Source organism: Somniosus microcephalus, unplaced genomic scaffold (assembly GCF_052327205.1).
Source record: "Somniosus microcephalus isolate GS21.2 unplaced genomic scaffold, FLI_Smic_1.0 unresolved_chr9, whole genome shotgun sequence".
Taxonomy (NCBI): Eukaryota; Metazoa; Chordata; class Chondrichthyes; order Squaliformes; family Somniosidae; genus Somniosus; species Somniosus microcephalus.
The window spans coordinates 5,443,657-5,515,745 of NW_028225187.1; the positions used below are offsets into that span (position 1 = coordinate 5,443,657).

At 45.3% G+C, this 72,089-nt stretch overlaps 8 non-coding genes across 8 annotated transcripts; 3 read left to right on the plus strand and 5 right to left on the minus strand.

Moving 5' to 3' along the window:
* Positions 1 to 17,739: 17,739 nt before the first annotated feature.
* On the minus strand, positions 17,740 to 17,822 carry trnaf-aaa (transfer RNA phenylalanine (anticodon AAA)). Its single transcript has one exon. It is a non-coding gene; the product is annotated as a tRNA-Phe (tRNA).
* A 128-nt stretch (positions 17,823 to 17,950) lies between these two features.
* On the plus strand, positions 17,951 to 18,024 carry trnah-gug (transfer RNA histidin (anticodon GUG)). Its single transcript has one exon. It is a non-coding gene; the product is annotated as a tRNA-His (tRNA).
* A 3,868-nt stretch (positions 18,025 to 21,892) lies between these two features.
* Positions 21,893 to 21,966, plus strand: trnaq-uug (transfer RNA glutamine (anticodon UUG)). The gene has a single exon. It is a non-coding gene; the product is annotated as a tRNA-Gln (tRNA).
* Positions 21,967 to 33,150: 11,184 nt separating this feature from the next.
* Positions 33,151 to 33,232, minus strand: trnaf-aaa (transfer RNA phenylalanine (anticodon AAA)). Its single transcript has one exon. It is a non-coding gene; the product is annotated as a tRNA-Phe (tRNA).
* Positions 33,233 to 35,348: 2,116 nt separating this feature from the next.
* Positions 35,349 to 35,422, plus strand: trnan-guu (transfer RNA asparagine (anticodon GUU)). Its single transcript has one exon. It is a non-coding gene; the product is annotated as a tRNA-Asn (tRNA).
* Positions 35,423 to 37,125: 1,703 nt separating this feature from the next.
* Positions 37,126 to 37,207, minus strand: trnas-aga (transfer RNA serine (anticodon AGA)). Its single transcript has one exon. It is a non-coding gene; the product is annotated as a tRNA-Ser (tRNA).
* Positions 37,208 to 39,112: 1,905 nt separating this feature from the next.
* trnas-aga (transfer RNA serine (anticodon AGA)) lies at positions 39,113 to 39,194 on the minus strand. The gene has a single exon. It is a non-coding gene; the product is annotated as a tRNA-Ser (tRNA).
* Positions 39,195 to 43,075: 3,881 nt separating this feature from the next.
* On the minus strand, positions 43,076 to 43,157 carry trnas-aga (transfer RNA serine (anticodon AGA)). Its single transcript has one exon. It is a non-coding gene; the product is annotated as a tRNA-Ser (tRNA).
* Positions 43,158 to 72,089: the final 28,932 nt, after the last annotated feature.

The window sequence follows — 72,089 nt, forward strand, 5'->3', positions numbered from 1 at the left end:
ACCAGCCGACAGCAGAGTGGCGCAGTGGAAGCGTGCTGGGCCCGTAACTGAGTGATCGATGGACCAAAACCATCCTCTGCTATTAGCATTCTTATTTACACCAACAATAAAAACCTCTTTTGCTACACACAATCAAAGCGCACTGATTTTATCACACTTTACTTACAACAACTTCCTGCTTGCAATACACAACAGGAATAAATTATTAATTAAATTTACAAAGGATGTGTTCCAACAAAGATCTATTTGTCAGTGTTGCCCTGTGAACAGGTAGCTTCTTCTGATCTAGTGGGTTGCATCAGAAGAGAGTTTGCCGATCACGAATTTAAGTTCCTTTTGTTTCCCCTTTTACTTGCAAGACCAAGCCACTTTTCAATCACCAGACACTAGTTTCAGATTCCAGATATATTTGATGTGGAAGCGTGGCCGAGCAGTCTGAGGCGCTGGATCAAGATTCCAGTCTCTTCGAGGGCGAGGGTTCGAATCCCACTATCTGCCTGATATTGCGGCATTCGTAAATTTCGTCGCTTGGCCAACAGCCGTAAACCGTGCAGGCACGGCGGTTTTGTTCAGTATTATGTCACATTTTCCTTCAGTTGTTATTGGCAGATAGATCTGATTGCAGAGTTTCCTCTTGTGCATAATTGGCCTGAACACCGTCCCGAACACGACAAACACCGCCACCCAAACAACTGAATTCAGCTCGTTCATTCACTCGTCTCCACACCTGCTGCCTCTCACTTATACAGATAGTAACCACTTTTACAATTTTGTTTCTCCCATTTCTTACAATCTACCGACCGCGCCCCCCATTGCTGTCAAACTCGCACCCACCACCTCTCCGTCGTTTCCCCGTTCGCCCTTCCAATCTTGCCGGCTCAACAGCCCCTCCCATTTGCTCCTGTACTCCAATCCGATTAATGTAACACGAGTATCTTTTGTTCAATCTAACCTATCCAGACAGTGAAAGTTACATTAAGACATGGTTAAGAGAAGATCCATTCTGTAAAAAAAAGGCTGGGTGGGATCTGGACTCTGGCTTCAGGATGTGAGTCAGATGTGTTTTTCATACCATTAGTCTGAGGAAGTTGTGATTCGCTGGGCAAACTTTTCCTATTGTTCTCTCCTCTTATAATTATGATACATTTCAGGCTCAATGCGTCAGGTTTTATTTATCACACTTTACACTTTACTTACAGCAACTTCCTTCTTGCAGTAAACACAAGAATCTGCCACACAACTTTCTAATCACGTTATTCGCACCAACATAAGCTGCAAATGCTGCAAACATGGAGCAGCCTTGGCCTTCCCCTTTCTCTCAAAGCATTCCTGCAGCGCCGCCTCTCCAGCACCAGATGGTGGTCTTAGGCCTTTACACAACAAGGAATACCTTCACACAAGACGGAACACCGTTGCACAACACGGAGAACCTTTACACAACAGGAAACACATTACTCAATATCGGACATCTTTACAAAGCAGACAGCATCTCTAAACAACAGGGAAAACCTTAACACAACAGAGAACATCTTTACGCAACAGTGAACAACTTTATATAACGGGGAACATCTTTACACAACAGGGAATTTCTTTACACAGCAGAAAGCACCTGCGTGCAAGCCTATCTCTTCATCTCAGTCTTCGTTTCCCTGTCTGTCTAGAAACCCTCTCTGTTTCTCTCGAAGTCTCGGATTTCCCTCAGTCTCTGTCTCTCCCTTGTGTTATTCGGTCTGTCTCTCTCTCTCTCTCTCTCTTATTTATTCAGTGTATTTCTCTATCCCTCCCTTTGTGTGGCGAGAAAGACCCTTGCTAGTTTCCTGTGTGTCATTTTGTGTCTGTCCCATTGTCGGTGGAGTCATACTGAGTGTCCTTGTGAAATTACGCAGCCATATGAGCCTGCCAACACGGGTGCTGCGGGGTCCGGGTCTCTGGGCTGTTTGACGGCCATGCTGCAGCTTTCAACACAGCCTGGATGCTGAAATTTGTCTCGCTAACACACAGCACCGTGGGGCATCGGAAGCTAAACACCAGCCGGCATTCTGCACCAGCCGACAGCAGAGTGGCGCAGTGGAAGCGTGCTGGGCCCGTAACTGAGTGATCGATGGACCAAAACCATCCTGTGCTATTAGCATTCTTATTTACACCAACAATAAAAACCTCTTTTGCTACACACAATCAAAGCGCACTGATTTTATCACACTTTACTTACAACAACTTCCTGCTTGCAATACACAACAGGGATAAATTATTAATTAAATTTACAAAGGGTGTGTTCCAACAAAGATCTATTTGTCAGTGTTGCCCTGTGAACAGGTAGCTTCTTCTGATCTAGTGGGTTGCATCAGAAGAGAGTTTGCCGATCACGAATTTAATTTCCTTTTGTTTCCCCTTTCACTAACAAGACCAAGCCACTTTTCAATCACCAGTCACTAGTTTCAGATTCCAAATAGCTTTGATGTGGTCGCGTGGCCGAGCGGTCTAAGGCGCTGGATCAAGATTCCAGTCTCTTCGGGGGCGAGGGTTCGAATCCCACTACTGCCTGATATTGCGGCATTCGTAAATTTCGTCGCTTGGCCAACAGCCGTAAACCGTGCAGGCACGGCGGTTTTGTTCAGTATTATGTCACATTTTCCTTCAGTTGTTATTGGCAGATAGATCTGATTGCAGAGTTTCCTCTTGTGCATAATTGGCCTGAACACCGTCCCGAACACGACAAACACCGCCACCCAAACAACTGAATTCAGCTCGTTCATTCACTCGTCTCCACACCTGCTGCCTCTCACTTATACAGATAGTAACCACTTTTACAATTTTGTTTCTCCCATTTCTTACAATCTACCGACCGCGCCCCCCATTGCTGTCAAACTCGCACCCACCACCTCTCCGTCGTTTCCCCGTTCGCCCTTCCAATCTTGCCGGCTCAACAGCCCCTCCCATTTGCTCCTGTACTCCAATCCGATTAATGTAACACGAGTATCTTTTGTTCAATCTAACCTATCCAGACAGTGAAAGTTACATTAAGACATGGTTAAGAGAAGATCCATTCTGTAAAAAAAAGGCTGGGTGGGATCTGGACTCTGGCTTCAGGATGTGAGTCAGATGTGTTTTTCATACCATTAGTCTGAGGAAGTTGTGATTCGCTGGGCAAACTTTTCCTATTGTTCTCTCCTCTTATAATTATGATACATTTCAGGCTCAATGCGTCAGGTTTTATTTATCACACTTTACACTTTACTTACAGCAACTTCCTTCTTGCAGTAAACACAAGAATCTGCCACACAACTTTCTAATCACGTTATTCGCACCAACATAAGCTGCAAATGCTGCAAACATGGAGCAGCCTTGGCCTTCCCCTTTCTCTCAAAGCATTCCTGCAGCGCCGCCTCTCCAGCACCAGATGGTGGTCTTAGGCCTTTACACAACAAGGAATACCTTCACACAAGACGGAACACCGTTGCACAACACGGAGAACCTTTACACAACAGGAAACACATTACTCAATATCGGACATCTTTACAAAGCAGACAGCATCTCTAAACAACAGGGAAAACCTTAACACAACAGAGAACATCTTTACGCAACAGTGAACAACTTTATATAACGGGGAACATCTTTACACAACAGGGAATTTCTTTACACAGCAGAAAGCACCTGCGTGCAAGCCTATCTCTTCATCTCAGTCTTCGTTTCCCTGTCTGTCTACAAACCCTCTCTGTTTCTCTCGAAGTCTCGGATTTCCCTCAGTCTCTGTCTCTCCCTTGTGTTATTCGGTCTGTCTCTCTCTCTCTCTCTCTCTTATTTATTCAGTGTATTTCTCTATCCCTCCCTTTGTGTGGCGAGAAAGACCCTTGCTAGTTTCCTGTGTGTCATTTTGTGTCTGTCCCATTGTCGGTGGAGTCATACTGAGTGTCCTTGTGAAATTACGCAGCCATATGAGCCTGCCAACACGGGTGCTGCGGGGTCCGGGTCTCTGGGCTGTTTGACGGCCATGCTGCAGCTTTCAACACAGCCTGGATGCTGAAATTTGTCTCGCTAACACACAGCACCGTGGGGCATCGGAAGCTAAACACCAGCCGGCATTCTGCACCAGCCGACAGCAGAGTGGCGCAGTGGAAGCGTGCTGGGCCCGTAACTGAGTGATCGATGGACCAAAACCATCCTGTGCTATTAGCATTCTTATTTACACCAACAATAAAAACCTCTTTTGCTACACACAATCAAAGCGCACTGATTTTATCACACTTTACTTACAACAACTTCCTGCTTGCAATACACAACAGGGATAAATTATTAATTAAATTTACAAAGGGTGTGTTCCAACAAAGATCTATTTGTCAGTGTTGCCCTGTGAACAGGTAGCTTCTTCTGATCTAGTGGGTTGCATCAGAAGAGAGTTTGCCGATCACGAATTTAATTTCCTTTTGTTTCCCCTTTTACTAACAAGACCAAGCCACTTTTCAATCACCAGTCACTAGTTTCAGATTCCAAATAGCTTTGATGTGGTCGCGTGGCCGAGCGGTCTAAGGCGCTGGATCAAGATTCCAGTCTCTTCGGGGGCGAGGGTTCGAATCCCACTACTGCCTGATATTGCGGCATTCGTAAATTTCGTCGCTTGGCCAACAGCCGTAAACCGTGCAGGCACGGCGGTTTTGTTCAGTATTATGTCACATTTTCCTTCAGTTGTTATTGGCAGATAGATCTGATTGCAGAATTTCCTCTTGTGCATAATTGGCCTGAACACCGTCCCGAACACTACAAACACCGCCACCCAACCAACTGAATTCAGCTCGTTCACTCACTCGTCTCCACACCTGCTGCCTCTCACTTATTCAGATATGCAGCACTTTTACAATTTTGTTCCTTCCATTTCTTACAATCTACCGACCGCGCCCCCCATTGCTGTCAAACTCGCACCCACCATCTCTCCGTCCTTTCCCCGTTCGCCCTTCCAATCTTGCCGGCTCAACAGCCCCGCCCATTTGCTCCTGTGCTCCAATCCGATTAATGTAAAACGAGTATCTTTTGTTCAATCTAACCTATCCAGACAGTGAATGTTACATTAAGACATGGTTAAGAGAAGATCCATTCTGTAAAAAAAAGGCTGGGTGGGATCTGGACTCTGACTTCAGGATGTGAGTCAGATGTGTTTTTCATATCATTAGTCTGAGGAAGTTGTGATTCGCTGGGCAAACCTTTCCTATTGTTCTCTCCTCTTATAATTATGATACATTTCAGGCTCAATGCGTCAGGTTTTATTTATCACACTTTACACTTTACTTACAGCAACCTCCTTCTTGCAGTAAACACAAGAATCTGCCACACAACTTTCTAATCACGTTATTCGCACCAACATAAGCTGCAAATGCTGCAAACTTGGAGCAGCCTTGGCCTTCCCCTTTCTCTCAACGCATTCCTGCAGCGCCGCCTCTCCAGCACCAGATGGTGGTCTTAGGCCTTTACAAAGCAAGGAATACCTTCACACAAGACGGAACACCGTTGCACAACACGGAGAACCTTTACACAACAGGAAACACATTACTCAATATCGGACATCTTTACAAAGCAGACAGCATATCTATACAACAGGGAAAACCTTTACACAACAGAGAACATCTTTACGCAACAGTGAACAACTTTATATAACGGGGAACATCTTTACACAACAGGGAATTTCTTTACACAGCAGAAAGCACCTGCATGCAAGCCTATCTCTTCATCTCAGTCTTCGTTTCCCTGTCTGTCTACAAACCCTCTCTGTTTCTCTCGAAGTCTCGGATTTCCCTCAGTCTCTGTCTCTCCCTTGTGTTATTCGGTCTGTCTCTCTCTCTCTCTCTCTCTCTTGTTTACTCAGTGTATTTCTCTATCCCTCCCTTTGTGTGGCGAGAAAGACCCTTGCTAGTTTTCTGTGTGTCATTTTGTGTCTGTCCCATTGTCGGTGGAGTCATACTGAGTGTCCTTGTGAAATTACGCAGCCATGTGAGCCTGCCAACACGGGTGCTGCGGGGTCCGGGTCTCTGGGCTGTTTGACGGCCATGCTGCATCTTTCAACACAGCCTGGAAGCTGAAATTTGTCTCGCTAACACACAGCACCGTGGGGCATCGGAAGCTAAACACCAGCCGGCATTCTGCACCAGCCGACAGCAGAGTGGCGCAGCGGAAGCGTGCTGGGCCCGTAACTGAGTGATCGATGGACCAAAACCATCCTCTGCTATTAGCATTCTTATTTACACCAACAATAAAAACCTCTTTTGCTACACACAATCAAAGCGCACTGATTTTATCAGACCTTACTTACAACAACTTCCTGCTTGCAATACACAACAGGGATAAATTATTAATTAAATTTACAAAGGGTGTGTTCCAACAAACATCTATTTGTCAGTGTTGCCCTGTGAACATGTAGCTTCTTCTGATCTAGTGGGTTGCATCAGAAGAGAGTTTGCCGATCACGAATTTAATTTCCTTTTGTTTCCCCTTTTACTTACAAGACCAAGCCACTTTTCAATCACCAGTCACTAGTTTCAGATTCCAGATATATTTGATGTGGAAGCGTGGCCGAGCAGTCTAAGGCGCTGGATCAAGATTCCAGTCTCTGCGGGGGCGAGGGTTCGAATCCCACTACTGCCTGATATTGCAGCATTCGTAAATTTCGTCGCTTGGCCAACAGCCGTAAACCGTGCAGGAACGGCGGTTTTGTTCAGTATTATGTCACATTTTCCTTCAGTTGTTATTGGCAGATAGATCTGATTGCAGAATTTCCTCTTGTGCATAATTGGCCTGAACACCGTCCCGAACACGACAAACACCGCCACCCAAACAACTGAATTCAGCTCGTTCATTCACTCGTCTCCACACCTGCTGCCTCTCACTTATTCAGATATGCACCACTTTTACAATTTTGTTTCTTCCATTTCGTACAATCTACCGACCGCGCCCCCCATTGCTGTCAAACTCGCACCCACCTTCTCTCCGTCGTTTCCCCGTTCGCCCTTCCAATCTTGCCGGTTCAACAGCCCCTCCCATTTGCTCCTGTGCTCCAATCCGATTAATGGAGCACGAGTATCTTTTGTTCAATCTAACCTATCCAGACAGTGAAAGTTACATTAAGACATGGTTAAGAGAAGATCCATTCTGTAAAAAAAAGGCTGGGTGGGATCAGGACTCTGACTTCAGGATGTGAGTCAGATGTGTTTTTCATACCATTAGTCTGAGGAAGTTGTGATTCGCTGGGCAAACTTTTCCTATTGTTCTCTCCTCTTATAATTATGATACATTTCAGGCTCAATGCGTCAGGTTTTATTTATCACACTTTACACTTTACTTACAGCAACTTCCTTCTTGCAGTAAACACAAGAATCTGCCACACAACTTTCTAATCACGTTATTCGCACCAACATAAGCTGCAAATGCTGCAAACTTGGAGCAGCCTTGGCCTTCCCCATTCTCTCAACGCATTCCTGCAGCGCCGCCTCTCCAGCACCAGATGGTGGTCTTAGGCCTTTACATAACAAGGAATGCCTTCACACAAGACGGAACACCGTTGCACAACACGGAGAACCTTTACACAACAGGAAACACATTACTCAATATCGGACATCTTTACAAAGCAGACAACATCTCTAAACAACAGGGAAAACCTTTACACAACAGAGAACATCTTTACGCAACAGTAAACAACTTTATATAACGGGGAACATCTTTACACAACAGGGAATTTTTTACACAGCAGAAAGCACCTTCATGCAAGTCTATCTCTTCATCTCAGTCTCCGTTTCCCTGTCTGTTTACAAACCCTCTCTGTTTCTGTCGAAGTCTCGGATTTCCCTCAGTCTCTGTCTCTCCCTTGTGTTTTTCAGTCTATCTCTCTCTCTCTCTCTCTCTTGTTTATTCAGTGTATTTCTCTCTCCCTCCCTTTGTGTGGCGAGAAAGACACTTGCTAGTTTTCTGTGTGTCATTTTGTGTCTGTCCCATTATCGGTGGAGTAATACTGAGTGTCCTTGTGAAATTACGCAGCCATGTGAGCTTGCCAACGCGGGTGCTGCGGGGTCCGGGTCTCTGGGCTGTTTGACGGCCATGCTGTAGCTTTCAACACAGCCTGGATGCTGAAATTTGTCTCGCTAACACACAGCACCGTGGGGCATCGGAAGCTAAACACCAGCCGGCATTCTGCACCAGCCGACAGCAGAGCGCCGCAGCGGAAGCGTGCTGGGCCCGTAACCCAGAGATCGATGGATGAAAACCATCCTCTGCTATTAGCATTCTTATTTACACCAACAATAAAAACCTCTTTTGCGACACACAATCAAATAGCACTGATTTTATCACACTTTACTTACAACAACTTCCTGCTTGCAATACACAACAGGGATAAATTATTAATTAAATTTACAAAGGGTGTGTTCCAACAAAGATCTATTTATCAGTGTTGCCCTGTGAACAGGTAGCTTCTTCTGATCTAGTGGGTTGCATCAGAAGAGAGTTTGCCGATCACGAATTTAATTTCCTTTTGTTTCCCCTTTTACATCCAAGACCAAGCCACTTTTCAATCACCAGTCACTAGTTTCAGATTCCAGATAGCTTTGATGTGGTAGCGTGGCCGAGCGGTCTAAGGCGCTGGATTAAGATTCCAGTTTCTTCGGGGGCGAGAGTTCGCAATTCCTTCTACTTCCTGATATTGCGGCATTCGTAAATTTCGTCGCTTGGCCAACAGCCGTAAACCGTGCAGTCACGGCCGTTTTGTTCAGTATTATGTCACATTTTCCTTCAGTTGTTATTGGCAGATAGATCTGATTGCAGAATTTCCTCTTGTGCATAATTGGCCTGAACTCCGTCCCGAACACTACGAACACCGGCACCCAACCAACTGAATTCAGCTCGTTCACTCACTCGTCTCCACACCTGCTGCCTCTCACTTATTCAGATATGCACCACTTTTACAATTTTGCTTCTTCCATTTCTTACTATCTACCGACCGCGCCCCCCATTGCTGTCAAACTCGCACCCACCATCTCTCCGTCGTTTCCCCGTTCGCCCTTCCAATCTTGCCGGTTCAACAGCCCCTCCCATTTGCTCCTGTGCTCCAATCCGATTAATGTAACACGAGTATCTTTTGTTCAATCTAACCTATCCAGACAGTGAAAGTTACATTAAGACATGGTTAAGAGGAGATCCATTCTGTAAAAAAAAGGCTGGGTGGGATCTGGACTCTGACTTCAGGTTGTGAGTCAGATGTGTTTTTCATACCATTAGTCTGAGGAAGTTGTGATTCGCTGGGCAAACTTTTCCTATTGTTCTCTCCTCTTATAATTATGATACATTTCAGGCTCAATGCGTCAGGTTTTATTTATCACACTTTACACTTTACTTACAGCAACTTCCTTCTTGCAGTAAACACAAGAATCTGCCACACAACTTTCTAATCACGTTATTCGCACCAACATCAGCTGCAAATGCTGCAAACTTGGAGCAGCCTTGGCCTTTCCCTTTCTCTCAACGCATTCCTGCAGCGCCGCCTCTCCAGCACCAGATGGTGGTCTTAGGCCTTTACACAACAAGGAATGCCTTCACACAAGACGGAACACCGTTGCACAACACGGAGAACCTTTACACAACAGGAAACACATTACTCAATATCGGACATCTTTACAAAGCAGACAACATCTCTAAACAACAGGGAAAACCTTTACACAGCAGAGAACATCTTTACGCAACAGTGAACAACTTTATATAACGGGGAACATCTTTACACAACAGGGAATTTCTTTACACAGCAGAAAGCACCTTCATGCAAGTCTATCTCCTCATCTCAGTCTCCGTTTCCCTGTCTGTCTACAAACCCTCTCTGTTTCTCTCGAAGTCTCGGATTTCCCTCAGTCTCTGTCTCTCCCTTGTGTAATTCGGTCTGTCTCTCTCTCTCTCTTGTTTATTCAGTGTATTTCTCTCTCCCTCCCTTTGTGTGGCGAGAAAGACCCTTGCTAGTTTTCTGTGTGTCATTTTGTGTCTGTCCCATTGTCGGTGGAGTAATACTGAGTGTCCTTATAAAATTACGCAGCCATGTGAGCCTGCCAACACGGGTGCTGCGGGGTCCGGGTCTCTGGGCTGTTTGACGGCCATGCTGTAGCTTTCAACACAGCCTGGATGCTGAAATTTGTCTCGCACCGTGGGGCACCGGAAGCTAAACACCAGCCGGCATTCTGCACCAGCCGACAGCAGAGTGGCGCAGCGGAAGCGTGCTGGGCCCGTAACCCAGAGATCGATGGATGAAAACCATCCTCTGCTATTAGCATTCTTATTTACACCAACAATGAAAACCTCTTTTGCTACACACAATCAAATCGCACTGATTTTATCACACTTTACTTACAACAACGTCCTGCTTGCAATACACAACAGGGATAAATTATTAATTAAATTTACAAAGGGTGTGTTCCAACAAAGATCTATTTGTCAGTGTTGCCCTGTGAACAGGTAGCTTCTTCTGATCTACTGGGTTGCATCAGAAGAGAGTTTGCCGATCACGAATTTAATTTCCTTTTGTTTCCCCTTATACTTACAAGGCCAAGCCACTTTGCAATCACCAGTCACTAGTTTCAGATTCCAGATAGCTTTGCTGTGGTGGCGTGGCCGAGCGGTCTAAGGCGCTGGATCAAGATTACAGTCTCTTCGGGGGCGAGGGTTCGAATCCTGCCTGATGTTGCAGCATTCGTAAATTTCGTCGCTTGGCCAACAGCCATAAACCGTGCAGGCACGGCGGTTTTGTTCAGTATTATGTCACCTTTTCTTTCAGTTGTTATTGGCAGACAGATCAAATTGCAGAATTTCATCTGGTCCATCATTGCCGTGCTGTCAATGTCGCACCCACCATCTCTCCGTCGTTTCCCAGTTCGCTCTTCCAAACCTGCCGGTTGAACAGCAGCTCCCATTGGCTTCTGTGCTCCAATCAGATTAATATAACACGAAGATGTTTTTTCAATTTTGTACATTAAAAAAAGAACATGGGGGGATCTGGACTCTGTGTTCAGGATGTTAGTCGGATCTGTTTTTCATGCCATTCGTCTGAGGAATTTGTGATTAGGAGGGCAAATATTCCCTACTATTCTCTCCTCTTATAATTATGATAAATTTCAGGCTCAATGCGTATGGTTGCTTTACTTACATCAACTTACTTCTTGCATAAACACAAGAACCTGCAACACAACTTTCTAATCACGTTATTCGCACCAACATAAGCTGCAAATGCTGCAAACTTGCAGCAGCCTTGGGCTGTCCCTTTCTCTCAACGCATTCCGGCAGCGCCGCCTCTCCAGCACCAGATGGTGGTCTTGGCCTTTACACAACAGGGAATACCTTCACACAAGACGGAACACCGTTACACAACACGGAGAACCTTTACACAACAGGAAACACATTACTCAATATCGGACATCTTTACAAAGCAGACAACATCTCTAAACAACAGGGAAAACCTTTACACAACAGAGAACATCTTTACGCAACAGTGAACAACTTTATATAACAGGGAACATCTTTACACAACAGGGAGTTTCTTTACACAGCAGAAAGCATCTGCATGGAAGTCTATCTCTTCATCTCAGTCTCCGTTTCCCTGTCTGTCTACAAACACTCTCTGTTTCTCTCGAAGTCTCGGATTTCCCTCAGTCTCTGTCTCTCCCTTGTGTTATTCGGTCTGTCTCTCTCTCTCTCTCTCTCTTGTTTATTCAGTGTATTTCTCTATCCCTCCCTTTGTGTGGCGAGAAAGACCCTTGCTAGTTTTCTGTGTGTCATTTTGTGTCTGTCCCATTGTCGGTGGAGTAATACTGAGTGTCCTTGTGAAATTACGCAGCCATGTGAGCCTGCCAACACGGGTGCTGCGGGGTTCGGGTCTCTGGGCTGTTTGACGGCCATGCTGTAGCTTTCAACACAGCCTGGATGCTGAAATTGGTCTCGCTAACACACAGCACCCTGCGCCATCGGAACCGGGACACCAGCCGGGATTCGGCACCAACCGACAGCAGAGCGGCGCAGCGGAAGCGTGCTGGGCCCCTAAACCAGAGGTCGATGGATCGAAGCCATCCTCTGCTATTAGCAGTCTTATTTACACCAACAATAAAAACCTCTATTGCTGCACACAATCAAATCGCACTTATTTTTATCACACTTTACTTACACCAACTTCCTGCTTGCAATACACAACACGGATAAATTATGAATTAAATTTATATTGGGTGTGTTCCAACAAAGATCTATTAATTAGTGTTGCCCTGTGAACAGGTAGCTTCTTCTGATCTGGTGGGTTGCATCAGAAGAGAGTTGCCGACCACGAATTTAATTTCCTTTTGTTTCCCCTTTTATTTAAAAGACCAAGCCTCATTTCATTCACCAGTTACTATTTTCAGATTCCTCAACCCATTGCTGTGGTAGCGTGGCCGAGCGGTCTAAGGCGCTGGATTTAAGGTTCCTGTTTCTTCAGAGACGCTGTTTAGAATCCCACCACTGCCAGTTATGGTTGAATTTATAAATTTCGTTTCACTGAAAGCGTTATACTATGCAGGCCAGACAGTTTTGCCAATATCTATATCACTTCTTAAACTTTCGATGCTATCATTTCTGTTCACGCACACGTCTCCACGTGCGCTGTATCTCACTTACTCAGATTCCACCACTTCTTACAATTTTGTTGCTCCTTGCTGCCACCATCTCACCGCCGCTTCCCTGTTCGCCCTTCCAAACATCCCGGTTGAACAGCACCTCCCCTCAGCTCCTGCGCTCCATTCCGTTTATTATATCACGAATATATTCTCAAGCTGACACAGAGGGAGGAATAGACTGGATTTTAGGCGGTTTTATTTTTCGAGAGAGCAGTAATGCGTTGCACTCCGGTGTTGTGGGAGCTGACTCTCTGATCGCCTTCAAGAAGGATGGGAAAAAACATGGCAGATGGAAGTTAACGCAGAGAAGTGTGACGTATATTATTTTGTTAGGACGAATCAGGAGGGGCAAAATCAACGAAATGGTAGAATTTCAGACGGGTGCATGAACAGAGAGACCCGGCGGTGTATGTCCACAAATCTTTGATGCTGGCAGGACACGGCTGTTAAAAAGCACATGGGAACCTTGGCTTTATCAATAGAGGAATAGAGAAGAAAACTAAAGAAGTTATGCTAAATCTTCCTAAAACACTGGTTAACCTCAGCGGGACTATTGTGTTCAATTATGGCATAAACTTTGGGAAGGATGGCTAGGCCTTGGAGAGGGTGCAGAGCAGATTTCTAGAATGGTACCAAGTTATGTGGAGAGATTGGAGAACCTGGGATTGTTCTCCTTAAAGCAGAAACGGTAGAGATTTTCAAAAACTTGAAGTGGTGTGATAGGTCAAGTAGGAAAAATATTTCCTCTGACAATTGGAAAGGTAACCAGAGATAATAGATGTAATATATACTGGCGCGCAGGCGCTTGTTAAGTGCAGGAACACATTACCTAAAATGGTAGTGGAGTCAGATTCAAAGCAACCTCAAAAGGCAATTGGACATGTTTTTGAACTGCAATAATCTGCAGGCTTGTGGGAAAAACGGTGGGGTGTGGGATGAAATTTGACAGTTCTTTCGAAGAGCCGGCACAGGCATGACAGTCTATGACTTTAACTCCACCATAATGTTAAAGGACTACATGCGCTCTACTCTCAGTCTACTATTTTTCCTATAGGGACGCGGCCAAATATTTCCAGAAGACGTTCTTCTCATTCCCCCTTCCACTGTTCCTGACGATGCCAGAATTCTTCTCTTCACCCACAGTTGCTTCAGGCGCTCCTTCTTCAGCACATGCTGGGAAAACACAGGGAGATCACGTGACTGTCTGTGTAGAGTTTGCACATTCTGCCCGTGTTTGTGTGGGTTTTCTCCGGGTGCTCCGGTTTTCTCCCACAGTCCAAAAGATGTGCGGGTTAGGTTGATTGGCTATGAAAAATTGACCCTTAATGTTAAGGGGATTAAATACGTGGGGTAACAGGGATAGGGTGGGATATGTGTCGGTGCGGGCTCAATGGGCCGAAATGGCCTTTATCTGCACTGTGGGGTTTCTGTGATTCTCTGAATATATTATCAACCTGTCCAATCTGCACAGGGAACGTTACTTTAAGACAAGGATAGGAGAAAATACACAGGTGGCGAGCTGGACTGTCTGTTCAGGATGAGGGTTAGCTTTGTTTTTCATTCCATTAGTCTGAGGAACTTGTGATTGTGAGAGCAAATATTTCCTATTATCTATTGTATAAAAATGGAGTTCTTGTTTCCGTGAAATGGACAGTGGTGAGCATACTGCTGCTGCCTTCTTGCTTCCAATGGGAACAATCGCTTCAGCGATCAGTCTCATGCCTGGCACCCTGGATAATCTACTTCCCTTTTACCAATATTCCAAGTGCAGCTTTCTTGCCATTAAAATTCACCTGGAAAATCGGCGACAGTAGATAATCCATTCTGCACATCATTTTCTACACTTTCCTCAGTTTATCAATTTCATTGATAAGAACGGAAAGATTTGAAGCAATAACAATTGCCAGAGAACGTCAGCTTACTTGCATCGCCCCGCACCCCGATCATGAGACAACAACCAACAAATCAGGGCCTGAGGATTGAGATGTTCCATCACAATCAGCTCCAGTAGGTTGGAGGACTCGGCTGTGAGCGGATGACTTGTTCCTGTCGCTGGCGCCGCGGCCGAGAAGCGAGCAGTCCCTGCAATCTCTTGTTTTTAGCCAAATGCTGGAGGTATGAATTACTAATCTTGAAACATTTGACGTGAGCTAATTTGGTTGCAAACTTATCTAATGTATAAAAATTGAGTCTTTGATTCCGTGAAATGAACAGTGGTGAGCAACTGCTGCTCCCTTCCTGCTCCCAATGGAAACAATTGCTTCAGCGATCAGCGTCCTGCCAGGCAGCCTGGATATTCCACTTCCCTTTTACCAATATTCAAAGTGCAGCGTCCTTGCCATGAAAATCGCCTACAGTAGATAGAGTCACAGAGTTATACAGCACAGAAAGAGTCCCTTCGGCCCATCGTGTCCGCGCCGGCCATCAATCCCTGTCTATTCTAATCCCATTTTCCAGCACATGGTCCGTAGCCTTGTATGCAATGCCGTTTCAAGTGCTCATTTATATGTATCCTGAATGTTGTGAGGTTTCCTGCCTCTACCACCCTTTCAGGCAGTGAGTTCCATATTCCATCCACCCTCTGGGCGAAAAGGTTTTTCCTCCAGTCCCCTCTGAACATCCTGCCCCTTATCTTGAACCTATGCCCCCTGGTTATTGACCCCCTTGCTAAGGGGAAAAGTTCCTTTCTATCTACCCTATCTATGCCCCTCATAATTTTGTGCACCACAATCAGGACCCCCTCAGCCTTCTCTGCTCTAAGGAAGACAATGCCAGCCTGTCCAATCTCTCTTCAGAGCTGAAGTGTTCCAGTAGCATCCTGGTGAATCTCCTCTGCACCATCGCCAATGGAATCAAATCCCTCCTAGTATTCCAGCTGTGGCCTAACTAGCGGTTTGTACAGCTCCATGATAACCTCCCTGCTCTTATATTCTATGCCTCGGCTAATGAAGGCAAATATCCCATATGCCTTTTTAACCAAGTTACCTACCTGTCCTGCTGCATTCAGGGATCTATGTACATGCACACCAAGGTCCCTCCTTGACCAGTCTCCCATGTGGGACATTGTCAAAAGCCTTACTGAAGTCCATATCGACTACATCAACTGCACTTACACTCATCCACACACCTAGTCAGCCCCTCGAAAAATGCTATCAGATTGGTTGGACATGATCTCACCCTAACAATGCCAAGCTGGCTATCCTTCATTAATCCTTGCCTCTTCAAGTGGAGACTAATTCTGTCCCTCAGACTGTTTTCCAATATTTTCCCTATCACTGATGTTCGGCTCACTGGCCTGTAATTCCTTGCTTTAGCCTGAAATGGGCCAGCACGTTCGGCTGTTAACTGAAAGGTTGGTGGTTCGAACCCACCCAGGGACGTGAGTAGATTTTAACTTTTGCAAACATATCTATTGTATAAAAATGGAGTCTTTGATTCCGTGAAATGAACATTGGTATGCATATTGCTGCTGCCTTCCTGCTTCCAATGGGAACAATCGCTTCATCAATCAGTCTTCTGCCAGGCAGCCTGGATATTCTAATTCCTTGTACCAATACTCCAAGAGCAGCGGTCCTGCCATGAAAATCCAGCAGGAAAATCGCCCACAGTAGATAATCCATTCTGAAAACCCGTTTCTACACTGTCCTCAGTTTTACACATACATGGATTAGAATGGAAAGCTTGAAACAGTAACAATTGTCAGACAACTTCAGCTTCCTTGCATCGCCCCGCACCCTGACCACGTGTCAACAACCAACCAATCACATAGAGTGGCGCGAGAACGCCCCCATTGAATGTGTCCAATCAGCGCCTGAGGATTGAGCTGCTCCGTCACAATCCGTTCCAGTAGGTTGGAGGACTCGGCTGTGAGCGGATGACTTGTTGCTGTCGCTGATGCCGCGGCCGAGAAGCGAGCAGCCCCTGCAATCTCTTGTTATCAGCCAAATGCTAGAGGTATGAATTTCTAATCACAAAATCTTTGACGCGAGCTGATTTGGTTGCTGCGTTTTAAAGCGGTTTAGTGACTTGCACGGGCCTTGTGATTTTCTTTTTGCATGCGGATTGCAGTGTGTGATCGCATAACGTTTTGACACTGAAATGAATCGCAATGTCTGAGTCAATTTGCTGCTTCATATGGCGTCCGGCCAAATTGAGGCAATTCGACACTACGAACGGGATTCAAATCGCCTTTTCTCTCATGTGCTGTTTTGCCCGTTTATACGGCCGCGTGCGTGTCAGAGAATATGGTTGGAGAATAAATCTGCGGCTGCATTGTAATTCCTGCTGCGTGTCCATCCTGTTAAACATTGTTTTCCGTGGTGAAATGAAATCAGCAGACTGTACGAAGGAAGAACAGATAAATTCTTTCAGGGCTTGACTGGGCGTATTCTGAGAGGTTGTTTACCCTGGCTGTGGAGCCCGAACTAGGGGTCAAAGTTTCAGAATAAGGGGCCGGCCATTTCAGATTGAGATGAGGAGAAATTGCTTTATTGTAAGGGTTGTGTATCTTTGGAGTTTTCTAAAGCAGAGGGCGGCGGCGGTTCAGTCGTTGAGTACATTCCTAACTGAGATGGATATGTACATTACGGAAATCAAGGTATATGGGGCTTGGTCGGTAATTTTCAGTTGAGGTAGAGGATCAGCCATGATCTTATTGAATGGCGGAGCAGGATCGTGGGCCGCATGGCCAGATCCTGCTCCTATTTCTTATGATCTAATGTACCGATCTTGGCCAGCGGTGTTGAGAACTGTGGCTCGTCTGCCTTAGTTCATTAAATAAGCATCGCAGTAGGAAGCAGCATCAACCGGAAGATGGCTGCGCGGAAGACGTGAATTTTATTCAATGGGTTGCAAAATATAATATTTTTGACGATTAAAATTGCTTTCATGGTTCCAAGAGAATTAAATAACGTAGTATTCTCCTCTGGCTTAGGCCTCTCGTAATGTCGTGATGTAATAATGGGGTGAAGTGCTTGTTATACTTCCTGCTTGAAACGTTGTTTGATTGTAGCTTTGAATCTCGGCAGAGGAACCGAAAGGCAGCAGTTCAAATTAACTAAAAGCTTATCATTTGGGACGACGTCCTCGGTGCCGTAGTCGGCAGGATTCGAACCGACGCGGGGAAATTCCTAATGGATTTTTAGTCCATCGCCTTAACCACTCGGCCACGACTGCCCTGACGGTGGTTTGGACACACGCAGCTTCCCATTTGCTTCGAAATCGGTGCCTCTGCTGTGAACACTCTGGCACATAATCACTTGAGTTCATGTGGAATAATTCCAATTGCAAACATGTTCGTGTCTGTCTCTGTGGCGCAATGGGCCAGCGTGTTCGGCTGTGAACTGAAAGGTTGGTGGTTCGAGCCCACCCAGCGACGTGAGTAACTTTTAATTTTTGCAAACTCATCTATTGTTTAAAAATGGAGTCTTTGATTCCGTGAAATGAACAGTGGTGAGCATACTGCTGCTGCCTTCCTGATTCCAAAGGGAACAATCGCTTCATCGATCAGTCTTCTGCCAGGCAGCATGGATATTCTACATCCCTCATACCAATACTCCAAGTGCAGCGTTCTTGCATTAAAATCCAGCAGGAAAATCCATTCTGAAAACCCTTTTCTACACTTTCCTCAGGTTTACACATACATGGATTAGAATGGAAAGCTTGCAACTATTACAATTGCCAGAGAACTGCAGCTTCCTTGCATCGCTCTGCACCCTGATCACATGACAACAACCAACCAATCACATAGATCGGCGCGAGAACACCCCCATTGAATGTGTCCAATCAGGGCCTGAGGATTGAACTGCTCTGTCACATGCAGTTCCAGTACGTTGGAGGACTCAGCTGTGAGCGGATGACTTGTTGCTGTCGCTAGCGCCGCGGCCGAGAAGCGAGCAACCCCTGCAATCTCTTGTTTTCAGCCAAATGCTAGAGGTATGAATTTCTAATGACAAAATCTTTGACGCTAACTGATTTGGTTGCTGTATTTGAATGCGGTTTAGTGCCTCGCACGGGCCTTGTGATTTTCTTTTTGCGTACGGTTTGCAGTGTGTGATCGCTTAACATTTTGCGACTGAAATTAAATGCAATATCTGATTCAAATTGTTGCTTCATATGGCGTTCGGTCAAATTGAGGAAATTCGACACTACGAACGGGATTCAAATCGCTTTTTCTCTTGTGCGCTGCTTTTGTCCCTTTGTATGGCCGCGTGCCTCAGGGAATGTGGTTGGAGAATAAATCTTTGGCTGCATTGTTTTTCCTGCTGGTTGTCCATCCAGCTAAACATAGTTTTCTGTGGTGAAATGAATTCAGCAGACGCTACGAAGGAAGAACATATAAATTCTTTCATGGCTTGACTGGGCGGATTCTGAGAGGTTGTTTACCCTGGCTGTGGAGCCCGAACTAGAGGTCAAAGTTTCAGAATAAGGGGCCGGCCATTTAAGATTGAGATGAGGAGAAATTGCTTCATTGTAAGGGTTGTGTATCTTTGGAGTTTTCTAAAGCAGAGGGCTGTGGTGGTTCAGTCGTTGAGTACATTCCTAACTGAGATGGATATGTACATTACGGAAATCAAGGTATATGGGGCTAGGTCGGTAATTTTCAGTTGAGGTAGAGGATCAGCCATGATCTTATTGAATGGCGGAGCATGATCGAGGGCCGCATGGCCAAATCCTGCTCCTATTTCTTATGATCTAATGTACCGATTTAGGCCGGCGGTGTTGAGAACTGTGGCTCGTCTGCCTTAGTTCATTAAATAAGCATCGCAGTAGGAAGCAGCATCAACTGGAAGATGGCTGCGCGGAAGACGGGCATTTTCTTCAATGGGTTGCAAAATAAAATATTTTCGACGGTTAAAATTGCTTTGACGGTTTCAAGAGCGTTAAATAACGTAGTATTCTCCTTTGGATGAGGCCTCTCATAATGGGGTGAAGTGCTTGTTATACTTTCTGCTTTGTTTGATTGTAGCTTTGAATCTCGGCAGAGGAACCGAAAGGCAGCAGTTAAAATTAAGTAAAAACCAATCATTTGGAACGACGTCCTCGGTGCCGTAGTCGGCAGGATTCGAAACTGCGCGGGGAAACCTCAATGGATTTCTAGTCCATCGCCTTAACCACTCGGCCACGACTACCCTGACGGTGGTTTGGACCCACGCAGCTTCTCATTTGTTTCGAAATCGGTGCCTCTGCTGTGAACACTCTGGCACATAATCACATGGGTTCATGTGGAATAATTCCAATTGCAAACGTTTTCATGTCTGTCTCTGTGGCGCAATGGGCCAGTGCGTTCGGCTGTTAACTGTAAAAGTTGGTGGTTCGCGCCCACCCAGAGACATGAGTAGCTTTTAATTTTTGCAAACACATCTATTGTTTCAAAATGGAGTCTTTGATTCCGTGAAATGAACAGTGGTGAGCATACTGCTGCTGCCTTCCTGTTTCCAATGGGAACAATCGCTTCATCGATCAGTCTTCTGCCAGGCAGCATGGATATTCTACATCCCTTATACCAATACTCCACGTGCAGCGTTCTTGCATTAAAATCCAGCAGGAAAATCGGCCACAGTGGATAATCCATTCTGAAAACACTTTTCTACACTTTCCTCAGGTTTACACATACATGGATTAGAATGGAAAGCTTGCAACTATTACAATTGCCAGAGAACTGCAGCTTCCTTGCATCGCTCTGCACCCTGATCACATGACAACAACCAACCAATCACATAGAGCGGCGCGAGAACACCCCCATTGAATGTGTCCAATCAGGGCCTGAGGATTGAACTACTCTGTCACATGCAGTTCCAGTACGTTGGAGGACTCAGCTGTGAGCGGATGACTTGTTGCTGTCGCGAGCGCCGCGGTCGAGAAGCGAGCAGCCCCTGCAATCTGTTGTTTTCAGCCAAATGCTAGAGGTATGAATTTCTAATGACAAAATCTTTGACGCTAACTGATTTGGTTGCTGTATTTGAATGCGGTTTAGTGCCTCGCACGGGCCTTGTGATTTTCTTTTTGCGTACGGTTTGCAGTGTGTGATCGCTTAACATTTTGCGACTGAAATTAAATGCAATATCTGATTCAAATTGTTGCTTCATATGGCGTTCGGTCAAATTGAGGAAATTCGACACTATGAACGGGATTCAAATCGCCTTTTCTCTTGTGTGCTGCTTTTGTCCCTTTGTATGGCCGCGTGCCTCAGGGAATGTGGTTGGAGAATAAATCTTTGGCTGCATTGTTTTTCCTGCTGGTTGTCCATCCAGCTAAACATAGTTTTCTGTGCTGAAATGAATTCAGCAGACGCTACGAAGGAAGAACATATAAATTCTTTCATGGCTTGACTGGGCGGATTCTGAGAGGTTGTTTACACTGGCTGTGGAGCCCGAACTAAAGGTCAAAGTTTCAGAATAAGGGGCCGGCCATTTAAGATTGAGATGAGGAGAAATTGCTTCATTGGAAGGGTTGTGTATCTTTGGAGTTTTCTAACGCAGAGGGCTGTGGTGGTTCAGTCGTTGAGTACATTCCTAACTGAGATGGATATGTACATTGCGGAAATCAAGGTATATGGGGCTAGGTCGGTAATTTTCAGTTGAGGTAGAGGATCAGCCATGATCTTATTGAATGGCGGAGCATGATCGAGGGCCGCATGGCCAAATCCTGCTCCTATTTCTTATGATCTAATGTACCGATTTAGGCCGGCGGTGTTGACAACTCTGGCTCGTCTGCCTTAGTTCATTAAATAAGCATCGCAGTAGGAAGCAGCATCAACTGGAAGATGGCTGCACGGAAGACGTGCATTTTCTTCAATGGGTTGCAAAATAAAATATTTTCGACGGTTAAAATTGCTTTGACGGTTTCAAGAGCGTTAAATAACGTAGTGTTCTCCTTTGGCTTTGGCCTCTCATAATGTCATAATGGGGTGAAGTGCTTGTTATACTTTATGCTTGAAACTTTGTTTGATTGTAGCTTTGAATCTCGGCAGAGAAACCGAAAGGCAGCAGTTCAAATTAAGAAAAACCGATCAATTGGGACGACGTCCTCAGTGCCGTAGTCAGCAGGATTCGAACCGGCAAGTGGAAACCCCAATGGATTTCTAGTCCATCGCCTTAACCACTCGGCCACGACTACCCTGACGTTGGTTTGGACCCACGCAGCTTCTCATTTGCTTCAAAATCGGTGCCTCTGCTGCGAACACTCTGGCACATAATCACATGGGTTCATGTGGAATAATTCCAATTGCAAACATGTTTCTCTCTGTCTCTGTGGCGCAGTGGGCCAGCACGTTCGGCTTTGAACTGAAAGGTTGGTGGTTCGAGCCCACCCAGAGACGTGAGTAACTTTTAATTTTTGCCAACTCATCTATTGTTTAAAAATGGAGTCTTTGATTCCGTGAAATGAACAGTGGTGAGCATACTGCTGCTGCCTTCCTGTTTCCAATGGGAACAATCGCTTCATCGATCAGTCTTCTGCCAGGCAGCATGGATATTCTACATCGCTTATACCAATACTCCAAGTGCAGCGTTCTTGCATTAAAATCCAGCAGGAATATCGGCCACAGTGGATAATCCATTCTGAAAACCCTTTTCTACACTTTCCTCAGGTTTACACATACATGGATTAGAATGGAAAGCTTGCAACTATTACAATTGCCAGAGAACTGCAGCTTCCTTGCATCGCTCTGCACCCTGATCACATGACAACAACCAACCAATCACATAGAGCGGCGCGAGAACACCCCCATTGAATGTGTCCAATCAGGGCCTGAGGATTAAACTGCTCTGGCACATGCAGTTCCAGTACTTTGGAGGACTCAGCTGTGAGCGGATGACTTGTTGCTGTCGATAGCGCCGCGGCCGATAAGCGAGCAGCCCCTGCAATCTCTTGTTTTCAGCCAAATGCTAGAGGTATGAATTTCTATGACAAAAACTTTGACGCTAACTGATTTGGTTGCTGTATTTGAATGCGGTTTAGTGCCTCGCACGGGCCTTGTGATTTTCTTTTTGCGTACGGTTTGCAGTGTGTGATCGCTTAACATTTTGCGACTGAAATTAAATGCAATATCTGATTCAAATTGTTGCTTCATATGGCGTTCGGTCAAATTGAGGAAATTCGACACTACGAACGGGATTCAAATTGCCTTTTCTCTTGTGTGCTGCTTTTGTCCCTTTGTATGGCCGCGTGCCTCAGGGAATGTGGTTGGAGAATAAATCTTTGGCTGCATTGTTTTTCCTGCTAGTTGTCCATCCAGCTAAACATAGTTTTCTGTGGTGAAATGAATTCAGCAGACGCTACGAAGGCAGAACATATAAATTCTTTCATGGCTTGACTGGGCGGATTATGAGAGGTTGTTTACCCTGGCAGTGGAGCCCGAACTAGAGGTCATAGATTCAGAATAAGGGGCCGGCCATTTAAGATTGAGATGAGGAGAAATTGCTTCATTGTAAGGGTTGTGTATCTTTGGAGTTTTCTAACGCAGAGGGCTTTGGTCGTTCAGTCGTTTCAGTACATTCCTAACTGAGATGGATATGTACATTACGGAAATCAAGGTATATGGGGCTAGGTCGGTAATTTTCAGTTGAGGTAGAGGATCAGCCATGATCTTATTGAATAGCGGAGCATGATCGAGGGCCGCATGGCCAAAACCTGCTCCTATTTCTTATGATCTAATGTACCGATTTAGGCCGGCGGTGTTGAGAACTGTGGCTCGTCTGGCTTAGTTCATTAAATAAGCATCGCAGTCGGAAGCAGCATCAACTGGAAGATGGCTGCGTGGACGACGTGCATTTTCTTCAATGGGTTGCAAAATAAAATATTTTCGACGGTTAAAATTGCTTTGACGGTTTCAAGAGCGTTAAATAACGTAGTATTCCCCTTTGCCTTAGGCCTCTCGTAATGTCATAATGGGGTGAAGTGCTTGTTATACTTTCTGCTTGAAACTTTGTTTGATTGTAGCTTTGAATCTCGGCAGAGGAACCGAAAGGCAGCAGTTCAAATTAAGTAAAAACCGATCACTTGGGACGACGTCCTCGGTGCCGCAGTCGGCAGGATTCGAATCTGCGCGGGGAAACCCCAATGGATTTCTAGTCCATCGCCTTAACCACTCGGCCACGACTACCCTGATGGTGGTTTGGGCCCACGCAGCTTCTCATTTGCTTCGAAATCGGTGCCTCCACAGGAGTTTCTGTGGCCGAGACCGAGACTCCAAGATGGTATGTTGCCTCCCTGGTGCAAGGGTCAAGGATGTCTCGAAGCGGGTGCAGAGCATTCTGAAGGGGGAGGGGGATCAGCCAGTTGTCGTGGTACATGTAGGTACCAACGATGTAGGTAAAAAGAGGGAGGAGGTCCTACAAGCTGAATTTAGGGAGTTAGGAGCTAAATTGAAAAGTAGGACCTCAAAGGTAGTAATCTCTGGATTGCTACCAGTGCCACGAGCTAATAAGTTTAGAGAGAGTAAGATAGATAAGCTAAATACGTGGCTTGAGCAGTGGTGCAAGGGAGAGGGATTTAAATTCTTGAGGCATTGGAACCAGTTCTTCGGGAGGAGTGACCTGTACCAAGGGGACGGTCTACACCTGAACTGTGAGGGAGCCGATGTCCTCGGGGTAATATTTTCTAGGGCGGTTCGGGAGGATATAAACTAATTTGGCAGGGGGATGGGAACCTAGGTAGTGGAAAAGAGGGAAGTCATATGAAGTCAGAAATAGATGGTAGAAAGGTGAGAAGCAATAAGCAAAGGAGAGAAACACAAAGGGCCAAACTAATTCATAATGAGAGTGTGAAAAAAGCAAGCCTGAAGGCTTTGTATCTTAATGCTAGAAGCATTAGGAACAAGGCGGATGAATTAGTTGTGGAAATAGAGGTATACATGTATGATTTGATTGGGATTACAGAAACGTGGCTGCAGGGTGGACAAGGCTGGGAACTTAACATCCAGGGATATACAATATTTAGGAAGGATCGGCAAAAAGGTAGGGGAGGTGGGGTAGCATTGCTGGTAAAGGAGGGGATTAATGCAATGGAAAGGAAGGATATTAACTCGGATGAAACGGAATCTGTATGGGTAGAAATGAGAAATAGCAACGGGAGGAAAACGTTAGTGGGTGTGATATATAGGCCTCCAAATAGTAATATGGAGGTGAGGGAAGGCATAAAAAGGGAAATTAGAGAAGCGTGCGACAAGAGCACAGCTGTCATCATGGGTGACTTTAATTTACATATTGATTGGACTACACAAACTAGTAAAAATTCTGAGGAGGAGGAATTCCTGGAATGTTTTCGGGACGGTTATCTGGACCAATATGTCGAGGAGCCGACTCGAGATCAGGCCATTTTAGACTGGGTATTGTGCAATGAGAAGGGACTTATCAGCAATCTTCTTGTACGAGGCCCCTTGGGTCAGAGCGATCATAATATGATCGAGCTCTCAGTCGAGATGGAGAGTGAGGAAATTGAATCAGAGACTAAGGTCCAGAACTTAAATAAAGGGAATTACGAGGGTATGAGACGGGAATTGGGTAAGATTGATTGGGTGATGTTTCTGGGGGGATTGACAGTGGATAGACAATGGCAAGCATTCAAAGATAGAATGGAAGAATTCCAGAACATGTTTATACCGGTTTGGCACAAAAATAAACCTAAAAAGGTGACTCAACCGTGGATAACGAGGGAAATTAGGGACAGCATAAAATAAAAAAAAAGGGCATATCAACTGGCAAAAAAAAGCACCAGACCGGAAGATTGGGGGCAGTACAAGATACAGCAAAAGAGGACAAAGGGATTAATCAGGAAGGGGAAAATAGAATACGAAAGTAAACTTACAGCAAACATAAAGACAGACTGCAAAAGCTTTTATCGGTATATCAGGAGGAAAAGACTGGTAAAATCCCAAGTCGGTCCCTTGCAGTCCGATTCGGGAGAATATATAATGGAGAATAAGGAAATGGCAGACCAATTAAACTCATACTTTGGTTCTGTATTCACAAAGGAGGACACAAATAACCTCCCAGGAATATCGGCAAACATAGGGACTAATGAGAGGGAGGAGCTGACAGAAATTAGTATCTCTAGGGATATGGTGCTGGGTAAGTTGAGGGGACTGAAGGCCGACAAATCCCCGGGGCCTGATAAACTACATCCTAGGGTACTTAAGGAGGTGGCCCTGGAGATAGCAGATGCTCTAAGGATCATCTTCCGGAACTCCATTGACTCGGGAACAGTACCCGTGGATTGGAGGGTAGCTAATGTTACCCCAATATTTAAAAAGGGGGGTAGAGAGAAAGCAGGGAATTATAGACCAGTAAGCCTTACATCGGTTGTGGGCAGAATGCTAGAGTCCATTATTAAGGATAAAATAGCGGAGCACTTGACAAATGGGGAAAGGATCGGACAGAGTCAACATGGATTTACAAAGGGTAAATCGTGTTTGACTAACCTGCTGGAATTTTTTGAGGAAGTAACTGGTAAAATAGATGGGGGAGAGCCACTGGATGTGGTGTACCTTGACTTCCAGAAAGCCTTCGATAAGGTTCCACACAAAAGATTATCATGCAAAATTAAGGCTCATGGGATTGGGGGCAAAGTATTAACGTGGATAGAGAACTGGCTGGCGGATAGAAAACAGAGAGTTGGAATAAACGGCTCGTTTTCGGAGTGGCAGGCAGTGACCAGCGGGGTGCCGCAAGGATCTGTCCTAGGACCCCAGCTGTTCACAATATATATAAATGATCTGGATCAGGGAATTGGATGCAATATTTCCAAATTCGCTGACGACACTAAACTAGGAGGAGGGGTGGGCTCTGATGAGGATGTCAGGAGGCTACAGTGCGATTTGGACAGGTTGGGGGAATGGGCGGATACGTGGCAGATGCACTATAATGTGGATAAATGCGAGGTTATCCACTTTGGGGGTAAAAACAGGAGGGTAGATTATTATCTAAACGGCAATAGATTGGGAGATGGGGAAGTGCAGAGGGACCTGGGTGTTCTTGTGCACCAGTCACTGAAGGAGAGCATGCAGGTGCAACAGGCGATTGAGAAGGCAAATGGTATGTTGGCCTTCATATCAAGGGGGTTCGAGTATAGGAATAGGGATACCTTGCTACAGCTGTACAAGGTGCTGGTGAGACCGCATCTGGAGTATTGTGTACAGTTTTGGTCGCCCCATCTGCGGAAGGATGTTCTTGCCATGGAAAGAGTGCAACGGCGATTCACCAGGCTGACACCTGGAATGGCGGGAATGACCTACGAAGAGAGATTAAATAGTTTGGGCTTGTACTCACTGGAGTTTAGAAGATTGAGAGGGGATCTCATCGAAACATATAAAATTATGGCAGGCCTGGACAGGCTGAATTCAGAGAGAATGTTTCCAATGGCCGGGGAGCACAGAACCAGCGGCCACAGTCTAAAAATAGCGGCCAAATCATTTAAAACAGAGATGAGGAAGAATTTCTTCACTCAAAGAGTGGTGAGCCTGTGGAATTCCCTGCCACAGAGGGCTGCGAAGGCTAATTCAATAAATATTTTCAAGAGAGAATTGGATATATTTCTGAAGGCTAAGGGGATTAGGGGTTACGGGGAAGGGGCGGGGACGGGGTACTGAACTGGTAAGATCAGCGATGATCTCAGACGAGGATCAGCCATGGTCTCGTTGAGTGGCGGAGCAGGCTCGAGGGGCCGAGTGGCCTACTCCTGTTCCTATCTCTATGTTTCGATGTAACACTCTGGCACATAATCACATGGGTTCATGTGGAATAATTCCAATTGCAAACATTTTCGTGTGTGGCGCAATGGGCCAGCGCGTTCGGTTGTTAACTGAAAGGTTGGTGGTTCGAGCCCACCCAGAGACGTGAGTAACTTTTAATTTTTGCAAACTCATCTATTGTTTAAAAATGGAGTCTTTGATTCCATGAAATGAACAGTGGTGAGCATACTGCTGCTGCCTTCCTGCTTCCAATGGGAACAATCGTTCATCGATCAGTCTTCTGCCAGGCAGCATGGATATTCTACATCCCTTATACCAATACTCCAAGTGCAGCGTTCTTGCATTAAAATCCAGCAGGAAAATCGGCCACAGTGGATAATCCATTCTGAAAACACTTTTCTACACTTTCCTCAGGTTTACACATACATGGATTAGAATGGAAAGCTTGCAACTATTACAATTGCCAGAGAACTGCAGCTTCCTTGTATCGCTCTGCACCCTGATCACATGAGAACAACCAACCAATCACATAGAGCGGCGCGAGAACACCCCCATTGAATGTGTCCAATCAGGGCCTGAGGATTGAACTGCTCTGTCACAAGCAGTTCCAATGCGTTGGAGGACTCAGCTGTGAGCGGATGACTTGTTGCTGTCGCTAGCGCCGCGGCCGAGAAGCGAGCAGCCCCTGCAATCTCTTGTTTTCAGCCAAATGCTAAAGGTATGAATTTCTAATGACAAAATCTTTGACGCTAACTGATTTGGTTGCTGTATTTGAATGCGGTTTAGTGCCTCGCACGGGCCTTGCGATTTTCTTTTTGCGTACGGTTTGCAGTGTGTGATCGCTTAACATTTTGCGACTGAAATTAAATGCAATTTCTGATTCAAATTGTTGCTTCATATGGTGTTCGGTCACATTGAGGATATTCGACACTACGAACGGGATTCAAATCGCCTTTTCTCTTGTGTGCTGCTTTTGTCCCTTTGTATGGCCGCGTGCCTCAGGGAATGTGGTTGGAGAATAAATCTTTGGCTGCATTGTTTTTCCTGCTGGTTGTCCATCCAGCTAAACATAGTTTTCTGTGGTGAAATGAATTCAGCAGACGCTACGAAGGAAGATCATATAAATTCTTTCATGGCTTGACTGGGCGGATTCTGAGAGGCTGTTTACCCTGGCTGTGGAGCCCGAACTAGGGGTCAAAGTTTCAGAATAAGGGGCCGGCCATTTAAGATTGAGATGAGGAGAAATTGCTTCATTGTAAGGGTTGTGTATCTTTGGAGTTTTCTAAAGCAGAGGGCTGTGGTGGTTCAGTCGTTGAGTACATTCCTAACTGAGATGGATATGTACATTACGGAAATCAAAGTATATTGGGCTAGCTCGGTAATTTTCAGTTGAGGTGGAGGATCAGCCATGATCTTTTTGAATGGCAGAGCATGATCGAGGGCCGCATGGCCAAATCCTGCTCCTAGTTCTTATGATCTCATGTACCGATTTAGGCCGGCGGTGTTGAGAACTGTGGCTCGTCTGGCTTAGTTCATTATATAAGCATCGCAGGAGGAAGCAGCATCAACTGCAAGATGGCTGCGCGGAAGACGTGCATTTTCTTCAATGGGTTGCAAAATAAAATATTTTCGACGGTTAAAATTGCTTTGACGGTTTCAAGAGCGTTAAATAACGTAGTATTCTCCTTTGGCTTAGGCCTCTCGTAATGTCATAATGTGGTGAAGTGCTTGTTATACTTTCTGCTTGAAACTTTGTTTGATTGTAGCTTTGAATCTCGGCAGAGGAACCGAAAGGCAGCAGTTCAAATTAAGTAAAAACCGACCATTTGGGACGACGTTCTCGGTGCCGTAGTCGGCAGGATTTGGACTTGCGCGGTGAAACACCCAACGGATTTCTAGTCCATCGCCTGAACCACTCGGCCACGACGACCCTGACGGTGGTTTGGACCCACGCAGCTTCTCATTTGCTTCGAAATCGGTGCCTCTGCTGTGAACACTCTGGCACATAATCACATGGGTTCATGTGGAATAATTCCAATTGCAAACAATTTCGTGTCTCACTCTGTGGCGCAATGGGACAGCGCTGTTCGGCTGTTAACTGAAAGGTTGGTGGTTCGAGCCCACCCCGAAACGTGAGTAACTTTTAATTTTTGCAAACTCGTCTATTGTTTAAAAATGGAGTCTCTGATTCCGTGAATTGAACAGTGGTGAGCATACTGCTGCTGCCTTCCTGCTTCCAATGGGAACAATCGCTTCATCGATCAGTCTTCTGCCAGGCAGCATGGATATTCTACTTCCGTTATACCAATACTCCAAGTGCAGCGTTCTTGCATTAAAATCCAGCAGGAAAATCGGCCACAGTGGATAATCCATTCTGAAAACCCTTTTCTGCACTTTCCTCAGGTTTACACATACATGGATTAGAATGGAAAGCTTGCAACTGTTACAATTGCCAGAGAACTGCAGCTTCCTTGCATCGCTCTGCACCCTGAACACATGACAACAACCAACCAATCACATAGAGCGGCGCGAGAACACCCCCATTGAATGTGTCCAATCAGGGCCTGAGGATTGAACTGCTCTGTCACATGTAGTTCCAGTACGTTGGAGGACTCAGCTGTGAGCGGATGACTTGTTGCTGTCGCTAGCGCCGCGGCCGAGAAGCGAGGAGCCAAATGCTCGCTTGTTTTCAGCCAAATGCTAGAGGTATGAATTTCTAATGACAAAATCTTTGACGCTAACTGATTTGGTTGCTGTATTTGAATGCGGTTTCGTGCCTCGCACGGGCCTTGTGATTTTCTTCTTGCGTACGGTTTGCAGTGTGTGATCGCTTAACATTTTGCGACTGAAATTAAATGCAATATCTGATTCAGATTGTTGCTTCATATGGCGTTCGGTCAAATTGAGGAAATTCGACACTACGAACGGGATTCAAATCGCCTTTTCTCTTGTGTGCTGCTTTTGTCCCTTTGTATGGCCGCGTGCCTCAGGGAATGTGGTTGGAGAATAAATCTTTGGCTGCATTGTTTTTCCTGCTGGTTGTCCATCCAGCTAAACATAGCTTTCTGTGGTGAAATGAATTCAGCAAACGCTACGAAGGAAGAACATATAAATTCTTTCATGGCTTGACTGGGCGGATTCTGAGAGGTTGTTTACCCTGGCTGTGGAGCCCGAACTAGGGGTCAAAGTTTCAGAATAAGGTGCCGGCCATTTAAGATTGAGATGAGGAGAAATTGCTTCATTGTAAGGGTTTTGTTTGTTTGGAGCTTTCTAACGCAGAGGGCTGTGGTGGTTCAGTCATTGAGTGCATTCCTAACTGAGATGGATATGTACATTACGGAATTCAAGGTATATGGGGCTAGGTCGGTAATTTTCAGTTGAGGTACAGGAACAGCCATGATCTTATTGAATGGCGGAGCACGATCGAGGGCCGCATGGCCAAATCCTGCTAATTTTTCTTATGATCTAATGTACCGATTTAGGCTGGCTGTGTTGAGAACTGTGGCTCGTCTGGCTTAGTTCATTAAATAAGCATCGCAGTAGGAAGCAGCATCAACTGCAAGATGGCTGCGCGGCAGACGTGCATTTTCTTCAATGGGTTGCAAAATAAAATATTTTCGACGGTTAAAATTGCTTTGACGGTTTCAAGAGCGTTAAATAACGTAGTATTCTCCTTTGGCTTAGGCCTCTCGTAATGTCATAATGGGGTGAAGTGCTTGTTATACTTTCTGCTTGAAACTTTGTTTGATTGTCGCTTTGAATCTCGGCAAAGGAACCGAAAGGCAGCAGTTCAAATTAAGTAAAAACCGATCATTTGGGACGACGTTCTCGGTGCTGCAGTTGGCAGGATTCGAATCTGCGCGGGAAAACCCCAATGGATTTTCTGTCCATCGCCTTAACCACTCGGCCACGACTACCCTGATGGTGGTTTGGATCCACGCAGCTTCTCATTTGCTTCGAAATCGGTGCCTCTGCTGTGAACACTCTGGCACATAATCACATGGGTTCATGTCGAATAATTCCAATTGCAAACATGCTACTGTCTGTCTCTGTGGCGCAATGAGTCAGCGCGTTCGGCTGTTAACTGAAAGGTTGGTGGTTTGAGCCCACCCTAAGAAGTGAGTAATTTTTGCAAACTCATCTATTGTTTAAAAATGGAGTCTTTGATTCCGTGAAATGAACAGTGGTGAGCATACTGCTGCTGCCTTGCTGCTTCCAATGGGAACAATCGCTTCATCGATCAGTCTTCTGCCAGGCAGCATGGATATTCTACATCCCTTGTACCAATACTCCAAGTGCAGCGTTCTTGCATTAAAATCCACCAGGAAAATCGGCCACAGTGGATAATCCATTCTGAAAACCCTTTTCTACACTTTCCTCAGGTTTACACATACATGGATTAGATGGAAAGCTTGCAACTATTGCAATTGCCAGAGAACTGCAGCTTCCTTGCATCGCCCTGCACCCTGATCACATGACAACAACCAACCAATCACATAGAGCGGCGCGAGAACACCCCCATTGAATGTGTCCAATCAGGGCCTGAGGATTGAACTGCTCTGTCACATGCAGTTCCAGGAAGTTGGAGGACTCAGCTGTGAGCGGATGACTTGTTGCTGTCGCTCGCGCCGCGGCCGAGAAGCGAGCAGCCCCTGCAATCTCTTGTTTTCAGCCAAATGTTAGAGGTATGAATTTCTAATGACAAAATCTTTGACGCTAACTGATTTGGTTGCTGTATTTGAATGCGGTTTAGTGCCTCGCACGGGTCTTGTGATTTTCTTTTTGCGTACGGTTTGCAGTGTGTGATCGCTTAACATTTTGCGACTGAAATTAAATGCAATATCTGATTCAAATTGTTGCATCATATGGCGTTCGGTCAAATTGAGGAAATTCGACACTACGAACGGGTTTCAAATCGCCTTTTCTCTTGTGTGCTGCTTTTGTCCCTTTGTATGGCTGCGTGCCTCAGGGAATGTGGTTGGAGAATAAATCTTTGGCTTCATTGTTTTTCCTGCTGGTTGTCCATCCAGCTAAACATAGTTTTCTGTGGTGAAATCAATTCAGCAGACGCTACGAAGGAAGAACATATAAATTCTTTCATGGCTTGACTGGGCGGATTCTGAGAGGTTGTTTACCCTGGATGTGGAGCCCGAACTAGGGGTCAAACTTTCAGAATAAGGGGCCGGCCATTTAAGATTGAGATGAGGAGAAATTGCTTCATTGTAAGGGTTGTGTATCTTTGGAGTTTTCTAACGCAGAGGGATGTGGTGGTTCAGTCGTTGAGTACATTCCTAACTGAGATGGATATGTACATTACGGAAATCAAGGTATATGGGGCTAGGTCGGTAATTTTCAGTTGAGGTAGAGGATCAGCCATGATCTTATTGAATGGCGGAGCATGATCGAGGGCCGCATGGCCAAATCCTGCTCCTATTTCTTATGATCTAATGCACCGATTTAGGCCGGCGGTGTTGAGAACTGTGGCTCGTCTGCCTTAGTTCATTAAATAAGCATCGCAGTAGGAAGCAGCATCAACTGGAAGATGGCTGCGCGGAAGACGTGCGTTTTCTTCAATGGGTTGCAAAATAAAATATTTTCGACGGTTAAAATTGCTTTGACGGTTTCAAGAGCGTTAAATAACGTAGTATTCTCCTTTGGCTTAGGCCTCTCGTAATGTCATAATGGGGTGAAGTGCTTGTTATACTTTCTGCTTGAAACTTTGTTTGATTGCAGCTTTGAATCTCGGCAGAGGAACCGAAAAGCAACAGTTCAAATTAAGTATAAAGCGATCATTTGGGACGACGTCCTCGGTGCCGTAGTCGGCAGGATTCGAACCTGCGCGGGGAAACCCCAATGGATTTTTAATCCATCGCCTTAACCACTCGGCCACAACTACCCTGACAGTGGTTTGGACCCACGCAGCTTCTCATTTGCTTCGAAATCGGTGCCTCTGCTGTGAACACTCTGGCACATAATCACATGGGTTCATGTGGAATAATTCCAATTGCAAACATTTTCGTGTCTGTCTCTGTGGCGCAATGGGCCAGCGCGTTCGGCTGTTAACTGTAACGGTTGGTTGTTCGAGCCCACCCAGAGACGTGAGTAACTTTTAATTTTTGCTAACTCATCTATTGTTTAAAAATGGAGTCTTTGATTCCGTGAAATGAACAGTGGTGAGCATACTGCTGCTGCCTTACTGTTTCCAATGGGGACAATCGCTTCATCGATCAGTCTTCTGCCAGGCAGCATGGATATTCTACATCCCTTATACCAATACTCCAAGTGCAGCGTTCTTGCATTAAAATCCAGCAGGAAAATCGGTCACAGTGGATAATCCATTCTGAAAACCCTTTTCTACACTTTCCTCAGGTTTACACATACATGGATTAGAATGGAAAGCTTGCAACTATTACAATTGCCAGAGAACTGCAGCTTCCTTGCATCGCTCTGCACCCTGATCACATGACAACAACCAACCAATCACATAGAGCGGCGCGCGAACACCCCCATTGAATGTGTCCAATCAGGGCCTGAGGATTGAACTGCTCTGTCACATGCAGTTCCAGTACGTTGGAGGACTCATCTGTGAGGGGATGACTTGTTGCTGTCGCTAGCGCTGCGGCCGAGAAGCGAGCAGCCCCTGCAATCTCTTGTTTTCAGCCAAATGCTAGAGGGATGAATTTCTAATGACAAAATCTTTGACGCTAACTGATTTGGTTGCTGTATTTGAATGCGCTTTAGTGCCTCGCACGGGCCTTGTGATTTTCTTTTTGCGTACGGTTTGCAGTGTGTGATCGCTTAACGTTTTGCGACTGAAATTAAATGCAATATCTGATTCAAATTGTTGCTTCATATGGCGTTCGGTCAAATTGAGGAAATTCGACACTACGAACGGGATTCAAATCGCCTTTTCTCTTGTGTGCTGCTTTTGTCCCTTTGTATGGCCGCGTGCCTCAGGGAATCTGGTTGGAGAATAAATCTTTGGCTTCATTGTTTTTCCTGCTGGTTGTCCATCCAGCTAAACATAGTCTTCTGTGGTGAAATGAATTCAGCAGACGCTACGAAGGAAGAACATATAAATTCTTTCATGGCTTGACTGGGCGGATTCTGAGAGGTTGTTTACCCTGGCTGTGGAGCCCGAACTAGTGGTCAAAGTTCCAGAATAAGGGGCCGGCCATTGAAGATTGAGATGAGGAGAAATTGCTTCATTGTAAGGGTTGTGTATCTTTGGAGTTTTCTAACGCAGAGGGCTGTGGTGGTTCAGTCGTTGAGTACATTATTAACTGGGATGGATATGTACATTACGGAAATCAATGTGTATCGGGCTAGGTCGGTAATTTTCAGTTGAGGTAGAGGATCAGCCATGATCTTATTGAATGGCGGAGCATGATCGAGGGCCGCATGGCCAAATCCTGCTCCTATTTCTTATGATCTAATGCACCGATTTAGGCCGGCGGTGTTGAGAACTGTGGCTCGTCTGCCTTAGTTCATTCAATAAGCATCGCAGTAGGAAGCAGCATCAACTGGAAGATGGCTGCGTGGAAGACGTGCGTTTTCTTCAATGGGTTGCAAAATAAAATATTTTCGACGGTTAAAATTGCTTTGACGGTTTCAAGAGCGTTAAATAACGTAGTATTCTCCTTTGGCTTAGGCCTCTCGTAATGTCATAATGGGGTGAAGTGCTTGTTATACTTTCTGCTTGAAACTTTGTTTGATTGTAGCTTTGAATCTCGGCAGAGGAACCGAAAGGCAGCAGTTCAAATTAAGTAAAAAGCGATCATTTGGGACGACGTCCTCGGTGCCGTAGTCGGCAGGATTCGAACCTGCGCGGGGAAACTGCAATGGACTTCTAGTCCATCGCCTTAACCACTCGGCCACGACTACCCTGACAGTGGTTTGGACCCACGCAGCTTCTCATTTGCTTCGAAATCGGTGCCTCTGCTGTGAACACTCTGGCACATAATCACATGGGTTCATGTGGAATAATTCCAATTGCAAACATTTTCGTGTCTGTCTCTGTGGCGCAATGGGCCAGCGCGTTCGGCTGTTAACTGAAAGGTTGGTGGTTCGAGCCCACCCAGAGACGTGAGTAACTTTTAATTTTTGCAAACTCATCTATTGTTTAAAAATGGAGTCTTTGATTCCGTGAAATGAACAGTGGTGAGCATACTGCTGCTGCCTTCCTGTTTCCAATGGGAACAATCGCTTCATCGATCAGTCTTCTGCCAGGCAGCATGGATATTCTACATCCCTTGTACCAATACTCCAAGTGCAGCGTTCTTGCATTAAAATCCAGCAGGAAAATCGGCCACAGTGGATAATCCATTCTGAAAACCCTTTTCTACACTTTCCTCAGGTTTACACATACATGGATTAGAATGGAAAGCTTGCAACTATTACAATTGCCAGAGAACTGCAGCTTCCTTGCATCGCCCTGCACCCTGATCACATGACAACAACCAACCAATCACATAGAGCGGCGCGAGAACACCCCCATTGAATGTGTCCAATCAGGGCCTGAGGATTGAACTGCTCTGTCACATGCAGTTCCAGGAAGTTGGAGGACTCAGCTGTGAGCGGATGACTTGTTGCTGTCGCTCGCGCCGCGGCCGAGAAGCGAGCAGCCCCTGCAATCTCTTGTTTTCAGCCAAATGTTAGAGGTATGAATTTCTAATGACAAAATCTTTGACGCTAACTGATTTGGTTGCTGTATTTGAATGCGGTTTAGTGCCTCGCACGGGCCTTGTGATTTTCTTTTTGCGTACGGTTTGCAGTGTGTGATCGGTTAACATTTTGCGACTGAAATTAAATGCAATATCTGATTCAAATTGTTGCATCATATGGCGTTCGGTCAAATTGAGGAAATTCGACACTACGAACGGGATTCAAATCGCCTTTTCTCTTGTGTGCTGCTTTTGTCCCTTTGTATGGCCGCGTGCCTCAGGAAATGTGGTTGGAGAATAAATCTTTGGCTGCATTGTTTTTCCTGCTGGTTGTCCATTCAGCTAAACATAGTTTTCTGTGGTGAAATGAATTCAGCAGACGCTACCAAGGAAGAACATATAAATTCCTTCATGGCTTGACTGGGCGGATTCTGAGAGGTTGTTTACCCTGGCTGTGGAGCCCGAACTAGGGGTCAAAGTTTCAGAATAAGGGGCCGGCCATTTAAGATTGAGATGAGCAGAAATTGCTTCATTGTAAGGGTTGTGTATCTTTGGAGTTTTCTAACGCAGAGGGCTGTGGTGGTTCAGTCGTTGAGTACATTCCTAACTGAGATGGATATGTACATTACGGAAATCAAGGAAAATGGGGCTAGGTCGGTAATTTTCAGTTGAGGTAGAGGATCAGCCATGATCTTATTGAATGGCGGAACAAGATCGAGGGCCGCATGGCCAAATCCTGCTCCTATTTCTTATGATCTAATGTACCGATTTAGGCTGGCGGTGTTGAGAACTGTGGCTCGTCTGCCTTAGTTCATTAAATAAGCATCGCAGTAGGAAGCAGCATCAACTGGAAGATGGCTGCGCGGAAGACGTGCAATTTCTTCAATGGGTTGCAAAATAAAATATTTTCGACGGTTAAAATTGCTTTGACGGTTTCAAGAGCGTTAAATAACGTAGTATTCTCCTTTGGCTTAGGCCTCTCGCAATGTCATAATGGGCTGAAGTGCTTGTTATACTTTCTGCTTGAAACTTTGTTTGATTGCAGCTTTGAATCTCGGCAGAGGAACCGAAAGGCAGCAGTTCAAATTAAGTAAAAAGCGATCATTTGGGACGACGTCTTCGGTGCCGTAGTCGGCAGGATTCGAACCTGCGCGGGGAAACCCCAATGGATTTCTAGTCCATCGCCTTAACCACTCGGCCACGACTACCCTGACAGTGGTTTGGACCCACGCAGCTTCTCATTTGCTTCGAAATCGGTGCCTCTGCTGTGAACACTCTGGCACATAATCACATGGGTTCATGTGGAATAATTGCAATTGCAAACATTTTCGTGTCTGTCTCTGTGGCGCAATGGGCCAGCGCGTTCGGCTGTTAACTGAAAGGTTGGTGTTTCGAGCCCACCCAGAGACGTGAGTAACTTTTAATTTTTGCAAACTCATCTATTGTTTAAAAATGGAGTCTTTGATTCCGTGAAATGAACAGTGGTGAGCATACTGCTGCTGCCTTCCTGTTTCCAATGGGAACAATCGCTTCATCGATCAGTCTTCTGCCAGGCAGCATGGATATTCTACATCCCTTATACCAATACTCCAAGTGCAGCGTTCTTGCATTAAAATCCAGCAGGAAAATCGGCCACAGTGGATAATCCATTCTGAAAACCCTTTTCTACACTTTCCTCAGGTTTACACATACATGGATTAGAATGGAAAGCTTGCAACTATTACAATTGCCAGAGAACTGCAGCTTCCTTGCATCGCTCTGCACCCTGATCACATGACAACAACCAACCAATCACATAGAGCGGCGCGAGAACACCCCCATTGAATGTGTCCAATCAGGGCCTGAGGATTGAACTGCTCTGTCACATGCAGTTCCAGGACGTTGGAGGACTCAGCTGTGAGCGGATGACCTGTTGCTGTCGCTAGCGCCGCGGCCGAGAAGCGAGCAGCCCTTGCAATCTCTTGTTTTCAGCCAAATGCTAGAGGTATGAATTTCTAATGACAAAATCTTTGACGCTAACTGATTTGGTTGCTATATTTGAATGCGGTTTAGTGCCTCGCACGGGCCTCGTGATTTTCTTTTTGCGTACGGTTTGCAGTGTGTGATCGCTTAACATTTTGCGACTGAAATTAAATGCAATATCTGATTCAAATTGTTGCTTCATATGGCTTTCGGTCAAATTGAGGAAATTCGACACTACGAACGGGATTCAAATCGCCTTTTCTCTTGTGTGCTGCTTTTGTCCCTTTGTATGGCCGCGTGCCTCAGGGAATGTGGTTGGAGAATAAATCTTTGGCTGCATTGTTTTTCCTGCTGGTTGTCCATCCAGCTAAACATAGTTTTCTGTGGTGAAATGAATTCAGCAGACGCTACGAAGGAAGAACATATAAATTCTTTCATGGCTTGACTGGGCGGATTCTGAGAGGTTGTTTACCCTGGCTGTGGAGCCCGAACTAGGGGTCAAAGTTTCAGAATAAGGGGCCGGCCATTTAAGATTGAGATGAGGAGAAATTGCTTCATTGTAAGGGTTGTGTATCTTTGGAGTTTTCTAACGCAGAGGGCTGTGGTGGTTCAGTCGTTGAGTACATTCCTAACTGAGATGGATATGTACATTACGGAAATCAAGGTATATGGGGCAAGGTCGGTAATTTTCAGTTGAGGTAGAGGATCAGCCATGATCTTATTGAATGGCGGAGCATGATCGAGGGCCGCATGGCCAAATCCTGCTCCTATTTCTTATGATCTAATGTACCGAATTAGGCCGGCGGTGTTGAGAACTGTGGCTCGTCTGGCTTAGTTCTTTGAATAAGCATCGCAGTAGGAAGCAGCATCAACTGGAAGATGGCTGCGCGGAAGACGTGCATTTTCTTCAATGGGTTGCAAAATAAAATATTTTCGACGGTTAAAATTGCTTTGACGGTTTCAAGAGCGTTAAATAACGTAGTATTCTCCTTTGGCTTAAGCCTCTCGTAATGTCATAATGGGGTGAAGTGCTTGTTACACTTTCTGCTTGAAACTTTGTTTGATTGTAGCTTTGAATCTCGGCAGAGGAACCGAAAGGCAGCAGTTCAAATTAAGTAAAAATCGATCATTTGGGACGACGTTCTCAGTGCCGTAGTCGGCAGGATTCGAACCTGCGCGGGGAAACCCCAATGGATTTCTAGTCCATCGCCTTAACCACTCGGCCACGACTACCCTGACGATGGGTTGGACCCACGCAGCTTCTCATTTGCTTCGAAATCGGTGCCTCTCCTGTGAACACTCTGGCACATAATCACATGGTTTCATGTGGAATAATTCCAATTGCAAACATTTTCGTGTCTGTCTCTGTGGCGCAATGGGCCAGCGCGTTCTGGCTGTTAACTGAAAGGTTGGTGGTTCGAGCCCACCCAGAGACGTAAGCAAATTTTAATTTTTGCAAACTCATCTATTGTTTAAAAATGGAGTCTTTGATTCCGTGAAATGAACAGTGGTGAGCATACTGCTGCTGCCTTCCTGTTTCCAATGGGAACAATCGCTTCATCGATCAGTCTTCTGCCAGGCAGCATGGATATTCTACATCCCTTATACCAATACTCCAAGTGCAGCGTTCTTGCATTAAAATCCAGCAGGAAAATCGGCCACAGTGGATAATCCATTCTGAAAACACTTTTCTACACTTTCCTCAAGTTTACACATACATGGATTAGAATGGAAAGCTTGCAACTATTACAATTGCCAGAGAACTGCAGCTTCCTTGCATCTCTCTGCACCCTGATCACATGACAACAACCAACCAATCACATAGAGCGGCGCGAGAACACCCCCATTGAATGTGTCCAATCAGGGCCTGAGGATTGAACTGCTCTGTCACATGCAGTTCCAGTACGTTGGAGGACTCAGCTGTGAGCGGATGACTTGTTGCTGTCGCCAGCGCCGCGGCCGAGAAGCGAGCCGCCCCTGCAATCTCTTATTTTCAGCCAAATGCAAGAGGTATGAATTTCTAATGACAAAATCTTTGACGCTAACTGATTTGGTTGCTGTATTTGAATGCAGTTTAGTGCCTCGCACGGGCCTTGTGATTTTCTTTTTGCGTACTGTTTGCAGTGTCTGATCGCTTAACATTTTGCGACTGAAATTAAATGCAATACCTGATTCAAATTGTTGCTTCATATGGCGTTCGGTCAAATTGAGGAAATTCGACACCACGAACGGGATTCAAATCGCCTTTTCTCTTGTGTGCTGCTTTTGTCCCTTTGTATGGCCGTGTGCCTCAGGGAAAGTGGTTGGAGAATAAATCTTTGGCTGCATTGTTTTTCCTGCTGGTTGTCCATCCAGCTAAACATAGTTTTCTGTGGTGAAATGAATTCAGCAGACGCTACGAAGGAAGAACATATAAATTCTTTCATGGCTTGACTGGGTGGATTCTGAGAGGTTGTTTACCCTGGCTGTGGAGCCCGAACTAGGGGTCAAAGTTTCAGAACACGGGGCCGGCCATTTAAGATTGAGATGAGGAGAAATTGCTTCATTGTAAGGGTTGTGTATCTTTGGAGTTTTCTAACGCAGAGGGCTGTGGTGGTTCAGTCGTTGAGCACATTCCTAACTGAGATGGCTATGTACATTACGGAAATCAAGGAATATGGTGCTAGGTCGGTAATTTTCAGTTGAGGTAGAGGATCAGCCATGATCTTATTGAATGGCGGAGCATGATCGAGGGCCGCATGGCCGAATCCTGCTCCTATTTCTTATGATCTAATGTACCGATTAAGGCCGGCGGTGTTGAGAACTGTGGCTCATCTGGCTCAGTCCATTAAATAAGCATCGCAGTAGGGAAGCAGCATCAACTGGAAGATGGCTGCGCGGAAGACGTGCATTCTCTACAATGGGTTGCAAAATAAAATATTTTCGACGGTTAAAATTGCTTTGACGGTTTCAAGAGCGTTAAATAACGTAGTATTCTCCTTTGGCTTAGGCCTCTCGTAATGTCATAAAGTTATACTTTCTGCTTGAAACTTTGTTTGATTGCAGCTTTGAATCTCGGCAGAGGAACCGAAAGGCAGCAGTTCAAATTAAGTAAAAACCAATCAATTCGGACGACGTCCTCGGTGCCGTAGTCGGCAAGATTCGAATCTGCACGGGGAAACCCCAATGCATTTCTAGTCCATCGCCTTAACCACTCGGCCACGACTACCCTGACGGTGGTTTGGACCCACGCAGCTTCTCATTTGCTTCGAAATCGGTGCCTCTGCTGTGAACACTCTGGCACATAATCACATGGGTTCATGTGGAATAATTCCAGTTGCAAACATGCTTGAGTCTGTCTCTGTGGCACAATGGGCCAGCGCGTTCTCGCCGTTAATTGTAAAGGTTGGTGGTTCGAACCCACCCAGAGACGTGAGTAACTTTTAATTTTTGCAAACTCATCTATTGTTTAAAAATGGAGTCTTTGATTCCGTGAAATGAACAGTGGTGAGCATACTGCTGCTGCCTTCCTGCTTCCAATGGGAACAATCGCTTCATCGATCAGTCTTCTGCCAGGCAGCATGGATATTCTACATCCCTTATACCAATACTCCAAGTGCAGCGCTCTTGCATTAAAATCAAGCAGGAAAATCGGCCACAGTGGATAATCCATTCTGAAAACCCTTTTCTAAACTTTCCTCAGGTTTACACATACATGGATTAGAATGGAAAGCTTGCAACTATTACAATTGCCAGCGAACTGCAGCTTCGTTGCATCGCTCTGCACCCTGATCACATGACAACAACCAACCAATCACATAGAGCGGCGCGAGAACACCCCCATTGAATGTGTCCAATCAGGGCCAGAGGATTGAACTGCTCTGTCACATGCAGTTCCAGTACCTTGGAGGACTCAGCTGTGAGCGGATGACTTGTTGCTGTCGCTAGCGCAGCGGCCGAGAAGCGAGCAGCCCCTGCAATCTCTTGTTTTCAGCCAAATGCTAGCGGTATGAATTTCTAATGACAAAATCTTTGACGCTTACTGATTTGGTTGCTGTATTTGAATGCGGTTTAGTGCCTCGCACGGGCCTTGAGATTTTCTTTTTGCGTACGGTTTGCAGTGTGTGATCGCTTAACATTTAGCGACTGAAATTAAATGCAATATGTGATTCAAATTGTTGCTTCATATGGCGTTCGGTCAAATTGAGGAAATTCGACACTACGAACGGGATTCAAATCGCCTTTTCTCTTGTGTGCTGCTTTTGTCCCTTTGTATGGCCGCGTGCCTCAGGGAAAGTGGTTGGAGAATAAATCTTTGGCTGCATTGATTTTCCTGCTGGTTGTCCATCCAGCTAAACATAGTTTTCTGTGGTGAAATGAATTCAGCAGACGCTACGAAGGAAGAACATATAAATTCTTTCATGGCTTGACTGGGCGGATTCTGAGAGGTTGTTTACCCTGGCCGTGGAGCCCGAACTAGGGGTCAAAGTTTCTGAATAAGGGGCCGGCCATTTAAGATTGAGATGAGGAGAAATTGCTTCATTGTAAGGGTTGTGTATCTTTGCAGTTTTCTAACGCAGAGGGCTGTGGTGGTTCAGTCGTTGAGTACATTCCTAACTGAGATGGATATGAACATTACGGAAATCAAGGTATATGGGACTAGGTCGGTAATTTTCAGTTGAGGTAGAGGATCAGCCATGATCTTATTGAATGGTGGAGAATGATCGAGGGCCGCATGGCCAAATCCGGCTCCTATTTCTTATGATCTAATGTACCGATTTAGGCCGGCGGTGTTGAGAACTGTGGCTCGTCTGGCTTAGTTCATTAAATAAGCATCGCAGTAGGAAGCAGCATCAACTGGAAGATGGCTGCGCAGAAGACGTGCATTTTCCTCAATGGGTTGCAAACTAAAATATTTTCGACTGTTAAAATGGCTTTGACGGTTTCAAGATCGTTAAATAACGTAGTATTCTCCTTTGGCTTAGGCCTCTCGTAAAGTCATAATGGGGTGAAGTGCTTGTTATACTTTCTGTTTGAAACTTTGTTTGATTGCAGTTTGAATCTCGGCAGAGGAACCGAAAGGCAGCAGTTCAATTTAAGTAAAAACCGATCATTTGGGACGCCATCCTCGGTGCCGTAGTCGGCAGGATTCGAACCTGCGCGGGGAAACCCCAATGGATTTCTAGCCCATCGCCTTAACCACTCGGCCACGACTACCCTGATGGTGGTTCGGACCCACGCAGCTTCTCATTTGCTTCGAAATCGGTGCCTCTGCTGTGAACAATCTGGCACATAATCACATGGGTTCATGTGGAATAATTCAAATTGCAAACTTTTGCGTGTATGTCACTGTGGTGCAATGGGCCAGTGCGTTCGGCTGTTAACTGAAAGGTTGGTGGTTCGAGCCCACTCAGAGACGTGAGTAGCTTTTAATTTTTGCAAACTTATCTATTGTTTAAAAATGGAGTCTTTGATTCCGTGAAATGAACAGTGGTGTGCATACTGCTGCTGCCTTCCTGCTTCCAATGGGAACAATCGCTTCATCGATCAGTCTTCTGCCAGGCAGCCTGGATTTTCTGCTTCCCTTATATACCAATATACCAAGTGCAGCGTTCTTGCATTAAAATCCAGCAGGAAAATCGGCCACAGTGGATAATCCATTCTGAAAACCCTTTTCTACACTTTCCTCAGGTTTACACATACATGGATTAGAATGGAAAGCTTGCAACTATTACAATTGCCGGAGAACTTCAGCTTCCTTGCATCGCTCCGCACCCTGATCACATGACAACAACCAACCAATCACATAGAGCGGTGCGAGAACACCCCCATTGAATGTGTCCAATCAGGGCCTGAGGATTGTATTGCTCTGTCACATGCAGTTCCAGTGCATTGGAGGACTCAGCTGTGAGCGGATGACTTGTTGCTGTCGCTGGCGCCGCGGCCGAGAAGCGAGCAGCCCCTGCAATCTCTTGTTTTCAGCCAAATGCTAGAGGTATGAATTTCTAATGACAAAACCTTTGACGCTAACTGAATTGGTTGCTGTATTTGAATGCCGTTTAGTGCCTCGCATGGGCCTTGTGATTTTCTTTTTGCGTACGGTTTGCAGTGTGTGATCGCTTAACATTTTGCGACTTAAATTAAATGCAATATCTGATTCAAATTGTTGCTTCATATGGCGTTCGGTCATATTGAGGAAATTCGACACTAAGAACGGGATTCAAATCGCCTTTTCTCTCGCCATAGAGTCATAGAGTTTTACAGCACAGAAAGAGGCCCTTCGGCCCATCGTGTCTGCGCCTTCCATCAATCCCTGTCCAGTCTAATCCCATTTTCCAGCATTTGGTCCATAGCCTTGTATGCAATGGCATTTCAAGTGCTCATCCAAATGCTTCTTGAATGTTATGAGGGTTCCTGCCTCCACCGCCCTTTCAGGCAGAGAGTTCCAGATTCCAACCACCCTCTGGGTGAAAAAGTTGCTCCTCAAATCCCCTATAAATATCCTGCCCCTTACCTTGAATCGATGTCCCCTTGTTATTGACCCCCCTACTAAGGGGAAAAGTTCCTCTTTATCTACCCTATCTATGCCCCTCATCATTTTGTACACCTCAATCAGGTCCCCCCTCAGCCTTCTTTGCTCCAATGAAAACAACCCCAGCCTGTTTAGTCTTTCTTCATAGCTGAGGCGCTCCATCCCAGGTAACATCCTGGTGAATCTTCTCTGCACCCTCTCTAAAGCAATCACATCCTTCCTATAGTGAGGCGACCAGAACTGCACACAGTACTCCAGCTGTGGCCTCACCAGCGTTTTGTACAGCTCCATCATAACCTCCCTGCTCTTATATTCTATGCCACGGCTAATGAAGGCAAGCATCCCATATGCCTTTATAACCACCTTATCTACCTGTTCCGCTGCCTTCAGGGATCTATGTACATGCACACCAAGGCCCCTCTGACCCTCTGTACTTCCTAGGGTCCTACCACTCATTGTGTCCTCCCTTGCCTTATTTGTCCGTCCAAAATGCATCACCTCGCACTTTTCAGGGTTAAATTCCATTTGCCACTTATCCGCCCATCTGACCAACTCATTTATATCTTCCTGTAGCCTGAGGCTTTCCTCCTCACAATTTACCACCCCACCAATTTTCGTGTCATCTGCGAACTTACTGATCATACCTTTTACATTATCATCCAAATCATTTATGTAGATCACAAACATCAAGGGACCCAGCACCGATCCCTGAGGTACCCCACTAGACACAGGCTTCCAGTCAAAAAAGCAACCTTCGACCATCACCCTCTGCCTTCTGCCACTCAGCCAGTTTAGGATCCAACGCGCCAAGGCACCCTGGATCCCATGGGCTCTTACCTTCTTGACCAGTCTCCTATGCGGGACTTTGTCAAAAGCTTTACTGAAGTCCATGTAAATCACATCCACAGCATTTCCCTCATCCACACACCGAGTCAACCCCTCGAAAAATTCAATCAGATTTGTCAGACATGACTTACCCTTGACAAAGCCATGCTGACTATCCCCGATTAATCCTTGCCTCTCCAAGTGCAGACTAATTTTGTCCCTCAGAATTTTTTCCAATAATTTCCCTACCACAGGTGTTAGGCTCACTGGCCTGTAATTCCCTGGTTTATCCCTGCTACCCTTCTTGAATAATGGTACTACGTTAGCTGTTCTCCAGTCCTCTGGTACATCCCCTGTGGCCAGAGAGGTTCTGAAAATTTGTGTCAGAGCCCCTGCAATCTCCTCCCTTGCCTCACACAACAGCCTGGGATACATCTCGTCTGGGCCTGGGGATTTATCCACTTTTTGGCCTGCTAAAATCGTTAGCACCTCCTCCATCTCGATGCTAATATGTTCAAGTATGTCACAGTCCCCTTGCCCGATTTCTATGTCTACATCATCTTTCTCCATAGTGAACACAGATGCAAAAAATTCATTTAAAACCCCGCCTACATCATCTGGCTCTACACACAGATTGCCACTTTAGTCCCTAATGGGCCCTACCCTTTCCCTGGTTATCCTCTTGCCCTTAATATACTTATAAAACATCTTAGGATTTTCCTTTATTTTGCTCGCCAGTGTTATTTCATGGCCCCTCCTCGCCCTCCTAATTTCTTTTTTAAGTATGCCCCTGCACTTTTTATACTCCTCTAGGGCTTCCTCCGTCTTTAGTCTTTTGTAACTGCCAAAAGCCCCCCTTTTTTTCCTAATGCATTTTTGTATATCCCTTGTCATCCAAGGTGCCCTTTGCTTGTTGGTCCCACCCTTGACCTTTACAGGAACATGTTGGCGTGTACTCTCTCTATTTCCCCTCTGAAAGCCTCCCACTGCTTTGATGTGGATTTTCCTATAAGTAGCTGCTCCCAGTCCACTTTGGCCAGCTCCTGCCTTATCATATTAAAATCGGCCATCCCCCAATTTAGAACCCTTATTTCCAGGCCGTCAGTGTCTTTTTCCATGACCACCTTAAATCTCACCTAATTATGGTCACTGTCGCCAAAATGCTCTCCTACTGACACTTCCACCACTTGCCCGGCGACATTGCCTAGAATTAGGTCCAGTACCGCCCCCTCTCTTGTAGGACTTTCTGCAAGTTGGCTCAAAAAGCTCACCTGGATGCACTTTAAGAATTCTGCACCCTCTAAGCCTTTCACACTCTGACTATCCCAATTAATATTGGGGAAGTTGAAATCCCCCAATATTATTACCCTATTATTTTCGCACTTGTCTGAGATTTGCCTACATATCTGTTCCTCTATCTCCCCCTGACTGTTTGGGGGCCTATAGTACACTCCCAGCAAGGTGCTTGCCCCCTTTTTGTTTTTAAGTTCTACCCATATGGCCTCATTCGAGGAACCCGCTAATATATCATCCCTCCTTACAGCCGTAATCGACTCCTTAATTAATATTGCAACACCCCCTCCCCTTCTACACCCCCCTCTGTCTCTCCTGAAGATTCTATACCCCGGAATATTGAGCTGCCAGTCCTGACCCTCTCGCAACCATGTCTCCGTGATAGCAACAATATCGTACTCCCATGTGTTCAACAACAACTTCAGTTCATCCACCTTATTTGCAAGACTCCTTGCATTAAAATAAATGCCTTCCAGCCTTGCCATATTCCCTTTTGCCCTCACATATTTTCTCTGCCTTCCCAGCTGACTTGTTTTTTCCTCTGTATTTGGCTGCAAATGACCCCCTACTATAGCTCCACTCTCTATCCCATCCCCCTACCAAGTTAGTTTAACCCCCCCCCCAGCAGTGCTAGCAAACCTCCCCGCAAGGATTTTGGTCCCCCTCTGGATCAGGTGTAGACCGTCCGACATGTACAAGTCCCACCTTCCCCAGAAGCAGGCCCAGTGATCCAGGAAACTAAAGCCATCCCCGCTGCACCATCCCTTTAGCCACGCATTCATCTGTTCTATCTTCCTATTCCTATACTCACTAGCACGTGGCACCGGGAGCAATTCAGAGATTACAACCTTTGAGGTCCTGCTCTTTAATCTTCCACCTAGCTCCCTAAATTCTTGCTGCAGGACCTCATCCCTCTTTTTACCTATGTCGTTGGTACCAATGTGGACCACGACCACTGCCTGTTCACCCTCCCCCTCCAGAATGCCCTGCAGCCGCTCAGTGACATCCTTGACCCTGGCACCAGGGAGGCAACAAACCATCCTGGATTCACGTCTACGGCCACAGAAACGCCTATCTGTTCCCCTTACTATAGAATCCCCAACCACTACTGCTCTCCCACTCTTTATCCTCCCTTCCCGGGCAGCAGGAGCACCCCCAGTGCCAGGAAGTTGGCTGCTGCTGCCTTCCCCTCGTGAGTCATCCCCCTCAGCAGTATCCAAATCGTATACCTGTTTGTGAGGTGAATGGTCACAGGGGTCTCCTGCACTACCTGCCTGCTTCTATTGTTCCGCCTGGTGGTCACCCATTTCCTTTCTTCCTGTGCAACCCTTCCCTGCGGTGTGACCAACTCACTAAACGTGCTATCCACGACCCTCTGAGCGTGTGCTGCTTTTGTCCCTTTGTATGGCCACGTGCGTCAGGGAATGTGGTTGGAGAATAAATCTTTGGCTGCATTGTTTTTCCTGCTGGTTGTCCATCCAGCTAAACATAGTTTTCTGTGGTGAAATGAATTCAGCAGACTGTACGAAGGAAGAACTTATAAATTCTTTCATGGCTTGACTGCGCAGAGTCTGAGAGGTTGTTTACCCTGGCTGTGGAGCCCGAACTAGGGGTCAAGGTTTCAGAATAAGGGGTCGGCCATTTAAGATTGAGATGAGGAGAAATTGCTTCATTGTAAAGGTTGTGTACCTTTGGAGTTTTCTAACGCAGAGGGCTGTGGCGGTTCAATCGTTGAGTACATTCCTAACGGAGATGGATATGTACATTACGGAAATCAAGGTGTATGGGGCTTGGTCGGTAATTTTCAGCTGAGGTAGAGGATCAGCCATGATCTTATTGAATTGCGGAGCATGATCGAGGGCCGCATGGCCAAATCCTGCTCCTATTTCTTATGATCAAATGTACCGATTTAGGCCGGCGGTGTTGAGAACTGTGGCTCGTCTGGCTTAGTTCATTAAAAAAGCATCACAGTAGGAAGCAGCATCAACTGGAAGATGGCTGCGCGGAAGACGTGCATTATCTTCAATGGGTGGCAAAATAAAATATTTTCGACGGTTAAAATTGCTTTGACGATTTCAAGAGCGTTAAATAACGTAGTATTCTCTTTTGGCTCAGGCCGCTCGTAATGTTGAAAAGTGCTTGTTATACTTTCCGCTTGAGACTTTGATTGTAGCTTTGAATCTCGGCAGACGAACCGAAAGGCAGCAGTTCAAATTAAGTAAAGACAGATCGTTTGGGACGACGTCCTCTGTGCCGTAGTCGGCAGGATTCTAACCTGCGCGGGGAAACCCCACTGGATTTCTAGTTCATCACCTTAACCACTCGGCCACGACTACCCTGACGGTGGTTTGGACCCACGCAGCTTCACATTTGCTTCGAAATCGGGGCCTCTGCAGTGAACGCTCTGGCACATAATCACATGGGTTCATGTGGAATAATTCCAATTGCAAACATGTCAGTGTCTGGCTCTGTTGCGCAATGGGCCAGCGCGTTCGGCTGTTAACTGAAAGGTTAGTAGTTTGAGCCCACCCAAAAACATGAGTAAATTTTAATTTTTGCAAACTCATCTATTGTTTAAAAATGGAGTCTTTGATTCCGTGAAATGAACAGTGGTGAGCATACTGCTGCTGCCTTCCTGTTTCCAATGGGAACAATCGCTTCATCGATCAGTCTTCTGCCAGGCAGCATGGATATTCTACTTCCCTTATACCCATATTCCAAGTGCAGCGCTCTTGCATTAAAATCCAGCAGGAAAATCGGCCACAGTGGATAATCCATTCTGAAAACCCTTTTCTACACTTTCCTCAGGTTTACACATACATGGATTAGAATGGAAAGCTTGAAACTATTACAATTGCCAGAGATCTTCAGCTTCCTTGCATCGCTCTGCACCCTGATCACGTGACACCAACCAACCAATCACATAGAGCGGCGCGAGAACACCCCCATTGAATGTGTCCAATCAGGGCCTGAGGATTGTACTGCTCTGTCACAAGCAGTTCCAGTGCGTTGGAGGACTCAGCTGTGAGCGGATGACATGTTGCTGTCGCTGGCGCCGCGGCCGAGAAGCGAGCAGCCCCTGCAATCTCTTGTTTTCAGCCAAATGCTAGAGGTATGAATTTCTAACGACAAAATCTTTGACGCTAACTGATTTGGTTGCTGTATTTGAATGCGGTTTAGTGCCTCGCACGGGCCTTGTGATTTTCCTTTTGTGTACGGTTTGCAGTGTGTGATCGCTTAACATTTTGCGACTGAAATTAAATGCAATATCTGATTCAAATTGTTGCTTCATATGGCGTTCGGTCAAATTGAGGAAGTTCGACACTACGAACGGGATTCAAATCGCCTTTTCTCTCGCGTGCTGCTTTTGTCACTTTGTACAGCCGCGTGCCTCAAGGAATGTGGTTGGAGAATAAATCTTTGGCTGCATTGTTTTTCCTGCTGGTTGTCAATCCAGCTAAACATAGTTTTTTGTGGTGAAATGAATTCAGCAGACGCTACGAAGGAAGAACATATAAATTCTTTCATGGCTTGACTGGGCGGATTCTGAGAGGTTGTTTACCCTGGCTGTGGAGCCCGAACTAGCGGTCAACGTTTCAGAATAAGGGGCCGGCCATTTAAGATTGAGATGAGGAGAAATTGCTTCATTGTAAGGGTTGTGTATCTTTGGAGTTTTCTAACGCAGAGGGCTCTGGCGGTTCAGTCGTTGAGTATATTCCTAACTGAGATGGATATGTACATTACGGAAATCAAGGTATATGGGGCTAGGTCGGTAATTTTAAGTTGAGGTAGAGGATCAGCCATGATCTTATTGAATGGCCGAGCATGATCGAGGGCCGCATGGCCAAATCCTGCTCCTATTTCTTATGATCTAATGTATCGATTTAGGCCGGCGGTGTTGAGAACTGTGGCTCGTCTGGCTTAGTTCATTAAATAAGCATCGCAGTAGGAAGCAGCATCAACTGGAAGATGGCTGCGCAGAAGACGTGCATTTTCTTCAATGGGTTGCAAAATAAAATATTTTGTATGGTTAAAATTGCTTTCATGGTTTCAAGAGCGTTAAATAACGTAGTATTCTCCTTTGGCTTAGGCCTCTCGTAATGTCGTAATGGGGTGAAGTGCTTGTTATACTTTCTGCTTGAAACTTTGTATCTCGGCAGAGGATCCAAAAGGCAGCAGTTCAAATTAAGTAAAAACCGATCATTTCAGACGACATCCTCAGTGCCGTAGTCAGCAGGATTCGAGCCTGCGCGGGGAAAACCCCAATGGATTTCCAGTATCATCGCTTTAACCATTCGGTCACGACGACCCCGACAGTGGTTTGGACCCACGCAGCTTCTCATTTGCTGCTAAATCGGTGCCTCGGCTGTGAACGCTCTGGCACATAATCACATGGGTTCATGTGGAATAATTCCAATTGCAAGCAGTTTCTTGTGTGTTTCTGTGGCACAATGGGCCAGCGCATTCGGTTATGAACTGAGAAGTTGGTGGTTCGAGCCCACCCAGAGATGTGGGTAACTTTAAATTTTTGCAAAATCAACTATTGTTTAAACATGGAGTCTTTGATTCCGTGAAATGAACAGTGGTGAGCATACTGCTGCTGCCTTCCTGCTTCCAATGGGAACAATCGCTTCATCGATCAGACTTCTGCCAGGCAGCATGGATATTCTACTTCCCTTATACCAATATTCCAAGTGCAGTGTTCTTGCATTAAAACCCAGCAGGAAAATCGGCCACAGTGGATAATCCATTCTGAAAACCCTTTTCTACACTTTCCTCAGGTTTACACATACATGGATTAGAATGGAAAGCTTGAACCTATTACAATTGCCAGAAAACTTCAGCTTCCTTGCATCGCTCCGCACCCTGATCACGTGAAAACAACCAACCAATCACATAGAGCGGCGCGAGAACACCCCCATTGAATGTGTCCAATCAGGGCCTGAGTATTGAACTGCTCCGTCACAAGCAGTTCCAGTACGTTGGAGGACTCATCTTTGAGCGGATGACTTGTTCCTGTTGCTGGGGCCCGGCCGAGAAGCGAGCAGCCCCTGCAATCTCTTGTTTTCAGCCAAATGATGGAGGTATGAATTTCTAATGACAAAATCTTTGATGCTAGCTGATTTGGTTGCTGTATTTGAATGCGGTTTAGTGCCTCGCACGGTCCTTGTGATTTTCTTTTTGCGTACGGTTTGCAGTGTGTGATCGCTTAACATTTTGAGACTGAAATTAAATGCAATATCTGATTCAAATTGTTGCTTCATATGGCGCTCGGTCAAATTGTGGAATATCGACACTACGAACGGGATTCAAATCGCCTTTTCTCTCGTGTGATGCTTTTGTCCCTTTGTACGGCCGCGTGCGTCAGGGAATGTGGTTGGAGAATAAATGTTTGTCTGCATTGTTTTCCCTGCTGGTTGTCCATCCAGCTAAACATAGTTTTCTGTGCTGAAATGAATTCAGCAGACTCTACGAAGGAAGAACATATAAATTCTTTCAGGGCATGACTGGGCGGATTTTGAGAGGTTGTTTACCCTGGCTGTGGAGCCCGAACTAGTGGTCAAAGTTTCAGAATATGGGGCCGGCCATTTAAGATTGAGATGAGGAGAAATTGCTTCATTGTAAGGGTTGTTTATCTTTGGAGTTTTCTAACGCAGAGGGCTGTGGTGGTTCAGTCGTTGAGTACATTCCTAAAGGAGATGGATATGTACATTACGGAAATCAAGGTATATGGGGGTAGGTCGGTAATTTTCAGTTGAGGTAGAGGATCAGTCATGATCTTATTGAATGGCGGAGCATGATCGAGGGCCGCATGGCCAAATCCTGCTCCTATTTCTTATGATCTAATGTACCGATCGTGGCCGGCGGTGTTGAGAACTGTGGGTCGTCTGGCTTAGTTCATTAAATAAGCATCGCAGCAGGAAGCAGCATCAACTGGAAGATACTGCGCGGAAGACTTGCATTTTCTTCAATGGATTGCAAAATAAAATATTTTCGACGGTTAAAATTGCTTTCACGGTTTCAAGAGCGTTAAATAACGTTGTATTCTCCTCTGGCTTCGGCCTCTCATAATGTCGTGATGTAATAATGGGGTGAAGTGCTTGTTGTATTTTCTGCTTGAATCGTTGTTTCATTGCAGCTTTGAGTCTCTGTACAGGAACCGAAAGGCAGCAGTTCAAATTAAGTAAAAACGGATCATTTGGGACGACGTCCTCGTTGCTGTGAGTCGGCAAGATTCGAACTAGCGCGGGGATTTTTAATCCATCGCCTGAACCACTCGGCCACGACTACCCCGAAGGTGGATTGGACCCACGCAGCTTCTCATTTGCTGCAAAATTGGTGCCTCTGCTGTGAACGCTCTGGCACATAATCACATGGGTTCATGTGGAATAATTCCGATTGCAAACATGTTTTTTCTTGTCTCTGTGGTGCAATGGGCCAGTGCGTTCGGCTGTTTACTGAAAGGTTGGTGGTTCAAGCCCAGCCATGGACGTGAGTAGCTTTTAATTTTTGCAAACTTATCTATTGTTTAAAAATGGAGTCTTTGATTCCGTGAAATGAACAGTGGTGAGCATACTGCTGCTGCCTTCCTGTTTCCAATGGGAACAATCGCTTCATCGATCAGTCTTCTGCCAGGCAGCATGGATATTCTACTTCCGTTGTACCAATATTCCAAGTGCAGCGTTGTTGCATTAAAATCCAGGAGGAAAATCGGCCACAGTGGATAATCCATTATGAAAAGCCTTTTCTACATTTCCTCAATTTTACACGTACATGGATTAGAATGGAAAGCTTGAAACTATAACAATTGTCAGAAAACTGCAGCTTCCTTGCATCGCTCCGCACCCTGATCACGTGAAACAACCAACCAATCACATAGAGCGGCGCGAGAACGCCCCCGTTGAATTTGTCCAATCAGGGCCTGAGGATTGAACTGCTCCATCACAAGCAGCTCCAGTACATTGGAGGACTCAGCTGTGAGCGGTTGACTTGTTCCTGTCGCTGGCACCGCAGCCGAGAAGCGAGCAGCCCCTGCAATCTCTTGTTTTCAGCCAAATGCTAGAGGTATGAAATTCTAATCACAAAATCTTTGACGCTAACTTATTTGGTTGCTGTATTTGATTGCGGTTAAGTGCCTCGCATGGGCCTTGTGATTTTCTTTTTGTGTACGGTTTGCAGTATGTGGTCGCTAACATTTTGAGACTGAAATTAAAAGCAATATCTGATTCAAATTGTTGCATCATATGGCGTTCGGTCAAATTGAGGAAATTCGACTCTACCAACGGGATTCAAATCGTCTTTTCTCTCGTGTGCCGCTTTTGTCCCTTTGTACGGCCGCGTGCGTTAGGGAATAAGAACATAAGAACATAAGAAATAGGAGCTTGACTAGGCCAATCGGCCACTCGAGCCTGCTCCGCCATTCAATAAGATCATGGCTGATCTGATCCTAACCGTCAATCCACTATCACAGAACCAGCTCCTGAATCTAACAGAACTAGACACACGAAATAGGAGCACGATCAGGCTACATGGCCCCTGGGCCCGCTCCGCTACCCACAGGGCCATGACCGATCCGGACCTAGGCTCATGTTCAAATTCATGCCCGCTCCCCGTCAGCCTTAATTCCCTTTACTTCTAGGAAACTGTCTATTTCTGTTTTAAATTTATGTAATGATGGAGCTTCTACAGCTTTTTGGGGCAGCATATTCCATGGACCTATCACCCTCTGAGTTAAGTGGTTCCTCCTCATCTCAGTTTTGAGAGAGCAGCCCCTTATTTTAAGACTATGCCCCCTAGTTCTAGTTTCACCCATCATCGGGAACATCTTCCTTGCATCCACCCGATCCAACCCCTTCACAATCTTATATGTTTCAATAAGATCGCCTCTCATTCTTCTGAACTCCAATGAGTAGAGACCCAATCTACTCAACCTCTCCTCATATGTCCATCCCCTCATCCCCGGGATTAACCGAGTGAACTTTCTTTGTACTGACTCGAGAGCAAGTATGTCCTTTCTTTAGTATGGACGCCAAAACTCGACGCAGTATTCCAGGTGCGGTCTCACCAATACCTTGTACAACTGAAGCAATACCTCACTATTTTTATATTCTATCCCCCTAGCAATGAAAGCCAACATTCCATTGACCTTCTTAATCACTTGCTGCACCTGCATACTAACCTTTTGAGTTTCGTGCACCACGACCCCCAGATCCCTTTGTACTTCGCTACTTTCCAGTTTCTTGCCATTAAGATAATAACTTGCTCTACGATTTTTCCTGCCAAAATGCATAACCTCACACTTTCCAGTATTGTATTCCATCTGCCAAATCTCTGCCCATTACTTAGCCTGTCTATGTCCCCTTGCAAGATTTTTATGTCGTCCTCACTCAGTACTTTCCCTCCCATCTTAGTATCATCTGCAAACTTTGATATGTTACACTCGGTCCCCTCCTCCAAATCGTTAATATAGATTGTAACGAGTTGGGGACCCAGCACTGACACCTGCAGAACACCACTAGTTACTGATTGCCAGTCTGAGAATGAACCATTTAACCCACCTCTCTGCCTTCTGTTAGATAGCCAATCCTCTAACCATGCCAGAATATTACCCCCAATCCCGTGATTTTTTATCTTAAGCAATAATCTTTTGAGTGGCACCTTGTCAAATGCCTTTTGGAAGTCTAAATACACTACGTCCACTGGTTCCCCTTTATCCACCCTATATGTTACTTCCACAAAGAACTCCAGCAAATTTGTCAAACATGACTTCCCCTTCATAAAACCTTGCTGACTTTGTCCTATTAAATTATGATTATCCAAATGTCCTGTTACTGTCTCCTTAATAATGGACTCCAAAATTTTACCTACCACAGATATTAGGCTAACTGGTCTATAGTTTCCAGCCTTCTGTCTACTGCCCTTTTTAAATAAGGGTGTTACATTAGCAGTTTTCCAGTCTGCTGGGACCTTTGCCGAGTCCAGGGAGTTTTAGAAAATTATTACCAATGCATCCACAATCCCTACCGCCACTTCCCTCAAGACCATTGGATGTAAGCCATCAGGTCCAGGTGATTTATCCGCCTTGTGTCCCATTATTTTACCGAGTACCACTTCCTTAGTCATTTAGATCGTGTTTAGCTCCTCCCCCCCTTTAGCCCCCTGTTTGTCCAGTGTTGGGATATTCTTAGTGTCCTCTACTGTAAAGACTGATATAAAATGTTCATTCAGCGTTTTTGCCATCTCCATATTTCCCACCATTAATTTCCCAGTCTCATCCTCTAAGGGACCAACATTTACTTTAGCCACCCTTTTTCTTTTTATATAACTATAAAAACTCTTACTATCTGTTTTTATATTTTATGCTAATTTACTTTCATAATCTATCTTCCCTTTCTTAATCAACCTTTTTGTTATTTTTTGCTGTCTTTTAAAGTTTACCCAATCCTCTATCCTCCCACTAGATTTGGCTACCTTATATGCCCTTGTTTTTAGTCGAATACTATCCTTAATTTCTTTACTGAGCCACGGATGGCTCTCTTTTCCTTTACACCCTTTTCTTCTCAGTGGAATATATTTTTTTTGGAAGTTTTAAAATAACTCCTTAAATGTACACCACTGATCATGTATCATCTTACCCTTTAATCTATTTTCCCAATCCACTCTACTCAATTCCGCTCTCATACCTTCATAGTCTCCTTTATTCAAGCTTAGCACGCTTGTTTGAGATCCAACCTTCTCACCCTCTAATTGAATATGGAATTCAACCATGTTATGGTCACTCATTCCAAGGGGATCCTTTACTAGGACATTTTTAATTACTCCTGTCTCGTTACACAGGACCAGATCTAAGGTTGCTTGCCCCCTGGTCGGTTCAGTTACATACTGCTCAAGAAACCCATCCCTAATACACTCAATGAATGTGGTTGGAGAATAAATCTTTGGCTGCATTGTTTTTCCTGCTGGTTGTCCATCCAGCTAAACATAGTTTTCTGTGGTGAAATGAATTCAGCAGACTCTACGAAGGGAGAACATATAAATTATTTCAGGGCTTGACTGGGCGGATGCTGAGATGCTGTTTACCCTGGCTGTGGAGCCTGAACTAGGGGTCAAAGTTTCAGAATAAGGGGCCGGCCATTTAAGATTGAGATGAGGAGAAATTGCTTCATTATAAGGGTTGTGTATCTTTGGAGTTTTCTAACGCAGAGGGCTGTGGTGGTTCAGCCATTGAGCACATTCCTAACGGAGATGGATATGTACATTACGGAAATCAAGGTATATGGGGGTAGGTCGGTAATTTTCAGTTGAGGTAGAGGATCAGCCATGATCTTATTGAATGGCGGAGCAGGATCGAGGGCCACAAGGCCAAATCCTGCTCCTATTTCTTATTATCTAATGTACCGATCTTGGCTGGCGGTGCTGAGAACTGTGGCTCCTCTGGCTCAGTTCATTAAATAAGCATCGCAGTAGGAAGCAGCATCAACTGGAAGATGGCTGCGCAGAAGACGTGCATTTTCTTCAATGGGTTGCAAAATAAAATATTTTCGACGGTTGAAATTGCTTTCACGGTTTCAAGAGCGTTAAATAATGTAGTTTTCTCCTGTGGCCTCGGCCTCTCGTAATGTCGTGATTTAATAATGGGATGAAGTGCTTGTTATACTTTCTGCTTGAATTGTTGTTTGATTGCAGCTGAATCTCGGCACAGGAAGCGAAAGGCAGCAGTTCAAATTAATAAAAACGGATCCTTTGGGACGATGTTCTCGTTACCGGAGATCCGCCGGATTCAAACCTGCGCGTAGAAACTACAATAGGTTTTTAGTCCATCACCTTAACCACTCAGCCACGACTACCTGGATGGTGAATTGAACCCATGCAGCTTCTCATTTGCTGCGAAATCGGTGCCTCTGCTGTGAACGCTCTGGCACATAATCACATGGGTTCATGCGGAATAACTGCAATTGCAAGCATTGTCGTGTCTGTCTTCGTGGCGCAATGGGCCAGCACGTTCGGCTGTCAACTGAACTGTTGAGTGGTTCGAACCCATCCAGGAACGTGAGTAGCTTTTAATTTTTGCAAACTTATCTATTGTTTAAAAATGGAGTCTTTGATTCCGTGAAATGAACAGTGGTGAGCATACTGCTGCTGCCTTCCTGCTTCCAATGGGAACAATCGCTTCATCGATCAGTCTTCTGCCAGGCAGCCTGGACTTTCTGCTTCCCTTATATACCAATATACCAAGTGCAGCGTTCTTGCATTAAAATCTAGCAGGAAAATCGGCCACAGTGGATAATCCATTCTGAATACCCTTTTCTACACTTTCCTCAGTTTTACACATACATGGATTAGAATTGAAAGCTTGAAACTATAACAATAGCCAGAGAACTTCAGCTTCCTTGCATCGCTCTGCACCCTGATCACGTGACAACAACCAACCAATCACATAGAGCGGCGCGAGAACGCCCCCATTGAATGGGTCCAATTCGGGCCTGAGGATTGAACTGCTCCGTCACAAGCAGTTCCAGTACGTTGGAGGACTCAGCTGTGAGCGGATGACTTGTTCCTGTCGCTGGCGCCACGGCCGAGAAGCGAGCAGCCCCTGCAATCTCTTGTTTTCAGCCAAATGATAGAGCTATGAATTTCTAATCACAAAATCTTTGACACTAACTGATTTGTTTGCTGTATTTGAATGCGGTTTAGTGCCTCGCACGGGCCTTGTGATTTTCTTTTTGTGTATGGTTTGCAGTGTGTGATTGCTTAACATTTTGAGACTGAAATTAAATGCAATCTCTGATTCAAATTGTTGTTACATATGGCTTTCGGTCAAATTGAGGAAATTCGACACGACGAATGGGATTCAAATCGCCTTTTCCCTCTTGTGCTGCTTTTGTCCTTTTGTACGGCCCCGTGCTTGTCACAAAATCTTGGACGCGAGCTGGTTTGGTTACTGTGTTTGAACATTAATAAATAGATACAAAAGGAAAACACTGTGGATGATGGAAATCTGAAATAAAAATAGAAAATGCTGGAAATACTCAGCAGTTCAGGCAGAATCTGTGGAGAGAGAAACAGTGTTAACGTTTCAGGTTGAAGGCACTTCGTCAGAACTGCAATAAGCTGGAGACCGATGTTTCTTGGAACACACCGATTGTAAATTTAATTAATAATTTATCCCAAAATCAACAGCACGAATAAAACAGATCCTTGACACATTGTTGCTTGTGGGACATTTTATGCGCAACTAGGCTGCAGCCTTTCCAACATTACAACAATAACTTCGCTTCAAAATGCTTCATTGGTTGTAAAGCGCTCTGGGACATCTTGAGGAGCTGAAAGGCACTAAGGCAATGCAAGTCTGATCAGAGCGTGCGAGCATGAGGGGAAACATTGCAAGTTGACAACAAATAATATCATGACAACCGTCGGCAGAATGTCAGTGAGAGGAAAGATATCGTGTTTGAGGGAAGAAATAAAAAATGGTAGAAAGAAAGATAATCATTTCCATAGGGACATATTGCAGAATGTTGCCAATTGTTTTAATAAAATTCAGAGCATAGCCGGCACATTTGATCTTCCTTCTACTGCTCTCACAACTGAACTATTCCTGCCGCATTGAGATTGAAATTTACCATTAGTATAAGAGGAGAGAATATTAGGGGATATTTGCCCTCCTAATCAAAAGTTCCTCAGACTAATGGAATTTAAACAACATCTGACCCTCATCCTGATCATGGAGACCAGCTCACCACCTGTTTATAGAGAATGAATATTACCTTAACCTTGTCTTAATGTAAAGTTCACTGTCTTGCTAGGTCAGGTTGAGACTATATTCTTGTAATATTGAACCGATTGGAGTGCAGGAGCAGATGGGATCCGCTGTTCAACCGGGAAGTTTGGTAGGGCGAACGGGGAAGCGGCTGAGAGATGGTGGGTTTGAGAGTGGCAGCAAGCATGGCACGGTCGATAGATTGTAAATAATGGAAGAAATGTTTATCCGAGGCCTGAGATGCTGGAACTCATAAAATACCGTTTTGCTGAAAATGACGGTGTTAAAAACAGTATTTGGAAATGCGGGGGATTGAACCCAAGAATTCATACATGCATGCACTCTATCACTGAGTTACAGCCTCAGCAGATGTTTTGCTGTGATGTAGGGCAGAAGGACCGGCAGTATTATTTTTCTAATCTCCCTTTGTGTTCCAAGTCTGTGCTGAAGTAGGTGAAGAGAAGAATTCTGGCCTCATCACTCCAGGAACAGAGAAAGGGGAAATGAGAAGGAAGACTTGTGGCATTAATGTGCATCTTCCCTCAAGGAAAATGTAGACTGAGAGGAGACCTCATATAGGCCTTTAACATTATGGAGGGGTTAAAGTAATAGAATATTACATCACAAGAGGGGCCATTCGGCCTGTCGTGCCTGTGCCAGCTCTTTGAAAGAGCTGTCCAATTTCATCCAATAACCCAGCGTTCTTCCCACCACCCTGCGAGTTATCTTTAAGTAAATGTCCAATTGCCTTTTGAAGTTTCTGTCGAATCTGACTCCACTGCCATTTTAGGTAAAGTGGTCCTGCTCTTAACAAGCGCCTTTGCGCCAATATATATTACACCCATTACCTCTGGTTACCATTCCACTTGTCAGAGTATCCCCACATGCTCTATCATACCCCCTCATGTTATTGAATATCTCTATTAAGCCTCCACTTAAACGTCTCTGCTCCAGGAGAACAATCCGAGGTTCTCCAATCTCTCCACATAACTGAAATCCCTTAACCCTGGTACCATCCTAGTAAATCTTCTCTGCGCTCCCTTCAAGGCCTTGCAATTCTGGCCAAAGTGTATGTCCATAATTGAAAACAATACTCCAGCTGAGACTAACTAGTGTTTTAAGAAGGTTTAGCATAACTTCTTTACTTTTCTTCTCTATTGCTCTATTGAAAGAGCCAAGTATCCCATATGCTTTTTAAAAGTCCTCTAATCGTATCCTGCCACCAGCAAAGATTTGTGCACATGCACATCCAGATCTCTCTGTTCATGCAGCCGTTTAAAATTGTACTATTTCTTTCATATTTCCTCTCCATATTCGTCCTTCCAAAATATATCACGTCACACTTCTTTGCATTAACTTCCATCTGCCATGTGTTTTCCCATCCTTCTTGAAGGCGATCAGAGAGTCAGCACCCACAACACCGACTGGCAAAGCATTCCTGAGGCTCAACGCTCTCTGGGAAAAGTAACACCGCCTAAAATCCAGTCTATTCCTCCCTCTGTGTCACGCTGAGATTATATTCTTGTTATATTGATTGGATTCGAGTGCAGGCGCAAGTGGGAGGTGCTGTTCCACCGGTAAGTTTGGAAGGGTGAACGGGGAAGTGGCGGTGAGATGGTGGGCGTGAGAGTGGCAGCAAGGAGGGTGTGGTCGATGGGTTTTAAGAAATGTAAGCAACAAAATTGAACAAGTGGTGGAATCTCTGAGGACGTGAGACACAGCGTGTGTGGAGATGTGTGAGTGAATTGAAATGTCAGCATTGAAAGTTAAAGAGTGGCATAAACACTGTCAAAGCTGGCCAGCCTGCACAGTTTAATGCTTTTAGCGACGAAATTTACAAAAGCCACAATATCTGGCAGCGGTAGGATTAACCACATAACATAAATCCAATAACCCTGGTACCATTCTAGTAGATCTCCTCTGCACCCACGTCAGGGCCTTGCCATCATTCCCAAGGTGTACACCCATAATTGAACAGTCATACATTTCGTCGCTTCACCAACAGCAGTAAACCGTGCAGGGTGAGCGGTTCTGCAAATTATCATATCACTTCTTCACCATTTGCTCGTGGATGTCCATGCTATCCTTTCCATTCAGTTGTTACTGACAGGCTGAAAAGATTTGCAGAATTTCATCTGGTCCATAATTGGCCTGAATCCAGCACCGGACACTACAAACACCGTCATCCAACCAACTAAATTCAGATCGTTCACTCACTCGTCTCCACAGCCGCTGTGGCTCACTTATTCAGATATCCAACACTTATACATTATCGTTTCTTCCATTTCTTACAACCACGATGTGCGTGGATTCTTTAGCGCAGTCAAGACCACTTATGGCCCAAGCACACAAGGTCCTATCCCACTGCGGGCCAAGAATAGAGAGGTACTCATCAAAGGCAGGGATGCAGTCAGTGCCCGCTGGAAGGAACACTTCAAACATCTCCTTAACCGAGACACTTTTTGACGCGAGTGTGCTCAACTCCGCCCTGCAGCATGCTACCTGCCAACATTTCCGCTCAACCCCAGACTGGCATGTGATTGAAAAGGCCATCTGACAACTGAAGAACAGCAAGGCCTCAGGAGCAGATGGAATCCCTGCTGAGGCACTAACGCATGGCAGAGAAGCACTACTGGCTCGAATTCATGAACTAAATTATCTTATCTGGAAGTGGCCCAAAGCGCCGTACAGCCAATGCAGTTCTTTAAAGTGTAGTTCCCGTTGTGATGTTGGAAATGCCGCAGTCATTTTGTGCACAGCAAGCTCCCATAAGCAGCAATGTGATAATGACCAGATATCTCTCTTTTCCTTCATAATGTTACTTTAGGGATAAATAATGAATTAAATTTGCAATTGGTGTGTTCAAACATTCATCTATTTATTGACTCACACATCTCCTCGCGCGCTCTATCTCACTAACTCTGATTCCACCACTTTTACAATTTTGTTGCTCCTTGCTGCCACCAACTCACCGCGGCCTCCCTGTTCGCCCTTCCAAACTTACCGGTTGAACAGCACCTCCCATCTGCTCCTGTGCTCCATTCCGAGTAATATATCAAGAATATATTCTCAAGCTGACACAGCGGGAGGAATAGACTGGATTTTAGGCGGTGATACTTTTCCAGAGAGCAGTAATGCGTTGCACTCCGGTTTTGTGGGTGCTGACTCTCTGATCGCCTTCAAGAAGGATGGGAAAACACATGGCAGATGGAAGTTAATGCAGAGAAGTGTGACGTGATATATTTTGTTAGGGTGAATGAGGAGAGGCAATATGAAGGAAATAGTAGAATTTCAAAGGGTGCATGAAGAGAAAGACCTGGAGGTGTATGTGCACACACCTTTGAAGGTGGCAGGACACGGCTGTTAAAAAGCACACAGGATGCTTGGCTTTATCAATAGAGAAATAGAGAAGAAAAGTAAAGAAGTTATGCTAAATCTTCCTAAAACACTGGTTAGCCTCAGCGGGAGTATTATGCTCAATTATGGGCATACACATTGGGAAGGATGGCAAGACCTTGGCGATGGTGCAGAGGAGATTTATTAGAATGGTACCAGGGTTAAGAGATTTAGTTTTGTGGAGAGTTTGGCGAACCTGGGATTGTTCTCCTTAAAGCAGAGACGGTAAAGGGGAGGCTGAATAGATATATTCAAAAACTTGAGGTGATTTGATAGGTCAAGTAGGAAAACTATTTCCTGACAATTAGAATGGTAACCAGAGGTCAAAGATGTAATATATATTGGCGCACAGACGGTTGTTATGTGCAGGAATGCATTACCTCAAAAGGTATTCAGATTCGAAGCAACTTCAAAAGGCAATTGGACATGTTTTTGAAGAGAACTAATCTGCAGGCTTGTGGGGAAAACGCTGGGGTGTGGGACGAAATGGGACAGCTCTTTCAAAGAGCCGGCACAGGCACAACAGGCCAAAGGGCCCCTGTTGTAATGTAACATTCTATGACTTTCACTCCTCCAAAATGTTAAAGGCCTACGTCAGCTCTCCTCTCAGTCTACTTTTTTCCTAGAGCGAAGAGGCCAAATAGTTCCCGAAGATTTCCTTCTCATTTCTCCTTCCTCTGTTCCTGGAGTGACGAGGCCAAAAAATTCTTCTCTTCACCCACAGTTGCATCAGGTGCTCCTTCTTCAGCACAGACTTAGAAAGCAAAGGGTGATTAGAAAGAAAAGGCTGCCAGGTCTTCTGTACTACATTACAGCAAAGCATCAGTTGTGGATGTAGCTCAGTGGTAGATGATCGTCTGTCCTTCCTAGGGTCCTACCATTCTTTCTGTGTTACATTGCCTTCTTAGTCCTCCAAAAATGCATCACCTCGCAATTTTCAGGCTTAAATTCAATTTGCCACTGTTCTGCCCACCTAAACATCCCGTTTATATCGTTCTGTAGCCAGCGGCTTCCATCCTCGCTATGTACCACTCCAACAAGTTTCGTCTCATCTGCAAACTTAATGATCATACCTCCTACCTTCATATCTAAATCATTAATGTACACTACAACAGCAAAGCAACTTACACAGATCCCTGCGGTACACCAATGGACACAGACTTCCAGTCACAAAAGCAATTTTCGGCCATCATACTCTGCCTGCTGCCACTAAGCCAATTTTGGATCCAATGTGCCAAATTGCCCTGGATCATAGGGGCTCTTACTTTCTTGACCAGTCTCCCATGTGGGACTTTGTCAAAAGCCTTACTGAAGTCCATGTAGACTATATCAACTACACTACACTCATCCACAGACCTAGTCACCCCCTCGAAAAATTATATCAAATTGGTTAGATATGATCTCCCCCTGACAAAGCCATGCTGACTACCCTTGATTAATCGTTGCCTCTTCAAGTGGAGACTAATTCTGTCCCTCAGAATGTTTTCAAATATTTTCCCTACCACTGGTGTTAGACTCACTGGCCTCTAATTCCCTGGATTAACCCTACTACCCTTCTTGAATAATGGTACAATGTTAGCTGTCCCGCAGTCCTCTGGCACCTGCCTTGTGGTCAGAGAGTTTCTGAAAATTGGTTTCCGAACCCATGCAATCTGCTCCCTAGCCTCAAACAGCAAACTGGGATACTACTCGTCTGGGACTGGGGATTAACCACATTTAAGCCGGATAAAACTGCGAGTACCTCCTCCTTCTCAATACTAATTTGTTCAAGTATATCAAAATACCTCTGCCTGATTTCTATGCCTATATCGTCCTTCTCCATATTTAACACAGATGCCCAATATTCATTTAAATCCTCACCTGCATCTTCAGATAATCCATTCTGAAAACCCTTTCCTACACTCTCATTAGTTTTACACTTACATAGATAAGAACGGAAACATAGAAATATAGAAGATAGGAGCAGCAGTAGGCCATTCGGCCACTCGAGCCTGCTTTGCCATTCAATGCGATCATGGCTGATCATCCAAATTCAGTACTCGATCCCTGCTTTCTCCGCATACCCCTTGATCACTTTAGCCTTAAGAAATATATCCAACTCCTTCTTGAATATATTTAATGTATTGGCCTCTACTGCCTTCTGTGGTAGAGAATTCCACAGGTTCACCACTCTCTGGGTGAAGAAATTCCTCCTCATTTCTGTCCTAAATGGCTTACCCCTTATCCTTAGACTGTGACACCTGGTTCTGGACTCCCCGACCAGCTTGAAGCAATAACAATTGCCAGACAATTTTAGCTTCCTGGCATCGCCCGCACCCTGATCACGTGGCAACAACCAACCAATCACATGCAGCGGCGCCAGAATGCCCCCATTGAATGTGTCCAATCAGGGCCTGAGGATTGAGCTGCTCCGTCACAAGCAGCTCCAGTACGTTGGAGGAATCGGCTGTGAGCGGATGACTTGTTCCTGTCACTGGCGCCGCGGCCGAGAAGCGAGCAGCCCCTGCAATCTCTTGTTTTCAGCCAAATGCAAGAGATATGAATTTCTAATCACAAAATCTTCGTCGCGAGATGATTTGGTTGCTGTATTTGAATGCGGTTTACTGACTCGCATGGGCCGTGTGCTTTTGTTTTTCCGTGCAGTTTTCAGTGAGTGATCGCTTAAAGTTTTGAGACTGAAACGAAGTGCAATGTCTGATTCAAGTTGCTGCTTCATATGGTGTTCGGCCAAATTGAGGCAATTCGACACTACGAAAGGGATTGAAATCGCCTCTTCTCTCGTGTGCTGCTTTTATCGCTTTATACGGCCACCTGCGTGTCAGAAAAAGTGGTTGGAGAATAAATCTGCAGCTGCATTCTATTTCCTGCTGCGTGTCCATCCAGTTAAACATTGTTTTCTGTGGTGAAATGAAATCAGCAGATTGTACGAAGGAAGAACATATAAATTCTTTCAGGGCTTGACTGGGCGGATAATGAGAGCCTTTTTGCCCTGGCTCTGGAGCGCAGAGCTAGCATTCAGTGTTTCAGAATAAGGGGCCGGCCAATTTGGATAGAGATAATGAGAAATTTCTTCATTCTAAGGGTTGTGTATATTTGGAATTCTCTACTGCAGAGGGCAGTGGCTGTTTAATCATTGAGTACATTCCTAACTGAGATGGATTTGGACATTACGGGTAACAAGGTATATGGGACTAAGTCTGGAAGCTTCAGTTGAGGTAGAGGACCAGCCGTGATCTTAATGAATGGTGGAGCAGGCTCGAGGGCCGAATGGCCAAATTCTGCTCCTATTTCTTATGTTCTCTGTGGTGTATTTGCCTTTAAGAGCCCCTGTGTACTGTAATGCTGGTAGTGGCCACTCGGGCTATATAAGCCTGTATAGTGTCTTGTATCTGTTAGTTCACCTCCAGAGTTTGTCCAGTAAACACCTGTAAACCAACTCCTGCATTCCGTGTCTCCATTAACACACAGATACAACAGTGGAGACGAATTGGAAACGGACTTACCTGCAATTCGGCAGCACCTCAAGGAGATCGATTCCTCAGACGAAGGAAGAAGAATAAAAGAAATAAAAAGAAAAAACTGTGGTATCACCAGCTAGCCGGGCTGGTGGCAGGCACTGCAATAATCCTTCATGCGCGGCGGGCTGGGGCTCGATCGGCTGGCTCTACAGCGGGGCCAAGCAGTCAAGGCGCAGGCAAACAGAGACGAAGGGTGGAGCACTCTGGAGAAGGCCAGCTCTGCAAAGCAGGTCGGCGTTCGGACCATGCAGAGGGAGGGGAAACTCCCAGAGAGTCCGGCGGGAACAAGTCTCCGACTATAAAAAATATTTGTATAAATAAAAACCGCGGAGAACAGCATTGTCAGCAGCAACAGCGGCGGGAAAGCGTGGGAGGCACCATTTTTTTTCTCAGCAAGGAAGAAAGGAAAGCGCGGGAGGCGCAATTTTTTTTCAGGATGCCTAAGACTGGCAATATTATTATTTTCGATAGTGATGTAGAGGATTGGACCACATATGTGGAAAGAGTGGAGATATATTGCACAGCAAATGAAATAGAGGATGATAAAAAGGCATCGATACTCCTAAATCTAATGGGCGCAAAGGAATGTGGGCTGTTACAAAACTTAATCACTCCAGCCAAACCGATGGACAAGAATTTTAAGGAAATTGTTGATACCCTATAGAAACACTTAAACCCAACACCGCTGCTGATAGCGGAATGGTTCAAATTCTTCAGGAGGAATCAGCACAAGAATGAAAGTAACGCTGATTACCTCACCGAATTAAGGAAGCTATCAAAGCACTGCCAATTCGGAGCAGGACTGGCAGATTCTCTTCGAGACAAATTCGTCTGCGGTCTCCTAAGTGAAGGAACACAGAAAAGGCTACTTTCTGAGAAAGATTTAACACTGGACAAGGCTTTCAGTATGGCTGTATCATACGAAGCAGCAGCGAGATGAGCTGCAGAGATACAGCAAAAGCCACAGGATTTCGGCACCCATGAAATGACACAGGGTTTCGAGAGATGTTAGCGGTGCGGCAGATCCACCCATGACCAGAGGGACTGCTGGTTCAAGGACAGAGCATGCAGGCAATGCGGAAAGATGGGACACATTGCACGTGTATGCCGATCTGGAAACAAAAAATCCACTGACAAAAAAAAAAATCAATAAAGAAAAGTACAAAAAGGTACAAATGATGACGGACAGTAGCTCCGAAGAACAGAAGAGCGATAGCGACTCCGAAAACAAGAGACTAAGCTGTCTCAAATTAAATAATGCAATTACCAAAGAAGATTACCAGACCATTTGGGTTACCCTTACGATAGCAGGGTCCCCAGTTAAAATGGAGCTAGATACAGGATCAGCTCTGACCGTCATAAGTCGACAGGATTACGAGCAGCTGTTTCCGCATATACCCTTGAAAGACACATCCATTATCTTTAAAACATATATGGGGCAGAAAGTATACCCCAGAGGGAAAATAAGGGTGCCTGTTGTATACAACGGCAAGGAAATACAAAAATTGTATTTATACGTTCTGCAAAATGGTGGTCCACCGCTGTTGGGACGTGAATGGATCGGAAAGATACGTTTAGACTGGCACTCCATTCAGGCACTGACGGTGACCAGTAAGAAATAAAATGATGATGACATCACACATGAACGATTGAAAGACAACTTGGCCAACGCCAAAGAAGTGTTCCAACAGGAACTAGGAACCTTGAAAGGCGTCACTGCCTCAATAAAGGTGGAAGATGCGGCAATTCCCAAGTTTCTAAAGCAAGGCCGGTGCCATACGCAATTCGCCCAGCAGTCGAGGCAGAGCTGGAGAATTTGGAAAGGACAGGCGTGTTATCCAAGATAGATTGGAGCAAGTGGGCAACACACATCGTCCTGGCCATGAAGAAAACTTTGAATAATGATAAATCTGAAGAACAAAGAGAAATTCGCATCTGTGGGGACTTCAAGGTGACTGTAAACCCGGTCCTTCACACGGTACAGTAACCTCTACCGAGGATAGAAGATATTTTCACCTCACTATCCGGAGGGAAACGTTTCACAAAAATTGACTTGGCACAGGCATATCTACAGATGGAGGTTGAGGAGGCCTCTAAAAAGTATCTCACAATAAACACACACAAAGGCCTGTACCACTACAATCGACTGGTTTTCGGAGTAGCATCAGCTTCAGCTATCTGGCAAAGAGCTATGGAACAAGTCATGCAAGGGAATCCTGGGACTCAATGCTACCTAGACGACATCCTTTTAACAGGAGAAAACGACAACGAGAACCTTGCCAATTTGGAGCAGGTGCTCACTAGGCTGAGAGAACGGGGCCTACGAGCAAACCGCTCGAAGTGCGAATTTTTCCAGAAACAAATATCATATTGTGGCCACATAATTAACGAAGAAGGGTTGCATAAGTCACCTGAAAAAATTGAAGCGGTCATTAAAGCCCCAGCACCTGAAAATGTCTCACAATTAAGGTCGTTCCTGGGATTGATAAATTACTATCATAAATTATTACCGAACTTGTCAACTGTTCTGCACCCTCTTAACGAACTGCTACAAACGGGAGTAATTTAGGAATGGAACGAGGACTGTAAACGTGCCTTCCATAAATGTAAAGGATTGATCACGTCCAAGGAAGTTTTGGCTCATTAAAACCCATCACTGCTTATCAGACTGGCGTGCGATGCATCCCCTTACAGCGTAGGAGTGGTATTATCGCATAGATTCCCTGATGGCTCAGAGCGGCCGATAGCTTTTGCATCACGCTCATTGAAGTCAGCTGAGCGTAACTATGCCCAGATCGACAGGGAAGCACTCAGCCTGGTATGGGGAGTGAAGGAATTCAACCATTGCCTACACGGACAAAAAGTTACCTTGTTGACTGACCATCAACCCCTCGTCTCCATATTCAAGCCTAAAAAGGGCGTTCCCATTTTGACGGCACAAAGGCAACAGAGGTGGTCCCTTTTCCTAGGGGCACACCGATATGACATAGAATACAAATGATCAAAACAGCATTGAAATGCAGACGGTTTATCGCGTCTACCGTTGCCAATGGTAGAAGAAGCACCTACAGTGGACCCAGTGGAAATGTTCCACTCTACCATAGTAGATTGTCTACCAGTAACAAATTCTGCCATTGAAAAGGAAACGAGAAATGACCCGACTCTCTCACGAGTCTACGATTTAACTGTAAAGGGATGGCCAGCACATGGCGAACCACTGTTGCCAGCATTCTCACAAACAAGGGAACAGCTGTCAGTGTGCCGAGGAAGCTTGATGTGTGAATCCAGAGTGGTGATTCCACCCAAACTCCAGGATAAAGTGCTAAAGGAGCTTCACGAGGGGCATCTGTGTAGAGTGAAAATGAAGAACCTAGCCAGAGCGTTTGTGTGGTGGACAGGTTTCGATGGAGACAATGACCAACGGCTGTCTAGGATGCCAGAAGGTCCAAAACGCCCCACCACAAGCCCCTCTACATCCATGGGAGTGGTCCTCAACTCCATGGCAAAGGGTACACATCGACTTTGCTGGTCCATTTATGGACTCAATGTTCTTAATCGCGGTTGATGCACACTCCAAGTGGCTGGAGGTAATAAAGATGTCCTCCCCCACCACGGAAAAATCCATCACAGTATTAAGGACCATTTTTGCCAGGAATGGGCTGCCTGAACAGATCTGTTCTGATAATGGACCACAATTTGTGTCCGAAGAATTCAGAAAGTTCTTAAAAAACAATGGGGTTAAGCACTATACATCCGCCCCATACCATCCCGCCACCAATGGATTGGCTGAAAGGTTTGTCCAGACCTTCAAGAAGGCCATAAAGGCTATGGTTAATGAGGGCATTAATCTACAGCATAAGGTAGATAACTCCTTGTTTGCCTACAGGAATGCAACACATATGGTTACAAACCAAACTCCCGCCATGATGTTTTTCAATAGTAGACTAAGATGCCGGCTGGATTTGATCAAGCCAAACATCAGAAGGGACGTAGAGAACCGGCAATTTCAAGGCATGAATGAAAGGCCAACTAGAACCTTCCAGATAGGTCAACACGTTTTGGACCGGGACTACCGTACCGAGAAATGGCAGCCTGGAAATATTTGCACACGACTAGGATCACTGATGTATACCATGGACATTGGAGAAAGCATAATAAGGCGCCATGCTGACCAGATCATGGAGTCATCCGAAAAGGGACAACCTACACCACAACTCAATACACCTAATGATGAAGCAGAGATAGCCATAGTATCTACCTCCGATCCGGTGATACTGGAACCAGATGAACCCGACACTGGCATTCAAGCCGAATCGACCTTGCCAAAGGAACCTACTACACCACCGAAAACTACTACACCACCGAGGCGTTATCCGGACTGAGTCAGGAAGCCTCCAGAGAGACTGACTTATAATTGATTAACTGCAGCAAATGTTTAGATTATTGTTCTTGTACACATGTTAATAACAATTACTTAAAATGTTATGTACTGGTTGTCTGAAATGGGAGGAATTGTGGTGTATGTGCCTTTAAGTGACCCTGTGTACTGTAATGCCGGTAGTGGCCACTCGGGCTATATAAGCCTGTATAGTGTCATGTATCTGTTAGTTCACCTCCAGACTTTGTCCAGTAAACACCTGTTAAACCAACTCCTGCATTCCGTGTCTCCATTAACACACGGATACAACATTCTCATGTACCGATCTTGGCCGGCAGGGTTGAGAACTGTGGCTCGTCTGGCTTAGTTCATTAAATAAGCATCGCAGCAGGAAGCAGCATCAACTGGAAGATGGCTGCACAGACGACGTGCATTTTCTTCAATGGGTTGCAAAATAAATATTTCCAATGGTTAAAATTGCTTTCACGGTTTCAAGAGCATTAAATAATGTAGTATTTCTCCAGTGGCCTAGGCCTCTCGTGATGCTGTGATGTAATAATGGGGTGAAGAGCTTGTTTTATTTTCTGCTTGAATCGCCAAGGGTGTCTAGTACTCATACTTCCACAATCCTAAACACAGTTTTCATAATCATTCTTCTCACGCCCTACCACTTGTTTGTTGGTGGTTAGCAACAGTCTTTCTTTCCCTCCTTCCTTCGTTATTTGTTAGATTATGGCTTGTGCTAAGTTTCGGTTCTTTTGCACTGGCAATATCCACAAATTAATAACAAAAGGATCATTAATACGGTGCCTTGCACAACTACTAATACGTATGATATGATCCTTATCCAGGGGTGTATATCAACATTTAGCCCCCAGTTCCAGATCTTATTGTACCAAGGAGTCTCTGCTAACGTTTTACTAATGTATTTTTGTTGTTTCTTTACGTCTTCTTCTATTTAATGATAATACTTTAAAATTTCCTTCGTTTCCTGCTCTAATTTCTTCCAAGCTTTTTCTTCCTCTAACTTAGGAATTGCCTTGGACTCTGATATGACATAAGTTTCAACCTCTTTATTAAGTCCCATATTATCAAGCGACCAGGTTTTCCCTTGCTGTGGTCTTGGTGGGTGTATATATTGGTGCCCTATCTGTGTAGATATCTTTGGATAGAAACAAAAGTTTGGTTGGGGAATGCGACATGTCAGATCTTGATATTCATATTTCTGTTCAGTTGTGGTGACACAAAATGGCCCATTGTTCCTCGTTGCTGCCGTTGTCCGGTGTATCCCTCGTGGGTGTAGCTCAAGGGTGCAATTGGTGGTTTTCGTAAATCCGCACTCGGCTGTGTCTCCTTCGGTGGGGGTGTGTGTACGCACCCATGTCCTTCCATTATGGAGGCACCCGTCCATTAACACCCCCTTAAGGTTCCATTCTTCTGGTTATTA